This window comes from Malaclemys terrapin, chromosome 7, assembly GCF_027887155.1.
Source record: "Malaclemys terrapin pileata isolate rMalTer1 chromosome 7, rMalTer1.hap1, whole genome shotgun sequence".
Classification (NCBI taxonomy): domain Eukaryota; kingdom Metazoa; phylum Chordata; order Testudines; family Emydidae; genus Malaclemys; species Malaclemys terrapin.
In genome coordinates this window covers 112,716,848-112,788,936 of record NC_071511.1, presented here as the reverse complement: position 1 = coordinate 112,788,936, position 72,089 = coordinate 112,716,848, and the positions used below count along the sequence as shown (strand labels likewise).

The 72,089-nt window shown below is 40.2% G+C and overlaps 1 protein-coding gene across 2 annotated transcripts; it reads right to left on the bottom strand.

Annotated features, from left to right (window-relative positions):
* Positions 1-20,136: 20,136 nt before the first annotated feature.
* Positions 20,137-67,805, bottom strand: RAB11FIP2 (RAB11 family interacting protein 2). Of its 2 annotated transcripts, XM_054034626.1 has the most exons (6): positions 67,635-67,805; positions 66,466-66,819; positions 52,368-52,810; positions 50,620-51,088; positions 33,330-33,375; positions 20,137-24,865 (listed from the first exon to the last, which is right to left on the bottom strand). In XM_054034626.1, exons 2-6 carry the CDS (start codon positions 66,816-66,818, stop codon positions 24,638-24,640), a joined length of 1,539 nt encoding a protein of 512 aa, XP_053890601.1. In that variant the 5' UTR covers position 66,819; positions 67,635-67,805; the 3' UTR covers positions 20,137-24,637. The 2 variants fall into 2 exon arrangements, with proteins under 2 accessions (XP_053890601.1, XP_053890600.1); XM_054034625.1 differs by having other exon boundaries at positions 66,466-67,805.
* Between the last annotated feature and the right edge of the window lie 4,284 nt (positions 67,806-72,089).

Here is a 72,089-nt window from a genome sequence, read left to right as displayed (position 1 = left end):
CAGCTTTTCTTGAAACAGCTGTATTGATTCAATTGCATATGATAAATCCTGTAGAAAAGAATGCATGTTAAAGATCAAATGGGAATTCCCAGCCAGTTCAATTACCTTTAAAGCTACAGTAGAGTCTGTGGGTAGAACTCAAAGTGAATGTTTAAGGCATAGCTTCGGTTGCTTGTAACTTTGTTTTTGATTATCTGGCAGATCAAATTTGGTTTTCAGTTGCCAAAAATTCAGCAACATATTATTTTGATACAAGCCCCTATGATCCTGATGCCTTTCTGCAAGTATTCCTACCAAAATATCATATTTTCAGTTTCATATTTCCCCCAGAGAAAGGATTGATTTGAAAGTTCAGGGACTGAGTTGCTTACTTATGGTATTGTATCCAGATTTCTACTGAATTGTAGAATGGGACCCACATTATTTTCTGGCGCCACCAAATCATAATCTGTTCTTTACTATTTGCTAACTCTCATGGAATAACCAAGGCAAAGGTACAAATCTGTTATTGAAAAAGTTGGACAAATGAACCTACTCATTTGCTAAATATCAAAACTAATCCCAGCTCTTCTCAGCTCCCTGCACAATTTTGTTTTTCTTTTTTGTAAAGACACATTTAAAATACTATGTTTACTTTACATTTGCAGTGTTGTACCTGTGTTGGTCCCAGCATATGTGAGAGGCAATGTAGGTGACGGAATATCTTTTATTGGACCACCTGAGACAAGATTGAGCCACACAGAGCTCTTCTTCAGGTCTAGGAAAGGCAATCAGAGTATCTCTGCTGTGATCATCTAGTAAATCAAATTTGGTTTTCAGTTCCAAAAAAAATTCAGCAATATATCTTGTCTCTTTCCCAACAGAGATTGTTGCAATAAAAGTTTGCTTTATGATGTTTTTGATACCATACAGACAGGTCTATGGCATTCTGGTTTTTTTTTTTTTTAAATCTCACTAGTATTGTAATGGAAGTTTACTGAAGATGTAAGTCAGATGCAGTTGGGTTAGTCTGAATACTCTCCCACATTCTTACCGGTACTTAATTCCAATTTGTTATTGAGATGCAACTGATTCTGAGTAGAGGATTTGTTATTCTTTGCATCATCAAACAGACCTTCAATTGACAATATACCTAGATATAGCTTATCTTTTCCATAACCATCTTGAGCCGGCAAATTGACTAACACAATCCTAGGGCAAAATCATATAATATTAAAAACTTACATTTATACTTGTGACCGCCATAACAAATTTATGTTAAAAACTCTATATATTTTATCAACTTAAGAACATCTTATGAGATATATCATTTACTGTTATGATCTACAACACCTTGAATATCAAGTTTCCCTCTGAGTCCTGGAAGGTAAGTAATTCTTATGCCAGTATGGTGATAACAGATATCTTTACACATTGCCTCTCTCATATGTTTACAGCTGTTGATTTAAATCCATTATTATAAGACTATTTTTAAATAGAGAAATCCTTGTTGGCCGAAACATCGATCCAATCCTATATCCCTGATTCACAACTATAGTCCCATTAAAGTCAATGGGACTACGTACAATAATAAAGATGTCAGGATCTTACCCTGTATTTTCCCTGTATCTTAAAGAGATATCCCAGTTCCACCCTGTTAATATCTTCCTTCCATTTACAGACTTGGAAATTAGGGTTTGGATTATTCATGTTAAAAAACTATTATACTATCAAAAATTGTGTGGAAAGGGGACAGGTACAGGGATGTGCCACTTGATGGAGCTCAGTGAAAGGAACTGCCCCATCCTAATGAATCATGATATTCTTCAAATGCTATTTTATCTGGTGGTTTATTTCCCTTTTATTGTTTCTGTCTTTGGGAAACTATCCTTCTCCCCTTATGATTAGAAGTGCTAAACGTCTTATCTCCTAGATGGCTTCCTCACATAGGTTGGGTACGAAGATTGCTAAAATAAAGTATTTTAAACCCAATTATTTTGGTCTTTTTCAGACTATGCCAATCTCTCTTTCCTAGTAACAATTTTCTGTAGGTGAAATCAGGCACATTTGCAAATAAAGACTAAGTGTATGCTTACCAAAGGAACCATTACCAGTGAAAAAATCCTAAAGTGCCTCAAGGTTCTGGAAAGACTTAATCTGAAGACAATATGAATAATAGTGGGGAAAGTTACAGATAAAAAACGGTTACTCACCTTTGTAACTGTTGTTCTTTGAGATGTGTTGCTCATATCCATTCCAATTAGGTGTGTGCGCGCCGCGTGCACGATCCTCGGAGAATTTTCTACCCTAGCAACACCCGGTGGGTCGGCTGTGGAGCCCCCTGGAGTGGCACCTTCATGGCGCTGGATATATACCCCAGCCGACCCAGCACCTCCTCAGTTCCTTCTTGCCGGCTACTCCAACAGTGGGGAAGGGGGGTGGGTTTGGAATGGATATGAGCAACACATCTCGAAGAACAACAGTTACAAAGGTGAGTAACCGTTTTTTCTTCTTCGAGTGCTTGCTCATATCGATTCCAATTAGGCGACTACCAAGCCTTACCTAGGCGGTGGGGTCGGAGTGAGACATTGCTGAGTGCAGAACCGCTGATCCAAATGCAGCATTATCTCTAGACTGCTATACAAGCGCATAGTGAGCGGCAAAGGTGTGACCCGATGACCAAACTACCGCTCTACAAATGTCATGGATCGGGACGTGAGCCAGGAAGGCAGTCGAGGAGGCTTGGGCCCTCGTGGAGTGGGCACCGGCCAAGTCGTAGCAAGCACGAATACAGGATGTGATCCAAGAGGAGATACGTTGCGAGGAGACCGGTAGGCCTTTCATCCGGTCAGCCACTGCAACGAAGAGTTGAGTCGTCTTCCTAAACAGCTTTGTACGCTCGATATAGAAAGCAAGGGCCCTGCGTATGTCCAAGGAGTGCATACGCTGCTCTTGATGCGTAGTGTGCGGCTTAGGATGGAAGACCGGGAGAAATATATCCTGGTTCACATGAAAAGCTGATACCACCTTGGGAAGGAAGGCAGGGTGGGGGCGAAGCTGCACCTTGTCTTTATGGAAGACTGTATACGGAGGTTCGGACGTGAGCACTCTGATATCAGAAACACGCCTTGCTGAAGTGATGGCTAAAAGGAAGGCTGTCTTCCAAGATAGGTAAAGGATTGAGCAGGTAGCCAATGGCTCGAACGGGGGCCCTGTGAGCTTGGAGAGAACCAGGTTAAGATCCCACGCTGGAACTGGTTGACGCAGCTGTGGGTATAGGTGGTCTAAGCCCTTGAGGAATCTGACAACCATCGGGTTAGAGAAGACCGAGGAAGCATCTTCTCCTGGTTGGAACGCCAATATAGCAGCCAGGTGCACCCTAACCGAAGATATCGCCAGGCCCTGCTGTTTTAGGGATAGGAGATATTCAAGTATAAGTGGGATCGATGCCTGCAAGGGGGCGTGGCCCACTGCTCGCACCAACAGGAGAAGCGCTTCCATTTGGCCAAGTAAGTGGCCCGTGTAGGGGGTTTCCTGCTGCCCAACAGAACCTGCTGCACAGGATGTGAGCATCGTAGCTCTGCCCGAGTCAGCCATGCAGCATCCATGCTGTAAGGTGGAGCGATTGCAGGTCGGGGTGACAGTCGGCCATGGTCCTGAGAGATCAGGTCCGGGTACAATGGAAGCATGATCAGAGTCTGTACCGACAGCTCCAGGAGCGTGGTGTACCAGTGCTGTCTTGGCCAAGCTGAAGTGACTAGAATCATACGTGTCTTGTCTTTGTATAGCTTGAGCAGGACCTTGTGGACCAGCAGAAATGGAGGGAAAGTGTAGAACAACTGGTCCTTCCACGGTAGCAGGAAAGCGTCCAAAAGGGAGCCCGGAGATCGCCCCTGGAGGGAGCAGAACACTTGGCACTTCCTGTTGGCGCATGAGGCGAATAGGTCGATCTGGGGAAATCCCCACCTCTGGAAGATGGAGTGGATGTTATCTGGACGAATTGACCACTCGTGCATTTGGAAGGACCTGCTGAGACGGTCTGCTAGAGTGTTCTGGACTCCAGGGAGGAATGATGCCATGAAATGTATCGAGTGGGCAATGCAAAAGTCCCCAGGCGAATGGCCTCCTGGCATAGACGAGACGATCGGGCTCCCCCTTGCTTGCTGATGTGGAACATGGCCATGGTGTTGTCTGTGAGGACTGCCACGCAACGGCCATGTAGGAGACGGTGAAACACCTGACAGGCTAGGCACACTGCCATCAGCTCTCGAACATTGATGTGAAGAGCTAATTCGGATGCTGTCCACAGGCCCTGCGTTTGGTGCTCCCCGAGGTGAGCGCCCCAACCGAGAGATGATGCGTCCATGACTAGGTACAGGGAGGGTTGTGGGGTGTGAAATGGCACTCCTTCGCACACCGACTTGTGGTTCAGCCACCAGTTGAAGGAGATCAAGACCGAATTCGGAACCGTGACCACCATGTTCAGGCTGTCCCGACAAGGACGGTACACCGATGACACCCAGGCCTGAAGCGGGCGGAGCCGAAGTCTGGCATGCCTGGTTATGTAAGTGCAAGAAGCCATGTGTCCCAACAGGCCAAGGCACTTCCTTATCGCGGAAGTCAGGAAGCCCTGGAGGCTGCGGATGATGTTTGCGATGGTCTGAAACCGAATGTCTGGCGGAAGAGCGCGGGAGAGTCTGGAGTCCAAGACTGCCCCGATAAACTCTATTCTCTGGGTTGGCTCCAGAGTAGACTTTTCTTTTTTGAGTAAGATGTCCAACTTGTGGAATGTTTGTAGTGTGGTTTGGACGTGGGATTGAACCTGTTCCCTGGTGTGGCTGCACACCAGCCCGTCGTCTAGATACGGAAACACCTGTATCCTTTGTCGATGAAGATATGCTGCCACGACGGCCATACATTTGGTGAACACTCTCGGAGCCATGGACAAGCCGAAGGGAAGAACAGCAAATTGGTAGTGTACGTTGTTTACTACAAATCGAAGGAAGCGCCTGTGCGGAGGGTAGATTGCTATATGAAAATGTGTGTCCTTCATGTCGAGGGCGGCGTACCAGTCTCCAGGATCCAGGGAAGGGATAATGGTCCCCAACAAGACCATGCGGAACTTCAACTTTACTATGAATTTGTTGAATCCGCGTAAATCCAAAATGGGTCGAAGACCCCCCTTTGACTTGGGGATCAGGAAGTAGCGGGAGTAAAAACTCCTGCCCCTTAACTCTGATGGAACCTCCTCTATAGCCCCCATGGAAAGGAGCATAAAAACCTTACGTGTAAGGAGATGCTTGTGAGAAGGGTCCCTGAAGAGGGACGGGGAGGGTGGGGGGGGCAAAGAAAACTGAAGAGCGTATCCCCTTTCCACCGTGCAAAGAACCCAACGGTCCGAGGTTATAAGGGACCAAGCACGGTGGAAATGGGAGAGGTGATCCCGAAATAAAGGGAATGGTTCCTGGGTGGTGACTAGTACGCCGTCCTCGAGCGCACCTTCAAAAATTTTGTCTAGGCCCTGAAGATGGTCTAGGAGGGCTTTGGTTCTGACTGGGTTGGGGGCCGGTCGACCTCCTTCTACCCCCTCATCCACGCCTTCTGGGGAAGTCCTGTCTTGGACGAGGAGGAGGAGGGTAGAACCTCTGGGGCTGGGGCCTAAATGGCCTGCGCTGGGGTCCTGGGACATGCATCCCCATGGAGTGCATGATGGTTCTGGAGTCTTTTAGGCTCTGCAACCGAGAGTCCGTCTTGTCCGAGAATAGCCCCTGACCATCAAATGGCAAATCCTGTAGGGTCTGTTGCAGTTCTGGCGGCAAACCAGACACCTGGAGCCAGGAAATACGTCTCATGGCTATACCGGAAACCAGTGTTCTAGCGGCAGAGTCCGTTATGTCTAGCGAGGCCTGTAAGGAGGTAATAGCTACCTTTTTACCTTCCTCTACTAGGGCCCCAAACTCCTCTCTCGAGTCCTGGGGGACCAACTCATTAAATTTACCCATGGAGTTCCATGAGTTGTAATCGTAAAGGCTCAAGAGCGCCTGTTGGTTTGCGGCTCTGAGCTGCAGACCCCCCGCTGAGTAAATCTTACGGCTGAACAAATCGAACCGCTTGGCATCCTTCGATTTGGGCACTGCCGCCTGTGACCATGGCGCTCTCTTGCGTTCACTGAGGAGACCACTAGTGAACACGGCTGAGGGTGGGTATAAAGATACTCATGGTCTGTAGAGGGGACAAAGTATTTCCACTCTGCCCCTTTGGCAGTGGGTGGGATGGAGGCAAGAGTTTGCCATATGGTGTTGGCGTTAGCTTGGATCGTGCAGATGATGGGCAACGCCACCCGGGATGGGGCATCAGCTGAGAGGATGCTCACCACCGGGTCCTCCACTTCCACTATCTCCTCTGCCTGTAGAGGCATGTTCCGTAAAGGCAATGAGGTCTCTCGCCGTCACAAACGTCTCCGGCGTGGACGGGAGACATGGCTCAACCACGGAAAGGGGTGGGGAGCCAGTCCGCACCCGACTCAACAGCCCTGCTACCGTTGCCGGAGTCAACAGTGTCGACGACAGCGCCTGTAACCTCAGATGTTCCGATGCCGGACATGACTCCGCAGTCAGTGTGGGGGGCGCCGCTGCCTGCTGTTGCTTGGCAGTCTTCTGTGTTTTACGGGTCTCTTGTGACCCAGAGACAGGGAACAGCGCCGAGGGGCTTGAAGTGGACACGATGCTGATGGAGGACGGTGCCGTGGGGTCTTATCTGCATCTCCTTGCGGTGCAGTACCCGAGGCCGCCGCCGGGGCGCTGCGCACCGAGGCGTTCGGTGCCGGAGCTTGGCATGCCGAAGGAGCGTCTGGGCTAAGTGCCGCCTCCATAAGGAGCTGTTTAAGATGAAAGTCCCGCTCCTTTTTGGTCCTGGGCCGAAAAGCCTTGCAGATCTTGCACTTATCAGTCTGGTGAGACTCCCCTAGACACTTTAGACAAGAGTCGTGGGGGTCTCCCATTGGCATAGGCTTAGCGCAGGTCGCGCACGATTTAAAGCCAGGAGCCTTGGGCATGAGCCCAGCTGCACGCTGGGAGGAAAGGGGGAGATGAAAACCCCCTTACGCCCGCTAACTACTTATAACTACTCTGTAACTGCTATTAAACTACTAAACTAAACTATCTACAACAATAACTAACGAGGAAAGCTAGGGGGAGTGGAGGACAGCTATGCCACACTCCACAGTTCCAACGACCGACACAGGCGGTAAGAAGGAACTGAGGGGGCGCTGGGTCGGCTGGGGTATATATATCCAGTGCAATGAAAGCGCCACTCCAGGGGGCTCCCCAGCCGACCCACCAGGTGTTTCTAGGGTAGAAAATTCTCTGACGATTGTGCACGCGGTGCACGCACACCTAATTGGAATCGATATGAGCAAGCACTCGAAGAAGAAAGCAAGTTCTTGTAAGTGCTCCCTTTTTCCTTCCAGCATCACTTTGTTCTGCATGGGTTTCTTTTCAGCCAGTTGCTCCTTATCCAGAAGCTGATTTCGGCTTGATGTGATGGCGAATCTGATCCATCACCCACGGAAACCAATGGAATACTCATTGATTTTAGTGGGCATTAGCTCCAAACCTGAAAGACCTGGTAGATAGTGCTGTTGATGTCTAACATAAAGGAGCTGTATATAAAAGCTGGGGGTCATCTGCACACGGCGGCCACTTCAGGCCATATTGTCTCAACAGCTCTCCTAATGGCTTCATGTAGATATTGAATAATTGGTAGGAGAGGATCAAGCCTTGTGGATGGTGCAACTGAGGGCTCTGGAGAATAAGGAGCAGTTATCCCTAATGACCCTGTTTGGTTTGGTCTGAGAGGAAGAACTGGAGTCAGGACTCCATTCATTCTTGCAGCCTCTAGGAGGTAGAACAGGTGTATTTGGTGATCAAATGCCAGCAGGATGCCCAAGACCTATTTAGTCAGGACTAGTTAAGGGTCCAGGATTGGTTCAGGAGTGAGTAAATACTGGTTCAGGAACGGAACAGCAACATTTACAAACATACTTTAATGTATAACTTCAAGATTAACATAGCATAGTTGCCTTGACAAAAGCAACTTTTAAAAATATTCTGGTGGAATGATCTTGGAATCATTTATTTGATTTATTACAGATCTTGTGTCTTATTGTTCATGTAAGTTATTCTTATTTATTATAAATGTCATAGCAAATCCCAAAATGCACAGCTGCTTATAAAAATGGATGGAACAAGATTCCTATATCAGATGCCTGAACAGCGTCCAGTATAGTGTCATTTTTTAAAAAAACATCCTGAATAATTATTATGGATCAGTGAACCTGTCAGTTTTGAAACTCAAACAATTTCCAGGCTAAAAATGGGAGTTGCTCGAGGGAGAAAATGATTACAAACCAAGCTACTTTGTTTTGTTTTTCCCCCCTGAAGTTACAAGAATGTGTGTACAGTAACGTAATAGTTGCTAAAATGGTGAAAATCCCTTTTAATTGAATGAATTTGCAGAAAAGCTTCATAGATGTAATGGTTTTATGAGTCGTTTAGTAGAAAAGATTGAGCTCTTTAAGAGGATCCAGCTGTAACTTGCCCTGAGCATTGTATGAATTCTTCTGCAGAGCTGATGACTTTTTTTTTGTATGTGTGGTTGAAAGTGATACCCAGTAGTTTCTTGTTTATCAGTGGGAGAACTTGTTTAAACACATTCAGGACTTTGCTGCTGTTTTTTATTGAACCTAATCCATCGGTTTCCCATATTTAGAATGCTTGAAGACAAATACAATCACATTTGTGAAATTCTGCACCTAAGATGCATATTTAAATTAAGAAACAATATAACTGTAATGTGTGATGATGCTTTCCAAGCCACAAAGAATTGTTAGGTTACAGTATATCTGCACAGTATTTTTGGCAAAGAAGTAGGGTCTTTCATAAAAAAGTAAATTACTTTTTTCCTTTACCCAGAAAATTGAAGTAAAATTAGTTTTTGGCAAATTAGTCATCCAATCTTACACAAAAGTCAACCAAATAAACTGAATTTGACCTCATATTGTAGCACTGTTGGAAGCCACCATCTCACACTACTGCAGATTGTCTTACTAGTTCCATTTATCTGAAGGTATAGGAGTTAGATCTTGGAAAAATACTTGAAACAGCTGTGATCCTGTTTGTTTTAGACTCCAAGAATTGAATAAGTTAAGTCTCTTATGCTTTAGTCTCTCTCTGACTGATTATCTCTAGATCCAGAGGTGTTGCCTATAGGTTTTACCCAGGCATTCTAACAAAACACTATGTTGTGCCAAGATGCTGCAAAAGCCACCTGGTAAGTCAATTACCTTCAGAGAAATTTTGCATTTACTATATTGTTTCTTGCACAACTGAATTTTCTGTTTGACAGGATGGGCATACAAACATATTAGCATAAAACTGGTATGTGTCAGAATTACTTGTCTGAAGAAGCTGAAAAATTTTATTGTTCTGTCATTTATACCCATACAAACTCACAGAAGCTAAAGAAGCTGCATGGATGTAACTGAATACAGGATTTGGTCCACTGTCTAGGTTTCACACAAAATCTGACCTACCTTGAATTGCTATAATCAGGTGGGTTCTAACTGTGGATTCTGATGTGGTTTTGTTTTTTGAAAAGCTACTTTGCTGAGCCCTCTCCTCCATTTCACCAAACGCCTTGTACTCCTGATACCATTTTAAATGGCAGAGATACTTGTAAAAGTGCGAGAGTTAAGATGAACCTTGCACAAACAGTGGTTAACTAATACTATACGGAATTTAAGGGTGAAGTTATTAAGATACATGCTTGGGAGGGTGCAAATATATCTGGAAAATGCATTCGGTGTGCAATTAAGGAAAACAAAGTGGATGGGCAATATATTATTTTATTTAATGTATTAATATTCTTAAGCAATTTTTTCCAGCTTACCAGAACACATGTTCCACGATAATTTGAATCCCAATCTAAATTTTAGGAGCACCAAAAAGAGCATGTGAAAAATTATTTTAGTAGCTGGAAAAAAGTTACTGTTCAGAAATATCAACTAAAACTGTGCAGATCTTCTTCCAACTTCCGCATAAATGTATTTTTAGATTGAGAACAACCTGAGAAATTTCAGCCCTCATGGTCACTTTTCAGTAGGGAAGTTGTAAGATTCTACAAATAGGAAAAATATAATCAAAATCGGTATTAGTGATAAGATTAGACATATATATAGAGGATGACTAAGTAGACAAAAGTTACAATTATGCCTTTTCACCTAGGATGGAAGTCACTTTGACATGGATCCCCTGGCTCCTGTCTCTCACAGTTGTGTTCTGGATCTGTTCAATGGCACCCAAAGGGAAGCTAGCACGGCGGGCAAATAGCTTGCATCTTTTAAATAAAAATTAGGAGCAGGGTAAGCACTAGAGCAGGAGATAAGCTGATGCCACTGTCACCTTTTCAGAATCCTCGGCTACAGGCAAACATTTTAAAATTGATCCATGGGTTAATTACTGCTTTGTAGACATGTGGGGTCAGCTTCTATGTTGCCCTACACCTAGAATCATAGAATATAAAGGTTGGAAGAGACCTCAGGAGGTCATCTGGTCCAATCCCCTGCTCAAAGCAGGACCAACACCAACTAAATCATCCCAGACACGGGGATGTCAAGCCAGGCCTTAAAAACCTCTAAGGGTGGAAATTCCACCACCTCCCTAGGTAACCCATTCCAGTGCTTCACCACCGTCCTAGTGAAATAGTGTTTCCTAATATCCAACCTAGACCTTCCCCACTGCAACTTGAGACCATTGCTTCTTGTTCTGTCACCTGCCACCACTGATAACAGCCTAGCTCCAGCCTACCTCTATCCTTCAGGTAGTTGAAGGCTGCTATCAAATCCCCCCTCAATCTTCTCTTCTGCAGACTAAATAACCCCAGTTCCCTCAGCTTCTCCTCGTAAGTCATGTGCCTCAGCCCCCTAATCATTTTTGTTGCCCTCTGCTGGACTGTCTCCAATTTGTCCACATCCCTTCTGTAGTGGGGGGACCAAAACTGGACACAGTACTCCAGGTGTAGCCTCACCAGTGCCAAATAGAGGAGAATAATCACTTCCCTCGATCTGCTGGCAATGCTCCTACTAATACAGCCCAATATGCCGTTGGCCTTCTTGGCAATGAGGCCACACTGCTGACTCATATCCAGCTTCTTGTCCACTGTAATCCCCAGGACCTTTTCTGCAGACTTGCTGCTTAGCCAAGTTGCCCAGCCTGTAGCGGTGCATGGGATTCTTCCTTCCTAAGTGCAGGACTCTGCACTTATCCTTGTTGAACCTCATCAGATTTCTTTTGGCCCAATCCTCCAATTTGTCTAGGTCACTCTGGACCCTATCCCTACCCTCCAGCGTATCTTCATCTCCCCATTATCTCATTGATAAAGATGTTGAACAAAACTGGCCCCAGGACCGACCCGTGGGTATGCCACTTGATACCGGCTGCTAACTAGACATCGAGGCGTTGATCACTACCCGTGGAGCCCGACAATCTAGTCAACTTTCTATCCACCTTATAGTCCATTCATTCAATCCATAATTTTTTTAACTTGCTTGCAAGAATACTGTGGGAGACCGTATCAAAAGCTTTGCTAAAGTCAAGATATATATCACCCACCGCTTTCCCCATATCCACAAAGCCAGTTATATCATAGAAGGCAATCAGGTTCGTTAGGCATGACTTTTGCCCTCGGTGAATCCATGTTGACTGTTCCTGATCACCTTCCTCTCCTCCGCGTGCTTCAAAATGGATTCCTTGAGGACCTGCTCCATGATTTTGCCGGCAACTGAAGTAAGGCTGACCAGTCTGTAGTTCCCTTGGTTCTCCTTTTTCAAAAAATATGGGCACTATATTTGCCTTTTTCCAATCGTCTGGGACCTCCCCTGATCGCCATGAATTTTCAAAACTAATGGCTCTGCAATCACATCAGACAACACCCTACATTGTATGTAGTCATTTAAATCAGTTCTAAGTGGATATAATGATGATTATTCTGCTTCAGCATTTTACACCCACTTTGAGCTAGTATAAATCACTACACAAGTTGCAGGGACATGAAGATCTGGCCTACGTTTGAAAGATTATACTTATGGGAGATCCACAACTTTATATTTGGTGAAGGACCAATGCCAAATAAACTACAGTATGGCTTCCTGAAGTTTTAAAGGAGTCTGAGTTTGCTGCTCATGAAAAGTCATCTAAGAGCAATGGCTAGAAACATACATAATGTTGGCAGTCATTGGGCAGGTTTTCTCCAAAAGGCAGTAGACAAAACTCATGGATTATGTGTAAGCATCATCTTGAGAAATACTAAGACTAGATATGTATGCTTTATGCCTGTGAAAAGCTGGGTGTTTTGTTTTCCCAATAGTTTAATTAATTAAATATCCAAAAGTTTGAGAGACATTAGCTACTAAAAACATACCGTATTTGAATTAAGTGGAATAGAAAAGCAAGATAATTTTCAGAATGATGTGCTTTTAAGATCTGAAATCTCATAATCTGCAAGAGCTAAATAGAAAAGCTTTGTCAAATATTTTTGGAACAAGTAAACTTTGTAAGCACTAGTCCTGCGCCAGCAATCAAAAAGAGTGATGAAACTCTGGGATTCTTTCTGATAAAGTATAATCCTATTCCTTAGCATGTTTTTATTTTCCACATAAGGCTATGTCCTTTTTAAAGATTTAAGACAAAAACTGTAGTTTGATAAATGGAGTTTTGGATACTTGAACTTGGCAGTGTTAATGTATTAATGAGAGTGGCAAATATTCTGTTATGGTATTAACTAAGGGAAGGAAATTATGTCAACAATTGTTATGGTCACAAGATCATAATTTTGCGAAACAATTTCCAGCACAGAAAGGGCTCCACCATTTTAATATCTCACCTGAAGAACAGCATCATTCCTGATCTGCATTGTGTTTTTTTAATTAAATATTAGGTGCCAGCATTTGTCAGATTAAATCTCACAACTTTCTTTGTCCAGAATCAAGGAGGAAATCAACTAAGACTATGGATGTCCTAATGTAGCTTATACTGGTATGTACATGCAGTTTGTTCCCTGAAAGATCTCAGGGGCAAGTATTTCATTATTTCATCCACGTCTGTCAGTAATAAGGTCCTGGAGCTGCGCCTGCTCAGTCTCCTGACAGCCTAATGAGCACAGCTGGGCTTCATCAGCTAACCTGCCTGAAGGAAAGTCTTGCCTGATTGGGCGAAGAAGCTAACGGGCGTGCTCTTAAGCCCAGCAGCAGCAGCAATTCACTGCCTGCTCAAAGCGTTCACCCTCAGCTGTGATAGCCCCTGTACCTGCTTGTTCCCAGCTTTGCTCTTGTCCCGCTCCTGCCTTGTTCCAGCCCTACCTCTGCCTTGCCTCACTTCAGGTAGTCCCGTTCTGACCCGCAACTCCTATTCCTACCTTGTCTTCAGGTGGCCTTTGACTTCAGCTCCGACGCTCAGCTCCAATCCCTGGCTACCAAATCCTGCTTCAGCCGCTAGACATGACTCCTGCTCCAACCAATATGCATGATTGCCCATTTCTTGGTCTCCGACTAAGTCTTTCATTTTTTTGTTTTAATTCGTATTATTTCTTTTTAGGCAATTACAGATCACAGTACCTTGGGTACTCTCCAAGTAGGAAATTTACTGTACCAAGTCAGATTTGTTGTTTTAGTGACTTGTATGTCTTTTCTACAAATATAGCTGTTCCAAGCTCCAGCTCTGGAAGTATCTAATCTGTGTTTTTGGGAAACATCAAGCCACTTTTTTCCCTTTCCTATTCTATATGAAACATTTTGTCAGAACTAATTTTATACGCTGTCTAGTAGCACCCAAACAAAATTTCTTTTTGTAAAGTGACTATCCAAAATGTGTCCCTTCCCTTCCAAAATTAAAATTTTCTTCTCTCTCCTGACCCTCCAACTTCCTCCCTCTAAAGAATAATATTTCCAAGAGGGTTTTCTCCCATTTATGTACTACTTTTTGTACACCTTCAAATGTCTGACTAAAATGGTAATGACAGGGAGATACACCTTTGTGAGGGGAGCTACGGTTGGATTTTTGGGACTTTTCTGTAGAAATGGTCTCACTGTCAGGTAGATTCCAGAGCTGAGTTCAGCTCAACAGTATGCATCGTTTAAGTACTGTTTCTCTTCTTCATCTCCATAGAATACACACACACATTTCTCTCTCTCTCTCTCTCTCTACAGCAGAGCACTGCATCCTTCACTGTCAACAACAGTTACCTTTGCCCGGCTACACCATTTTTATTAGAAGTATAATAACGAGGTAACAAATAGTAGTTTAGTACTGACCAGTTACGCACAGAGAGGAAAGACGCGATCCCTACTTTTCCAAGCAAATAGAGTGAAATTAATGAATTTAAACCAGACACTACCTTAGCCTTAAGTAAGATGGAAAAAAGACTGTACATCTCTACCCCGATATAACGCTGTCCGCGGGAGCCAAAAAAATCTTACCGTGTTATAGGTGAAACTGCATTATATCGAACATGCTTTGATCTGCCGGAGTGCACAGCCCTGCCCCCGCTGCTTTACCGCGTTATAATCGAATTAATGTTATATCGGGGTAAAGGTGTATTTGGCAAAGTCTACCCTGGCATTGGCTTATTAAAAGCTAGATAGATAATTTTTTTCAGACAAACTGATGGTACACTTCATCTTATTGGAAGATGCAATAGTTTTTAAATGCCATTTAGCTAACTCACTGTCAATTAATCAGATGTAGCAAGAACACTGATCTCTTTTTAAGCTGCAAGACAAAGGAGAGCATGGTCATGTTGACTGATATGCACTCAGCAATTCACCTGTTCAATCACTTCCTTTTCCCTGCAATGTACGCTGGTGTATTATTTTAAACTTTCACGATTCAACAACTCAACTCAGCTTTTAGTTGAACTATGTTTCTCATTGGTTCTGCTGCTACTGCTGCATTTGAGTTGGCTTCTCAAATCTGACCTTCTCTATGGAAAAAATTACCTTGTTCCTGTTTCACTTCCAGTTTTACCAGTCACTGTAGTCACTTTGAGTCACACTTTAATTGTTACATCAAACTTAGGCTCCCTTCCAAAAGAGATCAGGAATCGAGAAAAGAATAGCCTTTAAAAATGGCTACAACTAAACTTTTTCCTAAGCAGGTTTAGCCCACCAATATGCATGGGAATGGTGTGTGTTGGAATCAGCTTTTAAACATTGTTCAAGAAAGAGACAGGCACTACAGAGCAACTAAAACACAATTTGCAAACACAATTCTAACATGGCTCAACTTCATCAGTGCTCTTTAACTGTTTGAAATCAATTAAACTGAAACAATGATTAAATACAATATAACTTGATTTGAAGCCCACTTTCTATGGAACCCAACAAATCTTATGCACTAGGACAGTTATGGCTCTGTGTTTCTATACTAAAGTGATTATTCTTTACAGTTAAAATGAAAATACCAGTGAAAATACTCAGCGATATTTACCAACTGAATTCCCCTTCAGATCAAACAACATCAGTTGTTTATTTTTATTAGGACTTATTTCACTTCTTCCTCACTCTTGTTGCTGGTTTCCTTCATTTGGCCTCTCAATTTAAAGTGCACATTTCAGTGGATTTTATGTTGAGTTGTGATGAGGTCACTTGAAAAGGAGTCCCAAACTGCAACTGTCATGTGATTGGTTTAGCCAATCAATCTATTCTTTAAAAAAAATAAGAGAATGTTTTAAAAGGCTTATATAAATCTAACAGAAGACAAGTAGTAATCCTACAACTAATTGTAAATGCACAATCCTGGAAATACATTAGCCCCTTTTATCCACACTCAATATGTCCTTCAAGAAACAAGAAGATTAAACCATGTCTCATAAAATGTGTCACCCACCTTTTTTCTTGATCCTTTAAAAGCAACATTTAGCACCTGTTGTAATCAGATTCTTTTTATTTCTCTATATTCAAAAAACAGGTCAGTGAATTTGAGGCAAGCCTATTTGATGAACTAGTCCTTGAGACTTTACACGGAAGTTTAGCTACATTAGTTTAACACAAAGATTAACAGAAACATATAGGAATAAGTTTATTTTTTTAAAAGATACTTTTTAATTTATACACGCAAAATAAAAGTTATACCAGAATTTGCCCAGATACCAATTTCTTCTTTCTAATGTTATTCTTTCTATATATAAAGCATATGTACATTGCTGCAAACACATATTTTAAAAAGCCCAAACAATTCTACAACAAAGCCAAACATTACAGTAATTATTAAAGTATTGTAAGTTGTGGTGTTTTGGACCATTGCTACAGAATATTGTAGTATATTTTTATAAGGGAATGTGAAAGCTATTAAAAAGATTAAATGACATTTCTAAATCTAAAATGGAATCATGTATAAAACTATTTCAGAATGATTGTGATTACTCACGGCCTATACAAATGGAGTCATTGTGTCCATAATTCAGGTTTAAAACAAATATTTAAAAAAACCCTACTTGGGCAGATAAGGTTCACGTTCATTAAAATATTTATTAAGTAAACTATGATTATAAAAAGATCAGTATATTTAAGCGATATAATTGTTCACTATTCGCAAGTTAGTTAAATGCGCAATCCTTCATAATTATAAACTTTATTATAAAGGGACAATAGAACATACTGATAACTGATCAGTCAACAGCTGTTATTAAAATAGGTTTTTATCATGTGGTTTCTGACTGTGTTCTGGAATCAGTCTATTGACATAACTGGTCCAATAAGAAGACATCTTGCTTATGCCATTATAAGAGTCCTTTACAAATGACTTAATATTCATTAATTTTAAAACTAGACACTTTGATGTAGCCTCTAAAGGTGTCCTGGGGAGTCAATTTTCAAGGAATTCTTAATGTAAGCAGCAGATATCTGAGAAGGAAGCCCTCATCACCTAAGCAGGCCCTGCATGAATCATTTACAGAAGGAGGTGACGTGACACATTTCCGCATTTTCCTTGTTAGAGAGTCATTGACACCTTGTGATAGACACCTATATAGGGCAACAATAGAGGCAATCTGGTCTACCACGTACTGAATCCAACACCAGATCTCTTGGGGCACTGTCTAACTTCCCAGAGAAACTGGTTAGTTTAATCCCTAAAGATTAAAAAAGTGTCCAAGGGACCTGGGAAATGGAGGTGACAGCTGGTTGAAGCTCTTCACTTCTGCCTGACATCTGCCTTATAGGTAACACCCTAGTAACTAATCCATCTGCTAAACTTCCCAGTGTTAGCTGCTTCTGCTGCGTTATTTCCTTTCTCCTGTTTTCAGTGAGATGCTGATCCTGCTAATCAAGGATGCCACATTCAGGTCATTTAAAGAAAGAATCTGGCACGTGTCTAGCAATTGGTTCAATGGGATATTAGTGGTATTTGGATCATACATCCCAATGTATAGCCTAAACACAATTCTTCTCCCCTCATCAATTTGCTTCGTTATATTCAATACTTCATTAGCTCAAAGATGAGATGCATGGTGAAAAGAGAAGACAATCATGGGAAACAGTTCTCTTTCCCTTAACTGGTTCCATTTTAAAATGTTCGGGATAGAAGCATGAGTGTAATCAATACCTTTTAAAAATGCTTATTTTTAAACTAAAAGCACATCAGAACATAGCCACAGATTGCGCTTCTGAGTATAAGCCAATAGTTTTATAAAAGGCACTTTGAGTAGGTCTAAATGCTGTACAAAAACACTATATAAATATTGCCAATTCCAGATGCCAACCAGCCCATGCTGAATCTGCATCCTGACCTTTATATAACTATTGCAGACACAACGTCCCGAAGCCCCACCCTTTTCAACCTGTATTGTATTTTGCATGGTAACACCGTAAGAGCCTGCCTTGGAGGAACAGCACCATTTTAAGCTGACCGCACTGTATGGGCACCAGGACTAGGCAGATTTCCTTCATAGTTATTCTTATTCTTGCCTCTCATAAAACGATGCTCATTACAGAATAAGTCCAACATTTAATGTACTAGTGCAGAGCAAATGATAGGCTTTGTTTTTTGTCATTATTTATAGTTTTACTGAAGCACCCAACGTTACAGAAAAGGGCAACGTGTCCCAAATAAGCTGCAGACCAATCTAGCAACAATACTTAAATAAAAAGAGTGTACTGTTTGGTCTGTTATTAAAATACAGAAATGAGATCTTGAGCTTTGTTCTGATGGACACCACACTCAACCAATTTTGGTTTACATAGTTGGAGAGGTACTGCCCCCTTCCTGTCCCTTGTAGATTATATCTAAGGGTTTTAGTAGCCCTCTCAATTTATGTTTTTTTAAAAAAATCTGTAATTCAACTTTCATCGAGGACTTGTGTGTGGGGGGGAGGGGGAATAAAAAGATTACAATCAAATCTAATATAGAGAATCTGAAAACTATGGAATCTATCCAGGACTATATCTAAGAATTTATATTGCCCCTATAACCACAGTTTTTGAGCACCTAACAAACACTGCTTTTATCTTCACAACAGTCCTGGGATGTGGGGAAATATCTTCATTTTACAGGTTTAGAGAAATTAAGGTCTAGAACATCCGTGGCATAGCTGGGGATTGAACACATATCTGCAGTGCAGTGCTTTAAAAGACCATTTTTATTTTCTTCAGCTGGAAAGGACAGACCTTTTAGCCCCCTATTAAGTGAGGAGAGTTGCAAAGCTTGGGAGGAGGGCAAGTAGCTAGGGCCAAGGGAAAGTTGCCAAAAAGTGTGTGGGGGAAATCTACCGTACATTGACTAAAATTTTCCCACGACCACCACTTGGCATGGATGCCTCAAAACACACAGCAGCATTTGTGAACTTCATTCTCAAGGCCATATTGAGAACTAAAAATCAGTAACTTTCTGGTGGCAAAAGCTCCAGAAGGCAACATGTAGGGACGGACCTATTCAAGGGACAGGTCCACCCAGTGCAAGAGAGTCAAAATCCAAACAGCTGTGCGTGTATAGGAATAAATTCTCCACCTTGAGGAGTGTTGCTCTCAACTCCTTCCAACATCAGGAGAAATTACTGTTGTCCTGGGTTAGACTCCACCCTCAGGTTGCCCCAAGGAAGACGAGGGGCAGAACAGGAATTAGACTGAGGTGGCTTTAGTGTGGATTCATGGGTTCAATTGCACCCCCAGAAATCAGGAAGCCCAGCCCCTGTGTCATGGTGGTTCTGCTCCCACCCACATCACTGTGAGATGTTATCAGAGTCATATGCTGCTTTGGATACCTGAAAGGTAAAAACTGCCAGAGGGAATTTGGGAAGTGGGGGTCGGGAGATGCCCCCATATGTCCAGGAAGCAGGTACACAGGGCCAGGATGCTGGGCTAAGGACAGGGCCTTTCCCCATTCCGAGCAGCTGGATCTGGATGTTGAGCAGAACTGCCTTCCGCAACACATACCGGGTGGGGTTCCTCTCACTGCCTTGTGTAACTGGGACCGGCCCTGGAGTGGCTGTGCAGAGTAAAGCAGGCCCTGTGCTGAGGCCTGGTGTACCCATTGAATCAGAAGGCTACACCTGCCACTGAATGAGGTCCTTTATATTGATAAAAACAGGTGAAAACATCATTCTTGTTGATGGGACTGTGGAAAATAGGACTTCTTTGGAGGGTCCTAGTTCTAATCTCTCTCTGGTTGGATTCTGTTTTGAAACGGTCAGCCATGGAAAGTGATGTGGATTATATATCTCCTATCATCTTTCATGGATGATTGTCAGCATGTTAAGTGCCACCCAGACATCAGTATCAAAGCCCTCATTACTATATGTGATGTTTTTGCGTGTGTAGTCAGAAGAAGGGGATGGGGTTTGGTGACTGTTGCCTCTATATTAAAGGACACTCACTCACATACACACACACACAATGGAACAAGATAGGTCTCTTTCAACAATTATGTTCTCCAGAGGGTATCTAAGAGGAAGTTTCCAAGCAGCTATGAAATACATTTCCAACTGTCCTTGAGAAAATTCACTCCTTGTAATTCTCAAAAGCATGGCCATTATGTCCTGAAATACACACTTGATTAGAACGCTGAAATCTTGCATGTTTTGAACACATATTAGACATTAAACTACACGACATTTGCTGTAGTGCACTGTGTTTTATTAGTGTTGCACATGCAATACTGAATGAAAATAAATTCAAATATTAAGATTACATATTTTAATCAACCAAAGAGAGATCAACAACTAGTGCATATAAGAAAAATGTTTCATGCAATATCATAAGTATACAATTGTCACGGGTGCATATAGTTGTGAATCTGTAACTTTAAAAATGTATACAAGCTACCATTCATTGCACGAGACAAATCAACCCTTTACTTTTAAGTAATGCTCTCATCTTTTACAGTCCTCCTATATAACTTGGATCTTCAGCATTTTATTGTACCTAACATAATACAAGCCACCTGGAAGCTTCCAAGATGAGTGAATGTATCATTTGTAATACACTTAACAGCAAATATAGTGGATTTTTCAACATACAAATTATGAAAGATAAAATAAATGCCGTCTCTGCCTCTCAACAGAAATAAGTCTCCCAACCCTTCATAAACAGATTAAAGTGCCACCTATTGCATATTAAAAACACTTCCAGTGACTGTACCTAGATTTAGAAGTTATAAAATCCCTGAAAACAGGGGTTTAGAATGGAAATGCTGACAAAGCCTTAAATCTAATATCAGGAACATAGCAGTGCTATAACCCTTCACCATTTACCTCAAAAGACAGCAAGTGAATCAAGAGGCTTTAACTGACACCTCTACCATAACCTACCATAGTTATGGAAACACAAACAGCAACAAAGCATGAGTTTAGTTTAAAAACTTCGTGTAGGACAACTTTTTTTAAAGCTATAGGTGTAAATAAAACTCCAGTGCAACAGTAAAAATATTAAGACAGCAGTTCTGTTTCATTTAAGATGCACCTAGTTAAAGAAAGCGCATCCTTACAGCAAAATAACGTAAGCTGGTTACGAATGAGCTCAGTTCTGTTTGGGTCCCCATTTGTAGAACCCTTTCAAATACAAGGCATCATTTTCATAGTTGGAAAATTACAACTAGTCTTGATTTACAGACAACAGCAATAGATGGAGTCATGTGTAATCTATGGATAATGCTACACTCATTGGTAGGTGGCAAAACCAAGCTCAACATACATACACACAGCAGCAAAAAGTAATACATCAATATTAAACAGTCTTATTGAATGGCAAGAAGTTCATTGGTTATTTACAACTCTAAAATATGGCCTTGATATTCATTCAAGAAAGTAGTTAAATACATTGCTAGTACCAGAGCTGTTTCAAAGGAATATTTCAAAGTACAGTACATATACTGATGAAGCTTCATGTTAATTTTTCAGAGAAAAGATCAATAAAAGTGTGTGGATTGCCAGTGTTTTCATCTTTAGATTTTAGAGTACTGAAAGATGGATTGTGTGCGGTAAGGTATTACAGATTCAAAAACTGTTAGAAGATGCTTTTATAGTTTTTATCCTTAAGAGTAAAATCAACAGAAATTTCCTTGTGTCTTATACATGTATGGAATATTTTGTATGAAGTGTTTTGATTTGAAAATTTTGCATGGTCCATAAAATATTTTTACGGTGAGATGTCCTTGAAAAATAACCTGTAAAAATTCCCAGAAAATGTGAATAATTTAAAAAAAAACTATTTAAAACAGAAAAGCATGTGAATTTAATCTCTTTCCAAAATTGAACCAAAAGTAACTCGTACCTTAAATTACACGAACACCGTACAAATATTTTTATAGTTGTACATGCTTCATTCTTCATATTTTAGTAACTACCTTTTTCTAAGCTAAATTTGTCTTTTTCTCCCTTTTTGTGATAAACTAGGAGAAACAAACGGCGCTTTTATTCAGTTACAGATCAGATAAAGAACTAGATAGCACATTAAAAACTTCACTGAATTTCTTCACTAATGCACTAAAATTGATCTTTTTGCTACCTTTAATCTGCTTATCATCTCTGCTACGCAAATGTCAAATGATCTACTTTTAGCCAATTATGCATTTTGATATTCCACATTAACATTCTAATAGAAGTGATTTCAAAGGTTCTAAATACAGTAATGTTTCATTTTAATAACTATAGATTGGCTTGCAGAAGTTTAAACTCATTGGGGAATATTTTCCTACTGGTTTGCTTGTGAAACTCCCATTGATATGTATAAGACAGTGATGAGAGAAGAAACCTTACAAACTTCGGATCACATAGCATCCGTGATTTTTGAAATTAATGTGGAGTTCAGCTTCAAATTCAATGGCACATTTCCCAGTATATATAAAAGTCATTAGCTTTAGCCAAACTACTCTAAAATGTTTGAGAATCTTTGTGGGAATACTGAATAATTGACATACAACCTTGTATAATTTCTAAATTAAAATCTCCTTCAAGTGCAAAAACTAACTCAGCAATAAATGAACTGTAACTTAATATGCTTTGGCACTTTGAATATATTACAATAAACTGAGTCATTTAGACTTAAGTAGACAAAAGAACATTCATATTAGTTTATGAGGTACAATACAATACCTGATGAATCCTCAGGTGGTCTTAATAGCAACTACTTAGTGAATCAGGCCTTAATCCTGAAACATGATCTGCTAACGCAGAACATTACAACCAGGAGGGTTCCCACTGTAGTCACTGTGGCTCCGCCCAAGCACAATGGTTTATGCTAATGAATCCCAACACAGGGTCAGGACTTTCATACTTAACGCTCTGGCACAATCAATAAATCAATCCTTTTCCCCATCCCAGGTCCCGCCCCATGTGATTTTGGAGAATGCAAAGTAAAACAAGAAATAAAGTCAAGAAGTGAAAAGTTATTTACACTGTACAAAGAAATAATTTTCTTCTGAGTACAATGCAATGCTGTTGTAATATAGTTACATTGTCAAGAGCTCTCTGTGATACCAATGGTTTATCTCATAGTGTCTAGAATCAGAACAATTCAAGATGGATTTATTCATTTTTGAAGTCTTAAACATGAAAAAAAAAGTCTCATTCTTCATAACAACAAAAAAAATCAGAAGTTAATTTTAGGCTTTTTTCCTCCTCAGAAAAGCCCACCATATGAGAGTGTAAGAAAACTAAGCACTTTACAAGAACAAATGGAGAAAGCAAAAAACAAAAATCCTGCCATCCTGCACACAAAATTTTCTTCCCAAACCAAGAATTTTAACTTCTTAAATCCAATGCTATTATATTCTCCTGCATAGGTTCTGATACACCTCAGAATTTCACAGTAACAGACAATCCACTTAAGACTTACAGGGCAATTAAAATAAAATAATTTAGTGGCTATTCGTAAAGATTTTTTTCTTACACCATTGTTTCCCATTAGAAGTTGATTACTGTATTTAGCTGATGTGTGAAACAGTACACACTTTTGTACACATTATACGCAAATATAAATGATTAGATGCATGCTTATTCAAATACCTCTTCCATCAGCCTTAGTAAAAGCAGACCTTTAAAATGATTGAAAAGGAATACAGACCTCCTCTTTTTAGTTTTAAGTCTTTGTGAGAAATACTCCAGGCATGCCTAAGCAATACATCCTTTTCCTAGCAGCCTTGGAAATCAAAGGAAAGATGTATCACGTGAAAAACCCAACTTGAGATTGAGTCACTTTAATTCTTCAGAATCATCTCTCTAAATCAGTCTTCCTATTCCTCCTTCTGAACTTTTTTTTTTACTGCTGTAGGATTTGAGTGAAAAAAGTATTAAACTCTTTATCCAACACTTTCTTCAGTCCTACTTCTGACTCTATTAGCATTTTGTTTACACTATTTTAATGTATAAAAAGGCATGCAATAACTTTACACCAAAAACCCTGTATCGTAATTAGCTTATAACTTACTGATTTCAAAGTTCAATGTTCATTGTACACAAAATCCAGAATTTAAGTGTGAAAATAACTGATTGAAATACATGCCATTGTTGAACTGACATGACATTTTAAAACATTCTTAACAAAGTGTACTGTACAGGATATGACATTTCCTCTGTTTCCACTGTTTCTCTCTAATAAATGCTGAGAATTAACTATATTGAAATATCACATTGCAACAATCCATATTCACATCCAGCAAAATGTACCATACAGACTTTAGCATGACACCCGTGATGGCATGCTGTAATACCAAAAAGAGTGATTTTGCATAATAGAGTATCAATAAGTAGTAAAAGTAGACATATGGTATCAAACCGCAACAGGGCTAGGAGTAAATTATCACGTAAAACAACTGAATGGACATTTTCAAAGTGTATTATTTACAGTCCTGCAAGTAAAATATAGCTAAATGTAATTTCCAAAAAGGAATGTGAGAAATTCATCTACTATATCTCCTATTTCTTTTTGCAAAGTTCTTTAATAAACATAGCAGACTATTAGTTTTGACAGTCCCTGCTAGTATTTGGAGGACAAAATCCTGAATCTCTCAGAAGGGGAAAGGAGTGGACAATAGAACAAAAGTAGGAAATCAAAATGTGTAGTTCAATGTCCTTCCATTAACACATTCAACAAAAAGAACCATGAAGTGTTATTGCCTTAGCTTTTGGAAAATTTGCCAGCTCTTCGAGAAGGTTCATATGGCACTCTGAGAATACTAGGAGTTTCCTCCATTACTCGTACAAGAAGATTGTCAATGTAGTCCTCAAGTTCACGGATATGGGTGTCTTTCTTCTTAAGTTGCTCTTTATGTTTCACCAGCTCCTGCAAGACCTCTTCATATGTAAGATTACGGTACCCTGCAGTGGCATCAAAAGGATTTCCATCCTATAAATGAAAAACATTACAACATTTTAGTAGACATATGGGAGACAATCCAATATTGTGAATTAGTTGAGAGGTTATGAAACAGAAAGTCACTTATGATACTGTTCTCAAGCAGGGTACACCTCACATACAGAAATAAGCTTCTCCCCATAGTAATATAATGCCCATAAAGTCATTGACCCACCAAGAAGGGGAAGAAGCAAGACAGCCTTGACTACTCAAACCTTACCACCACTATTTTGAGTTCTCTTTCTTTTATTGTTCATCTTTTGAGAGGACTACAGCAAAGAATGTATCTAGCTTTTTAATGACATCAGGACTCATCTGCCTCTAATGTTCCATTCTTGGCCTTCAGTGGCTCTCCAAGTCCTGGCCTCAATATCTGCTTATTGTATATTAGAACTTCTTATTTTATATTTTGGATGAAGTTAAAAAGCTGAACAAGAGGCTGTCGTAATTGCACAAGAGCACTTATATAGAAAGGAGAACTACCAGAAGTTGGAAAAAAAAACACGTGCGGCACAGAATTCTAAATTAAGTAGTAAGAGAAACAACAACTTTCAGCAATGCTTTTTTATGATTCACTATGTGTACAAGTATTAAGAGAGAGGGGTAAATTTAATTCCCATAATAAAAGCAATGTATAATCCAGGAAACTATAACCCTGAATGCCTTATTTTCTACTGGGGGGAAGAGAACATATAATTAAGAAAAGGATAATTAGCAAGAGTGGATTTATGAAAATAATAGCTCTGTTAGACGTGTATAATAATTAGTTTAATCTAGTTCAGAGACTGGGACATTTAAAGATATAAAACATTTGATTAAGTAAAATAATCTAACCTCTCAAATCCTGAACCTTTCAGTTGAATATAAGGTGAAGTAATTCTTGCTTAGGAGATAATTTTTGTTTACATTTGAATCTTCTCATTAAAAATGATAAATCGGGCACAATCAGCAAGCACACTGAGTGGTAGATATATACAGAAGTAGCCTGCTTCACTCCTTTTCATTTCAACACAGCTCAATATTTATACTTTGGCATCCATCTCATCATTAAAATATGCAGGTGGCCAAAGTTTTCAAGTAAGGCTAATTAAAAGTGATGGTGTATTGCAAATCAGTTGGAATGCTACAAGTTAACCAACCTCTCTCCATCAATTGTTTTCTGTTAGTAACTCTTGGCACTATTAAACGTTTTAGGATTTCTGACTGATTCTGTAAGATTTAATTTCAGCTAAACCTCAGTATTTAGTCACTAACAGTTAATCTGCTTTCGTCAATTTATAACACTAAAAAATCATCATAGCAGATAATTTCTTCCACTTCATAAAAATACCTAAATTGGTGAAACTTACAAATCATTTAGTACCACATTTCCAATAATATGTACAGAATAGAAAGCATTTCCAATTCTTGGTCATTCATGTATCTTGCACATTTTCTTCCACCCTGAGGAAGGCAATGTTTCTGTTTACAGTACTAATACTTCATACATATCAGAAAAAAATATTACTAAAGCTTCCATGTCTAAAAATAAAGAGTTCGCTCAATTTTATATTTGGAAAACACCTAGATCCAGTATGCATTGATGCTTTTAACTATTAAATATTGTTTCCCAGAATGTTCTGTGTAATATGTATGTTTTAAGAAGTTTTCTTGCATTCTTTTTTCACAGGAATACCAAGCAGATATACAAGAAAATTCCAGCTAAAGAAAAATAAAGATTCAACTATATATCAGTCTGTTTTTAATACTTAAGGAAAGGACAATGCCAATAGTATGGGGATCACTCACATTTTGGTTTTAATTTTTCATTTGAATATTTAAGCAACACAGCATGTTAAAGGATTAAGGAATAATCTAATTTTTACTTTTCAAAAAGATTGCTACTAAAGATTTACTATGACATAATTATCTTATAATATTTACATTTTAGCAAAATATTTAAAGAAGGGTTGTCCTGGTAACCAAATTTATTGGGGTACAAACTGACATCCACAGCAACTGAAGGAGAGTTACAGAGATAACATAAAGGCTAGGCATTCTCTGATCATCTCCCTATTGTTCTAATGAGGAATTTTGCTCTGGGAATATCATCTCAGCTGCTTTCACATCTTTTGTCCTACATGCTTCATCTCCCTTTCAGTTCTTAATTAGGCCTTAAAGAGCTCAGGCTGCCCTTTCAACTGGCTACTGCGCCTGTTTAAACACTGCTTTCAGAGACAGGTGTTGGCACCAGAGTAGAAGATATACAAACTTAATTGCTAAACACTACATCCAAGGGAAGAAAAAAATGTAACTTGGTGGAGGCCTATTATTGCAGAATCTAATATAAATTACTTCAAATATCTTAACAATTATCAGGAACATTAAAATTTTTCAAATAGTTTCATTCAAAAACTAAGGGGTGTAAAGATAGTGCCTTCTCCTTTTAATTATATCTTGCATTAAATGAACACCACCTCAGAATCCTGCAACTGACATTTAGGATATTTGGTATTCCAAAGAGACATCACAACATCAAGGATTTCTTTTATTACCTTTAAATCCTTTAAGTAAAATAATTCACATTATATTTCTTAATTCTAACGATGCTTTTACCAACAATAAATTACATGATTTGGGGTAGTACATTTACAAGCACATAGAAACTGTAATTAAGGTTACTTTACAGACAATAGCTGCTAAGTTAAATCAATTTTTTGATGTTGCTTTTTGTCAGAGATTAAGTAACTGCCTGGTAGAATTTAGTTTACTATCTGATCAAAGGCAGCCTTCATACATTCTGACATCTCCCACCAGTTTCTTACATTATGAAAACTTGGGCATTTATTATGAAACATCAAAAGTTATTGCAAGTCATTTACATACTACAGTAAAATACAAACAGTATAAAGTCCTATCTGTCTATACAACTTATTTTTTTAAGAGGGAAAACAAACCCACTTTTAAAGATCTGATCTCCTTATAAAACAAATTCTAGCAAGATTATATTTTCTTTTATACAAAGAAATTGCATAGTAAATATGTGGAATTTTTTTCTTTTTTATTTCTTAGTACACACTATATTTTTGCTGTTTCTAGGGCCAAACAACCATTCCAAAGAATAACTTCAAGTCTCTTTATTACAAGGCCTTATTGCTGCTCTTCATTTGTTATTTGTATTTCTAACCATATTTACTCATTTTCCTAAACCTGCGGATGACTTGCATTTTGATTAGCCCACTAAAAACTGTCCTTCATAAAGAATCAGAGACTTTACAGATGGGAAAGACCTGTTAGGTCATCTAGTCCCGGGGGTCTCAGACTTCATTGCATTGAGACCCACTTCTCACAACAAAAATTGCTGGGGGACTGAAGCCTGAACCCACCCAAATGGTGGCGGGGAATGGGGGGTAAGCCTAAGGGCTTCAGCCCCAGGGAGGGGGCCTGTAATCTTAGCCCCGCCATTCAGGGCTGAAGCTCTCAGGCTTCGGCTTCTGCCCTAGGCCCCAGCAAGTCTAAGCCAGGGTTGCGACCCCATTTTAATGGGGTCGCCAGCGCACTTTTGGATCCCAACTCACAGTTTGAGAACCACTAATCTAGTCAATCTAGTCCATCCCCTGGCAATGCAGGATTGTTTGCCAGGCAACACATTTTAGTGCTTTGTCCAAACTTATTTTAAAATGGCTGAAGCAAAAGGTGTCTCACTACTTCCCTTGGGAAGATCTAAAAAATTTTACTAAGATGATAAAAAAAATAGTGAACAGAGTTTGAGCATAGAAGTTTCTGGTTATCAGGGAATAACATATAGATTATCGAGGGTGCAAAGTTTGGTTTAAGATAAGGTGGCATAAGGAATACATAATCTGCAATATCCCCGATTGGGGGTAAAAGGTTGATGGGTCAAAGTATAGACATTGAGATATGAGGGTATGAAGTTCATAAAGTGGCTATGGTCGGGTGTGGATTATAATGAGTGGATATGATGAGGAGGATGGATTGACCCTCATTTGGTGAGATTTAATGTTCAGGGAGTTTATGGTTCCAGTTCATATGATCCAATGGAGGTGGTCACTTGGTCCCTTTCTCGTAGTGGGAGAACGATGTCACTCTGGCTCACGCCTCCTGGTACTGTTGGTGGCCGGTGATGTGCTCGATGTAGATGTCCCTGGACCATCGGATGGCATCTGAGATCATGAGGCGCCGCATGAGATGTGCGTAGCGTCGACCGATCCCGCAGGTCCGCAGCACACGCTTGTTGCAGGGGTCCCAGGCGCCCAGGGCTCCGACAATCAGGACGTCCATCTGCACCTCATAGCCCTTCGCTCTCAGAGTGTCAGCCAGGGAGCGTACTTTTCCAGCTTACGAGCTCGGGCTTCGCGAAATGCCGGGATCCTGTTCTCAAAGGAGACCGTGACGTCGACGAGGATGATCTTTTTCTGGGCTTCATCAGTGACGACCACGTCAGGTCGTAGCTGGCTGTCGGTACCGGCGATGATGCAGTTCACAGAGATCTCCCCCAGGCATGGCGCGATGGCTTTCACCAGGCGGTTCTGGATGGCGTTGTGGTGCAGCTGCCAGGCTCTGGAGTGGGGTTTGCAGCTGCACAGGATGTGAGGCAGGGTCTCGTTGGGGTAGCCACGCTTCCTGCAACGCTTGTCTCGGTTCCCGTGGCGGATGGTTCCGTTGAGCGGGACACAGTTGAGCCGGGCACAGTGGATGAACCGCCAGTCGGCGAAACGGGTGAAGCCGCCCCCGTCGAGGAAGTGGTTGCTGGCGTCCCACTTGTTGGTCAACTCAAAGGCTTTACCCTGGTCCGGTTTACGCTTCAGGGTTTCCACGTACAGCGAGCGGACAGCGGCCTTCAGAGTCCTCTCCAGCAAGCCCCTGGCCATCGAGGTAACGACTGTGTTGTCGTCGGACTGATCTGTGGCACCCGGATTCCCAGCTCCTGGCGCTCCTCGCACCACTCCCAGTGGCAGCCAATGCGCTTCCCCAGGCGACACGTGGCGTTGCGAGTGCGGGACCACAGTGAAGCGATGGCGCGCCCGTCCCGTCCGAATTCCCCATCCAGGGAGCCGCTCAGGAAGGTGGCGATGTCTTGGTTCGAGGGGGCTCTGCCGATCCGCTTCTCTGTCATATCACACAGGGCATTCGCCGCAATGTTCCTCACCGTGGCATCGGGACATGTCAGCAGGCGGAAGGCATGGGTGATCACCGCGATGTCGCACAGGTCACCCATGCGGGGGACGTTGGCACCGCCGTGCCTGTGGGCGATGTAGACCAGCTCGTTGCTGGCTCTCTGGGGAAGGAACAGCCACTTCTTCACCAGCTTCCGGATGATCTTGACTGCCTTGTTGAGGGGCACCTTCGCCACGGTGGATCCCCTTAGGGTGAACGAGATGCGTGGGATCAGGAAGGTGTTCAGGGCGTTTATCTTCTGCCACGGTGCCAGCAGGGAGGCATCAATCTTGGCGGCGTCCTGCAAGATCTCCTGGATGGAGTCCTCGGGTGTCTGCCGGACACGGAACCCTGTTGGCGTGCCCAGGTGCTGGTATGCCTGCCCCTCTGCCAGGGGGATGACGGGCTCACCCTGGATCTGGAACCCCGTTGTCTGCACCAAGTCCCTTTTGCTGCCATCAATGTGCAGAGTTGTGCACTTCTTCGCATTGAAGCAGAGCCCCATCCAGTCAGTAACTCGGCTGGTGGCATGTAGCATACCTTGGAGGCTTTCTGGGTCATTCGCGGTCAGGACCAGATCGTCCGTGTAGGCCAGAATGCTGAGTTTCTTGCCAGGCAGGTCGAAGCCGGTCGGGCCGCTGGAGATGGCTCGGATGAGCGGTTCCATGACCAGGTTGAAGGTGATGGGGCTAAGGGGGCATCCTTGTTTCACGTCTCGCCGTCTGTGGTGCAGATGGTGGTGGTGCAGTCCTTGTAGACGTCCCGGAGGATGTGGATGAGGGTTTCTGGCATCCCGAACTCTCCCAGGGTGGCAAAGATGTGATGGTGGGGTATGGACCCAAAGGCGTTGGTCAGGTCAAGCCATGCTACTGCGCACTGCCTCTTGGACCTCCTGGCCTCCTGGATGGCCGTCTGAAGGAGGAAGTTGTGCTCGTAGCATCCCTCGCAGGACATGAAACCCTTCTGCACTGACCTGATGGTGCCCCCGCACACTGACCAGTCTGTGATCCTTGCCGCGAGGCAGTTGGCATACAGCTTGTAGATGGTAGAGCAGAGGGAGATGGGCCTCCAGTTGCCGGGGTCATCTCATTCGCCTTTTTTGTGGATGAGCACGGTCATGGACTTTTTCCAAGAGCGGGGAACGCGATGGAACTGCTTGCATTTGTTGAAGATGGCAGCGAGCACCAAGCAGCCGGGGTCTCGCTTCTTCAGCAGGGGGTAGCGGATGCCATCTTTTCCAGGGGTGGTGTTTTTGGTCCTTGACAGCCTTGCCTGCACCTCCTGCAGGGAAAAAAATCTCGCTCCAAGTCCTCCGTGAGGTCGACCCGGGGTAGCGGGGAAAGGCACTCTGGGCGTCGCAAGTTGGTCTGGGCCTCGTGATCAAACACATCCTTGAAGTAGGAGTAGAGCCTCTCGGACTGGATGGCACAGTAGGAGGAGGTCCCATTGAGGATCTCCCTCATGGCTTTCATCCGGTTCATCCTGTGTAGTTTCTGAATACGGGATGCAGCCACCGGATCGTAGCGGTGGCCGACATCCCCTCTCCTGCCTTCTCTGGCGGTGTTGTTACGGCTCGGTGCAGGGAATCTGCGAGTGGCCCATGCGGTTTCCTGGGGTTCCCTCCTTCTGGCCGTAATTTCCGCAGACAGTTCTGCAGTCAGTCTGTCCATCAGGGTGTCGAAGTTCTCAAAGTCCTCAGCCTTTGCCAGCTCCTCCATCCAGGCGGATTGCCACGGAGTGGCGACCCTCGCTCATGGCCGTCGCTCCTCCTGCTGCGTTGTCTCTACAGGTTCAGGTGCTGCGGGGACGGTTTGCGGCCTTGTTGTCCCTCGGACTGTGGAGCGGTGTTCAGGTGGGTCTTGAGGCGGGGGTCCTGGTGTGGTGGGGAGGGCAGCTCTCGGTGTCTCCGAGGCAGCACTGGATCTTCCGGGAGGGAGTGGGGTTCTGGAAGCACCGGTACTGGGCTTTGTTGGGGCGCAGTCGTGTTTGGAAGCGCTGGGGATGGTTCTGGTTCTTCTGCGGGCGGCATCCAGCTGGTGGGTCCTCGGTGAGGCATGGGGTTTTTGGCGATCAGAGGCTCTTTGGGTAACCTTGGAGGAGGTGTTGAGTCTCCCAAGGGTGGGGTCTGGCTGTGGGATCTGGGGGCTATGGGAGGCTCCCCCCTTGGCTGGATCTCGCTGTGCAGCCTGGGGGACGATGCTAGTTGCTCCTACGGCAGGGTGGCATGAGGTTACCTGTGGGGGAGCGCTGCAGCGTCTTGTGTCCATGTTGTCCCGGATGGTTTTTATGAGGTCGCTGAGGCATCTGGTGAGGTTGTTGACCTGAGAGGTGGTGGTGGTCCCCCTCACAGCAGGGTCCAACGTGGGGATTCTGGAGACGGGACTGGTCCTTTTGGTGGCATCGTCAGTCCTCGAGGCAGGGGTTACGCTTTCCTCAGTTGGCAGTTGGTCCCCCCTTATCTGCTGTGACTCTGGGGACGCTGGCTGGGGTGCTGAAGCCAGATCATCGGTGGGGGTCAGGGTTGGAACCAGGAGGATGTCAGTGGGATTCACTTTCGCAGTCGTGGGGGGTCCCCTGCATGTGGCTTGATTAAACTTACATTTCTTTTGGGTCTCAAATGGGAGATTGCAGCGGCTACACCGGAAAGCAATCCGTTTGTTGTAGGTTTTACGAACGTGTTTGCTGAGGGCCGCAAGGGTCTGGACTCCATGGACGGGAAGACAGAAGGGGCAGAGGAGGAGACCTGTAGGGAGCGGGTACTGGAGGTAGATGCGGTCTTCTTCCCCTGCCTCACCCGCCGTGGGGTGGATCTCTGTTGTGCCTGCAGACTTGCCAGGTGATTCCTCTGGGTCTGGTAGAGAACCTTGGGGAGATGAAGTCGCTCTTGGGGAGGGCGCTGGACTCACTGGCCATGTTGTCTCTTTGCCCAGAAGGGCAGCGTGTGGCATCGAGATCTTGGGCTCTGAAGTGCATTCCCCTTCGAGCGGCCCTCCTCCGGACAGCCGGGTGGTAAGTAGTTTTGGGGTCTGGGGTTGAGGAGATGGTTCTACACTATAACTTCAGCGGTTATTCCAAATACTCTGCAAATTGGGGGTCTAAGTCTCTTTTCAGTTCCTTTGAATTAACCCAGTCTCCGACCAGGAAAGAGACTTTCATTAAGAATTACTGGATAAAACAAGCAGGAAAGTTTTTAAAATTTTCATATTAGAAGTTAATAAAAACTGTGTTTAGTTATTTAGTCCATTTCAGGCACCAAGTACATGGAGAACTGATAGTTCTCCATTACACTGTCACTCACCCTTTTTTTCCTGAGGTCTTCAATGCTTGCAGGATTCACAGTAAAACTAGGGGAATAACAAAAAACAAAATATTATAGGTATGTACTCATCAACAAAAAACACTATTTTGTACCTAATGTCAACATTACTAAAATAGCTTATATGAAATGTGGAAACATTCACATAATTTCTTGACTTCAAATATGTTTAAGAAAGACACAAAATCAAAGATAATTTTCATAAAACAATATGTAAGCAATGTTTCTATAACCTGTAAATATATTAGAGTTAAAATCATGATATTATAATTATACTGACCATTAAACACAGAAATGAAGGATTTGGGAAGATGGTTCCAAATGGTAATTCAATAATTTGCCCTGCAGTAGCATACAAAATGCATTTTTTGGAACTTTATAATTTTAGATCAAGTTAAAACTCACATTTGCATTTTTTGAAATCATGTTTTCTACTCTAAACATACATGAAATTGCTCTAATTTTTCATTGAAAAATAGAAAAAAAGCCTTTTAAAGATTGTTGTTTTATTTTGTTTTTTGGTAAGTGATTCAACTGTTCAACTGATAGCCCTGGAAATTCAGGTTCTCTATGGACACAGACCAGGTAAACTTCAAATAATGAAAGTCACAGTTTGCACGTACTACACTGTCATTATGCTTCAACTCTGACCTGAGAAAGATCATCTCTATGGGTGAGATGTTAATAAAATTTCAAATGTCCACTTGGTCATACATCTCTAGACTGAAATTGTCATTACAAAAGTACCAATTAGTGCCAGTTTCTCTGGTGTCTTTTTATTGGAGATTTGCTTTTCAGAAACTCAGTTGAAATCACTAGCTTATTTCATAGGTCGAAAAAACCATCTCACATTAACAATGCTTACTCTCTACCAGATCTAACATGGGGCAATTTTTTTTGTCCTTCCAGTTTTACGCTACTTGTCTAGCTTTTCTTCCTCTCTCAACACTAGTTGCTGCTAGTTTTATTCTGATCCAATTCTTTTAGCTCTTCACCTCTCTTGCTCAATTTTCCAAAATCCCCATTAATGAACTTCCCACAGAACTTCTTGCAGCCCATTGCTTTCATTTAGCACATGCCCCAAACTCCCCTACACCCTGCAGCAGTAATAGACAAGAAATTTTGGTGATCCAACAGTGCAGCACATTCAGAATGCTTTGGTTACAATGTATTAATCAAAATTAAGTAAGTATTTAACATCGGACAGTACATACTGCATTTATCTGTTTTTATATGGATCAAACTAAAGGACAAGGTACAAATATAAACAGCAACTTGCTTTAAAAGAAGCATAATAAGATCAATAAATAACCACTCAAACCTATTAAATTATTCACATATAAAAACACAGCTATTTAAAAATTTTCCCAAATTAACTGAGACAATAGACTGCTGATATGGATAATACTAAAGTTGCCATTGTCAAAGTGGCAGGCACGCATGTATATAATTTTCTAAATCTATTTGCATTTTCAGAACCAATGCATCTGTGTCCTTTTATACTTGTTAAAAATGATTACTGAAATAACATTTACTCTCCGGAAAACGGGTTCCGATTCTGGATTATGGTAATAAATTATGTTTATTTGACAGCATTATTTTTAGTCCCTATATTATATACATCACAAAATCTACTATTTGGTATGACTGTAAGGGTTATACACAGCCCAAGAGCACACATGTACTGAAAGTGCTGAGGCTGAAGCTTGCAGGCAGTTTTTGAAAAAGGGCCCTTCTCAATACTTGCTTACATGTAACCTGTATCAAACCATTCTGATCAATCCAAAACCTTCTTGGCTCATGAGTAATGAATTCACCTTTAATTTTTAAAAGGAATAAGAAAAAAAAAAATCTCAATAGCCTAGTACTCATGAATACATTAAACAAGCTGGTGCATGAAGAAGGAAAATTAAATTTGGTAATGAAACATTTCAATTTCAGGCTTCTGAAAGGTGATTACAAGCATCTGAAAGAACAATTTTAAAGTTATGAAAACACTGTACAGCATTTTTAGTTTTAACATAAAAAAAATTAACCTAAAATAATTAATGGCTATTTTGTTGCTCTCCATTGCTTCCTTTGCTAAACCTATAAACCTCTGATCATATATGTAGATGATATGGAAGAGTGGGAATGGGTATATTTTATATATAGGCTTGGAAGGATTAGATTTGTATTGGTAAATGTCAATTTCACTATACAGACAGTGGAAGAAGTATTTCCATCTATAACAACAGAAATTCACAGCTAGACAAAGTAAGAAAAAATGCTGCTTGAAAACTTATTAGAGTTTGATTAAGATTTACTTTGTATATTTTGACAGTTGAGGTTGACAACCTGTGTTTTAATAGTTATAAAGTTTCAACTTTTTGAATCTCAGTATCAACTGTCATTAAATAATTATTGTCTATTGCCCTCCCCTCATAATTTCCTGCAATGGTGAAAATTAAAATTGATACAAAATGAAAAAACTGTTTAAAAAGTGATACAATACATCCAAATTATATTTTAAAAAAAAAAACATTGAATTCTCTCAAGCCTATTTATGTAGCAAGTATTTTGCAATTATACAGCAATTACAGGCCAAATGAGCTCTAGGAAAGTTTGATCTTTGGTTTATACTGAAGCCCAGTGAATCAACTGCAATACTGAGACTATTACATAAAGATTGGATTACATGAACAGTCACAATTGTGAGGGAAAAGGTGTCTGAGAAATCAAGTTCTGGTTAATTTCTATTATACCTGTTTGTACAGTGATCTGAGGCATTCTGTCCTGTTCACTAGAGAACAGTTTTGAATGAGGGGCCTCTTTCATCAGGTATTGTCTACAAATCTAAAGGCAGGAACCCTCCCACAAGGTCTGCCTTTTAGTCTCACACTGATGTGTCAAACACATGATGAACTTACTCATTCATGGGTGCCTTTTGTGATCTGTTCTGAGGACAAAAAAATGAGTTAACTGAACTGGATCAAATTAGCTTGGTGAAAACCAAGAATGTCTTTATTTAACGAAGTGTGGCGTTAATTTGGGATACCTTTCTTTTGGGACTGTTTCCTCATGTCAGACAAGATACAGAATAATACAATGACTGCTCAACTGAGTTTCTGAAAGGTTAAAGAAGCAAGATCTTTTATAGCACTGAACCACTTAAACGTTCCTGTAAAACAAGTTCTGAGATACCCACTCTTCTTTCTCTGCTATTATGGAAGAGTAACAGTCACTGTACATGAAATCTGTATTTTGAAATTAGAAATGTAAACTATTGGGAGTACTGACTTTTTTAAAACTGAAAAATGTGCACACTTACTATGACACTGCGGGCATCTTAATTCCATCTACAAAATTAGCAAGTGTTATGTTTGGTATGCAGTTAGCTGCAATTGCACACAAATATGATTACAAATGAAACACACACTATTCAAGTTTTAAGACATAAGTGGGAAATATTCTCCTTCCGAATGAAGCAGGAAGAAACAGGTGCTCTGAAACCTTGTAATTTTTTTTTTTTTTTTTTTTTTAAATGAGAAGGTCTAACTAACTAACTTGGGAGCTCCATGGTCTCATTGAGCCTGGTTTCCTGCCAGCTCTTCCAACCTGAGGTGAGCCTGAGCAGTTCCAGACTCTCGCAGCTGTACTCATAACTCACGGACTGAGAACACTAGAATATCTTTAAAATTACAAATATAGGTTTTTCTGCACGTGTTGTGTATTTGAAGTTACTGGGGTCTTTGTTTCTTTTGTTTCATAATGCCACACCCTTAACTTTAATGTATTATCGTATTTGACTACAATTATGTAAAAACAAACAAAATGACATACTCCTTTACACACACTCTCTCTCTCTCTCTCTCTCTCTCTATATATATACACACACACACACACACACACACACACACACAGTATTGATCATAAGCCTTTCCATCTCTTCAGGAAAATTCTTAACTACACAAGGCCATTCGGATTTTTTAATTGCAGTCACCAATATAACCAATACAACAACATGTTTCTATATAATATGTATATCTGACTGATGAAAGAACAAAGTATATCAGTTTTCCTGTTCTTCTAATGGTAGCAGTACACAACAAAGCCAAAATAGTTAAGGTCCTATCCTTATTTTTCCCAGGGTTTGATAAATTGGCAGTGAAGTTTTTCTGTGGAAACATGACAAAAATATGTTCACAGCTTGGAAGCATTTTTTCTGTTTGTTTTTAAAGTGTGGTTCCACTGTCAAAAGTGACTGTAAAAATTAGCATTGTGGTATTTTATATTTATTGTTTCTCATTTACTTCAAAACTAAATTTACTCAGTTTACAAGTCAAAAGATGTGTCTTTTCTAATTAAACAACTCTGCCAACTCATCTTGGGAACCAAAAGTCAAATTGGTTCTTTCTGGCTCACAAGTCACCATCCTCAAAACAAAACTGTGTTATGCGTATGCACGGTTACTATTTCACAAAATGCATTTTGTACGTATTGGCTATTAGAAAGGCATTCCGCTGCTCACATGCAAAGTAAAAATCAATTTTAATACGATTTTGCAGCTCCACAAACAACCATTCCAGAAGGCAGGGTACTATTGCTCAGTCACCGCATGCTTGATCCGAATATAAATTATCTATTAAGTTTAGTAGGAATAGTATGTAAAGTGTAATGTAAAATTGCCATTATAATCCAAAATGACTAAAATATTAAAATAAGCTTCATTAAGATGACATTGGGCCCAAAGACACCTAAGAATAAAAGAGATAATTGGTAGATCAACTGACTTCTGCTGCTACTAAACAGTGCTTATTTATTCCTCTGTTGTTTTTTGGCACCTTGATCCATGTAGCTGCTTTAACTCCCATCCTGTGTGGTAAAATAACCTCCACCTCTTCTTTCAAATCCCTCTTGTGTAATACACTACTCCTATGAAGTGTTTTCAATGATAATCCACCCAACAATCTGCCACAAACATGGTACCTCCACGTTAAGACCTAATCTACACTTAAGTTTTTCTGGTAGAACTATGTTAGTAAGGGATGATTTTTTTTAAATTAGCTTAGTTATGCCAGTAAAAGCTCTAGTGTAGACACAGTTATATTAGAATAAGGTGCTTTACACCAGTAATGCTTATTGTGCTTCATTAACCAGAATAAAATATACCAGCATAAATATTTTTATACTGGTATAATGGCATCTTCACTAGGATTTTGTTGGTTTTTTTTTGCCACTTTAAGTATGTCAGCATAGTTACAGTGGAAAAGCTTTTAACTGTAGACAAGGCTTTAGTATGTGTGTGTCAGAATGGTGTTATTCCAATTAATTTTTTATGGGATTATTTATGAGAGTAAAGTTAGGCTATGTCTACACTGCACTTTTGTTGGTAAAACTTTTGGTTGGGGTGTGGAAAAAAACAAAAACAAAAAAACCCCACACCCCAACCATCAAAAGTTTTACTGATGAAAAGCGCTGGTGAGGACAGCGCTTTGTTGGCAAGAGACGCTCTCCCGCCGACAAAGCTACCGCCCCTTGTTGGGGGTGGTTTTATTTTGTTGGCAGGAGAGCTCTCTCATAGATTCATAGATTCTAGGACTGGAAGGGACCTCGAGAGGTCATCGAGTCCAGTCCCCTGCCCGCATGGCAGGACCAAATACTGCCTAGACCATCCCTAGTAGACATTTATCTAACCTACCCTTAAATATCTCCAGAGACGGAGATTCCACAACCTCCCTAGGCAATTTGTTCCAGTGTTTAACCACCCTGACAGTTAGGAACTTTTTCCTAATGTCCAATCTAGACCTCCCTTGCTGCAGTTTAAACCCATTGTTTCTGGTTCTATCCTTAGAGGCTAAGGTGAACAAGTTCTCTCCCTCCTCCTTATGACACCCTTTTATATACCTGAAAACTGCTATCATGTCCCCTCTCAGTCTTCTCTTTTCCAAACTAAACAAACCCAAAACCGACAAAGAGCGGCTATACCGCGTACCTTACAGCAGCACGGCTGTAGTGGCACAGCTGTGCCACTGTAATGTGCGCAGTGTAGATATAACCTTAGACATATACGTAAGTGTTTGCAGGATTAGTATCTTAGAACGCAAGAACTTTGAGGCAGGGGCCACATTTTTCTCTATGAATGTATAATGCAAAGCATTCTGAGGACACTCAAATGAGAAAAAATGATGAAGTGTTTTTTCCTAGGGGTGAGAGATCACAATTAATAAAAGGGGAAAAGTACAAAAGATTGTTAAAACACAATAAGGGCTTTGCTTTCATCATCAAAGCAACAAAATATTGTGATGTTTGAAATGGTTGTCACTGCCCTGAGCTGTGCAAACTTCTGATGTAGAAGGAGTTTCAGACGAGTCCTACATGCTACATGTACAGTATTTAAGCACAATGGTGACAAACAGACACTTAATCCACAGAACATTAAGGAAGCTCTTGTTCCTATTTTGTCCATTACCCTAAAGGAATCAAGGCATTTCACACCCCTTCCATGACTCCAGATTGCCAGAACCATGTCCAACAACTGCACACACTGCCTACAGCATGCTCTCGTCCCAATTTTCCACTGCTAGCCATATTGTCAGACTCTACACCCAGGTCCCATGCTGGCTTCCTTGAATGTTCCATGCCTGGTCTCTCAATGCAAACACCCCTTTATCAGTTCTACTCTCCAGAAGAGAGGTCATGACTTAGCACAAGGGAAGTAAATCATGTCAGCAGAACAGGCCACTGAGGAGAGCAAAATCAGCTGCCATGAAATGGTGCAGGAAGAGACATATTCCAATCAAAAGACCTGTCCAACATCCAAATGCCAGAAACCCAAGCTCCCTCCTGAGCACAGAAAATTCTACCTAGCATAGTAATTAGCCAATTCCCCCACGTCACTCACCTGGGAATCAGCTAGCTTCCTAAGGGTTAGATTATTTATATCTGTTATTTTTATCGGGTTAATTCAGAACCTTTATTTTACTGCAACTATTTTTTTAGAATCTAAATTTTATTAAATAGTAAAACCTGTTTGAATTTCCTGGCTTTTATTACTTTGACTTCAACTTTAACTTATTTGAAGTCACAGTTGAAACTCCCCTTAACTCCTGTCACAATGAAAAAAGTGACTAGAAAAAAAAAAGATATAAGTTAAGACAGACTTACCATAGTTATGATTTTATTGGTTGTCTTGGTTTGCATCACGACCATAAAAATATATTATTTTATACTTAATTTATCATGTGTGTATGATTTTTCCACCAGTTAAATACATTTATTTAATCACATAAAATATCTAATTTTCCTTCCAATACAGCCACCTGGAAAGAGTTAGTAAGTTTGGTGGTTGTACATTACTTGAATAGTCCTTTCTAAGTTGCTCTGATCAGTTTTATGAGACTTATGTTCTTGAAGATTTATGATGGTAAACAAATAAAACATTAGATGTATTGGCTGTTTAAATACTTGGTTTCTAAATATCTAGAGATTAAAGCAATGTTTTTAAAAAACTGCTATACAACTAATTTCAAAATATTACAGCTGGAGCAGTTTACTTTAGCACTGTAATGAGTATGCGGCAAACACTTCTAACATACTGTATGTAAATCATATTTCCCCTAAGGAGCAAGAGCTTTTTAGATACTCATCTTTCACTATTCAGATTAATTATACAATCACTACTGTGTGTAACTTTTCAGTATAAAAGTATGTATTTACATTAGTCTACTATTCAAAGTATTAAAATCTTCTTGGTTAATGTAATATCAACACAGCTCAGTGAGTGCTTTCATTGTATGTTATACAATGCCCATTTTACAGGTAATTTGCAAGTTACACCAATTCATTTTTTTATTTTACTTAACATGGGCATTTTTAAGTTAAAGTAGATCACTCTTATCCAGTATCAGAGGGGTAGCCGTGTTAGTCTGAATCTGTAAAAAGCAACAGAGGGTCCTGTGGCACCTTTAAGACTAACAGAAGTATTGGGAGCATAAGCTTTCGTGGGTAAGAACCTCACTTCTTCAGATGCATCTGAAGAAGTGAGGTTCTTACCCACGAAAGCTTATGCTCCCAATACTTCTGTTAGTCTTAAAGGTGCCACAGGACCCTCTGTCACTCTTATCCAAAATCTTTGGACTGTGGAATGTTTTTTTACTCAGAAGCGACACACCTTTCAGATTTCTTTCTTTTCTCTTTTTTTAAAATAAGTTTCATGAACTTGAAATTAACTGTAAATTTATTTTCATGAAAATATACATGAATATAATCCTACTACCAACATACGATAGGGGAAAAAAAAGGAATAGATGCAGATGATATAGTTAATGACACTAACTTTCCTTCAAATATTACCAGCCATAGCAGGCTAGTAATGCAGACATCACTTCTTAGGGAGAATTACAGTGCAATATGGCACCTATGGAAGGATGAATTGGGCACATTATTGCGGTCTACTTCCCAATGAGTTTCTGGTGAACCATGTTTTGGGATTGACTGCTATATAAATTGTCCTGCCACAAAGCAATCATCCAGGGCCTTCTGGAGTTTGTGCAAAAATAATACCAGGAATTTTTATGGTTGCCATCCTTCTGTTTTGTTAATATTTCTATGAATTTGCATGCTAAGGAGTTAAGAAAATAGTTAATAACATATCTTGGATGGAAGACACTTTTTGTTGCATCTCATCCTCCATCTATATGTTTTTTCTATGGCCCCTGATTTTACAATAAGCTACGCATGAGCAGACTCTTGCATTCTTATGGAACTCCATTAAAGTCAGTGTGAGGCTCCCTGAGGATTCAAGGAGTCTTGTACACAGAGCTCATTGCAGAATTGGGGCCTTAGACTGTAAACCCTTCAAGGCAGGAACCTTTTCCTCATATTTGAAGAGCACTTACTATACAACTGATTTAGGGTATATCTACACAGGCAATGTTAAGTGCTGCAGCAGCAGCGCTTTAACATGGCTGTGTAGTCACGGCTCCAGCGCTGGGAGAGCTCTGGAGCTCTCTCCCAGCACGCTGTAATAAGAGGAGGAAGATTCCACGAGAGGAATAGCTACCAGTGCTGGAGCCAAGACTGTCTACACTGCCACTTTGCAGTGCTGAAACTTGCATCGCTCAGGAGTGTGTTTTTCACACCCCTGAGTGAAGAAAGTTTCAGCGCTTTAAGTAGCAGTGTAGTCAAGGCTTAAGTGCTATTCCAATCATGTTAATAATAAAACTTTATATTTACCTAGAAATTTTCATGCAGAGAACCCAAAGAACTTTGCAAAACTTAGACCACACATCACCCTCTCAATGAGGGGTTAGACTAATTTTAAAGATTGGTGAACTGTGGAAAAGTGGTTGTGACTTGTCCTGAGTCACATAATAAATATTCTCCACAGATTGGATAACGGAACCTAGACTCTTTGGTGTTCTAACCAATAAACCACAAATGTTCTCAGATATTGGACTTAATCTGATCCATTGTACTAAACAACTGTCAGCTGTTAAATTGAGTTTCTATCACAACTAACAGCCTGCCTATTCATGTATAAAAGAAAAAAGAGTGGCTGCTGAATAGAGGCAGAGAGAAAAACAGACTGAAGTGGAAGTGAAATATAGGCCAAGAATTTTTCTTAGTAACTTAGAAAACTCCAAGTAAATACTTTTTAGGGATTAATATTAATGCAAACTGCAATAATACTTCTTTTAAAAGAAGTACAATTTATGTGATTTGAAATTACATTTTTTCTTTTGAAAAAGTGCAACCATGAAATACAATTATTTTTACCACCTTACTGGAGGTGGCTTTGTTATATTTATAAACAAAAGGTAAAGGACATAATTCTCCACATGTGTGCAAAGAAAATAAAAAGTAGGTGTAAAATGCCAATTGAGAATGGTAGCTTTACTCCTACTTTGCACATATGTAAATTGCCGCAGAAGTTACATGGCAGTGAAGAATCAGTTCTACAGTGGGTTGAAGGCAGATCCGAGATGCATAATGGGGCTTTCTGACAGTGCTGAAAGCAGAACAAGTGTGGTATGCCATGCACAGGGGCCCCTGCTGGGATGATGGCTTAAACTCTCTCAGGCCTGGTCTACACTGAAAAGTTAGGTCAAGCCAGCTATGTCACACCTCTGAGCAATGTAGTTAAGTCAACCTAACCTTTGGGGTATACAATGCTAGTTTAAAGGAAAAATTCTTCTGCTGGCCTAGTTATCACCTCTTGGGAAGGTGGATTACCTATACCAATGGGAGAACCTTTGGCATAGGTAGTTTCTATACCAGGGGTCTCAAACTCAAATGACCGCTCCAGGGTGGCAGCATCTCACTGAAGAGAGAGGCTCAGGACTAGGGCAGAAGGGCAGGGGAAGGGCAGCCTACCCTGGCCCTAGTGAAGAGGGACACTAGGACCTGCCGGAAGCCGGCAGCCTGCAGAGCGGAGCCGATTCAAGGTGTGCTGCAGGCTCCAGGGCAGTGAGGAGGCAGCAAGTGGGTGCCGGGATACACTCTGGGGGGGGTGGGGGGAGGGCGCGTGGGGGTGGCAGGTGCCCCAAACATTGGGGACCAGCGCACGGGGAGCTTAATGGGCGCAGAAAATAACTCGGGGGGTGGGGGTGAGGGGAGTTTGGCGGCGACAGGAAGTAACGGGGGGGGGGCGTGGGGGGTTCCACGGGCTACAGGGAAGAGCTCTGTGGGCCGCGCGTTTGAGACCCCTGGTCTATCCTGAAGCACTGCAGTGGTGCAGCTGCACTGCTGTACTTTTTAAGGGTAGACAAGCCCTTAGAGGCAGTTTCAAATATAAGTACCTTGAAATAAGTTAACTTGCACTTTGAATACAACCACTAGATGTAAGCACCACTATCTCCAGATTACTACAGTATTAATCATGCAAGTGCAATCATTGAATAATTGCACAGGGATTAAAAAACTATTTGAACCTCAAATATAAAGCTGCAGTGATTCTGTACTATATGCCAGACTGACTTATTACAGTTTCTATAAGCAAAATTGGCTAATGACAATAACCTTACATAAAAAAAGGAATATTTCTATGCATTTAAATATTTTTCTTTTTATTAGGCATTTTTATACCAAGCGAAGACATCAAGTTTTGAACAGATGGTGCTCTAGCTAAATGATTAATGATGTTTCATCCTCAAGCGATGTACTATGGAGCATTCAGGTCACTCTAGTTTAGGTTGTGTAAGCACTTAAATTATAAGGCACAAATTCAGGGATCTACAACTCAGCTGGAAAAACTCACTCCAGATTGAAATTAGGTATTTAAAGTCTCAAGTTCAAGAACTATTTCTGAGGACTTAAGAACCAGCTCTATTATTAATTTATTTTTACATCAGTGAGAAAAAAAAAGAGAAGTTTATCAGTTTTAGATTCTTTGTGCATTGGTTTAAATTAAAAAAACAACTTCACTTGAATAAATGAAATTTGAGAAAATAATCTAAAGCAATTACAATTTTTTAAAGACTTGACTAGCCAATGCATTCTGCTTTGAGTGGAGCCTACTATATATGCACAGGAACTGAATTTCAAAGGATTTTATATGCCTTAATATGCATTTACAAGACTGTAAAAGCTTGTAAAAATCTTGTAATTATTTAGTAGCATGAACTTTAAGCACCATCAGTATTTATAAAATAGGTATTCTAATCAGAGATATCGGATTCGTTTACTCAAGTCAAGACCAAATCACTGTTCCAATCCAGCATATATAGTGACCCAATCATTGAAGAGTTGCTTTGTGATGGCCTGGGGGTTGGTGGTTTCAGCCCTGTTCAGAGTTCATTCATGTTCACATCACAAAACCTCAAATCACAGCTGGTAGGTTTAGCTCAAATGTCAAGACAGAGACATGATGGAGATGTAACTACTTTCTCACCACAAGGGATGATCCTATGATTAAGCACATTGGCAGGGTGGGAATCCTGTACTGCTCCTGCAAGGACTGTACTTGTTCAGTGCTTCAGAAAAAGGTAAGACTGGTGCCTTACATACTGAATTCACAGTTCATATTAAAATTCTATAATATAATACACTGACTCATTCTATCATTTTCATAATATTCTCAATAGGTTAGGAGATCAAACTGGTAATCTCATTTAACTAGAAATATGGCAATTTAGCTATAATCTCATGAATACCAGCAGAGGAAAGTGAAGAAAATAAATAAAAAGTCATCCAAGTTAAAGTTAATACAGTAACAATGTATGCAGCTGCTAACAGAGAAGAAATTTTAAGAATTCAGGAAAAAGAAATAAAACTTCAGAACAGTGTAGCCTACACACCTATGCTTTGTGAATGATTGACAAAAGACAAATACGTTAAGCGAGACTTCATTACTGCAGCAGGCACAATAATGGGTTTTCTGGAAGCAGGAGCTCCTAAACAAAGTGCAGAAAGGAAAGCAGCTAAGAAGGGAGATGCATTGTAACCTTTAAAAGGAATAAGCAACATTGCACTCCTTTGCACCTTTCCTGTAATGGGCTCTGTGTGCAAGAGCAGGCGTCCACGCACATGGAGCTTATTGCAGAAAGAGAGCCCTAGTGCATCATGCTTAAAGGCGAAATTGAGAAGTAACAGTGACACATACTAAACTTTAATGAAATTTTAAAGCCTGAAAATATACTATGTGCTGCTCTTTGTCCTCAGTTCAGTATGTTCTGGTCCCTTTGATGCTCTCAAAATTCCTGTAATTTTTGTGCCATCTGATTCTCAAATGTTACGTTCTGTGAAATAGCATCTGAAAATGAAGAGATGGCAAGAGCTGTTTGGTGAGAATACAGTGATGAGAGCTCAGGAAGACAGGAGCAATGCAAAAATCTATGTTATTTCAGACTTTCACAATTAATTGAAGTATTTCTAAAGAGAAAGTAATCATCATCATCATTACTAACAGCAGACACCCAGCAACAGCCAGGGCTGACTGTTAAGCATAATGAGCATGCACAACCATTGAGATTCACTGAAGGGACAAACACTGTCAAATCTGGGAATGGTTCTCAAAACAAGAAAGATAAACAAAACAGATGGAGATTATTAAATACAAACCTTTTTTTTTTTAAATGCACCTTTTAGGTGTGTTTGAAGTAGCAAAAGAATACTTAAAAACACAATAAATTGTCACTATAGATGACAGGATAGAAGGAACGCAGGTTTTATTTGTATTTGTTATTATGATATATATTCAAATAGATTTCAATTTCTATAAGAATTTTGTAAGTATTTCTTTGAATGCAATTAATGTAAAGATGTTAATATTACAGTATTAATGTAATACACAAAAGAGGTGACAAAGTTAGTATGGGAATAACACCTATATTTTAAGCACCATACATTTTCTTTTGGAATCAACACAAATAGTCCGTAAATTTCCACCCCTCCATATGCTATTGTGACCTTTCCACATCAACAGTCTTTGACCAAATTGATAGTATTTTTCTTCCAAAACTGTGTGGATGGCCAACAGATTGGTATATCTAAATGCATGTACAAAGAATCCTATTGAGATCTGAATACTCCCTCCTTCTCAACTTCTATATTTCCCTTCCTCTTTCCTTGAAATACACTATAGAAGAATTTTATAAGAAACCAGAAATCAAGAAAGTAACCAAATTTTCTCTTATTTTTTCTGAGTGGTTTGATCAGAACTCATATGTGAGTAGAGAAAGCTCTTCTTATTTTACTATATATGTATTTAACTCAATCTAAGTCTGCTCAGCTTCTGGAACATCTAGTTCACAGAAGGTTTATTTAGTTGTTCAGCTGACTTTTCTCTAAAATAGACAATGATTATAGATACATGCCACTTAGTAATAATTCCTCTCATGCCTCCTTAGAATGTTTCCTTTTGGGGTGCTACATCCATTTGATAGTCTGTAAAGAAATTTCAATCTCAACTAGCTCCTGAACTGTTTAAGTGTAGAATTACCATTATAAGACTACTGTGTCATGGAAATATAACCTAAAGAGTTATTTTTAAATGATTCTTAGAAAGCTCACAGACATCTATCAATTCACTTTCCTAAATCTGCCATTTGATCATACTAGTAACAACCTGTCAGCTTTAACTATTGGACTATTTGTTACCCTGTGTCCAGTACCCAGAAGCTCATTAATTACCTAAACTCTTTCTGTAGGTCTTGTTAATTACCCGTCTCCTGTCTCAGAGGACCTTGTTAATAACTTGTACAATCTCTCTAAAGAGGTCCTAACAACACATTAGAATTAAAGATGCTTTTCTTTTAGCACCTGTCAAGTGGTGTAAATTGAGAAATTTTCACATCAGTTTATTAGCCCACTGTAGTATATTTTTTTTTAAACAAACAATTTTAGAGAAATGATGCACAAAGGTTTGGTCATTTTATGAAGGATTTTTATTTTTAAAAACAATTATCTATTTATTTAGGTGTGTTTAGTATAAAGACAACATGGCTGGTGTCCACAGATTATCCTCCTGAGAGCTCTATCAATTAATGGGAGCAATTACAATAATGAATGCAATATAATATATAGGGCAAAAGTTTCAAAGCAGTGGATTAGGAGTTATGAAGACAAATCCCATTACTGCTAAAGGGTGACAAAGAATACTAGCATATATTGTAGGCTTAGTGACTTTTCATTGGCTGCATGGTCTAAATGCCTTGGAACTAATGGATTTATAAACATTTACAAAAGGTGCGTTTTCTTTTACTGTACGGCCATAACAGATTTCAAACATCAAGAAGTTAGCACAAAAGTCTCTAATGCACATTTACATCAGACAATAAAAAAGAAAATAACCCTTACCATTTACATAATTCTTTACATCTTCAAAGCCCTTAATCAATTCTAATATCATCCTCACAAAATTTTTAAGGGGTACAGAAGCATCATCCCTATTTTACAAATAAGGAAACTGAAGCAGAAAGATTAAATGACTTGCTCAAGGGTACAGAAGGAGCTCTTGCCTGAGCTGAGATTATCAGAAATTATGAGTTCCTATATCTCCATATTTCCAACATCTCTTACTCTTGCTGATTTTATTGTAATTCTCTAACAGAAGGTTAACCCTCATTAAGCTTACCAGAACAATGAAAATGAAATCCTGCTTTCCCAAGGGCTACTGCATCCATTTAACTGTTGGGTACAAATAGGTGCTGTAAGCAAACTACTAACATCTCTCCCCACTTCTGAAGTAGCAAACACAATTACTTTTTATTTTTATAATGTATTGTGTTATAATAGCAAGGATGATCAATAAGGTGGGCAATTAATGGATTGGCTAGGTGATGAACAAAAGCCTCCTTCCAGGAACTCATCTAGCCAACAATTAACTATACTACCAGGAAATGCCATTCCTCAAATTATTATTGTTTAATCAAAAAATGCCAAACTAAATTAATTAGGATTAACTTGGGGTCTGATATAAAGCTCACTGAAGTCAATAGAAAGACTCACATTAACTTCAAGAAACATGGTAGGCTCACCAAGAGTTCATATATGTGTGTGTGGAAGTTAGCCACCTAATTACCTTTGAGTATGTATGCTCCAGGTATCTTTGATAATAAATCAGACAAAAAATTTTAAAAAATTGCCAGTCTTTTTCAGATTCACTTGATCCAGACAAAAAACCCGTATCATCCCAATCTCCAGTCAGCTATGATCAATATCAAAACCAAAGCCACCACCTCAAACCTTAAGTCCCAGATTCAAAAAGCGATACACTTCCTTCAACATTAAAAGCTTAATGATCAGCCAGCCTGATGCCTGATAAATAGACCTTGTCCTACATACATTCACAATAGTTTTACATTCTTCATATGGTCTCCATTTAGACTCTATAAATGACAAAGAATTTACATTTCAGCCTTGAGGTTCTATCAGATAATCTTCAGATACATGCTGCATGAGGCCAGGTATATGGTTTCTTTGTAATTTAAGCAAGACAAGTGCTTTTGTCTATCATTTACATTACCTTGCCTTTTAAACCTTTAGTTGGGAAATGTACCCAGAGATTTCTGAGTGTACTAAGATGGGGAGAACTGGAGGAAGACTTCAGACTATAAACTGTTATTATGTAGTACCAAAATATGCTAGGTACTTTTCTGAGGAGTAAGGAAACAAGGTCCCTTCCATAAAGAGGTTAAAATATGGAGAATGAGGAAAATAGAAATTAAGCAAAAAGCAGCTGAAAAATCTAAATTCTCAGTATGTACATTTTATCCGAATATTGAACATGCATATATAAAAGCTCACTTTTTCAGTCTAATTTATGCTGTATCCATAAATGTATACATTTAGACATTTCCTGCCATATCACTAACACCACATGTACACTAAACATTCTATTTTACTTACCTTCCAGTTAAAATTTGTAAAAGTAAAGTTAAATTGTGAAGTTATTACATATATAAGTTCCATAAGTAAAAGTTTCTAATTCAAAGGAAAATACTATTTGCACAAAATATATGTCAACACAGGAAGAACACACAAAGATTTTGATATGACTATAATATTGGAATGTGTAAAAAGTAAAATTTTTCATTTAAATCTATTGCATGATGGATATTTTCTTATAATATTTATCATACAGTAAAGATGACTAACTTTTATATTTTTGGCTTTGTGGAAATAATGGAATGAAATTTGTATTATAAATGCAGAAACCCAAGAGGCTTTGCAGTGTCTTACTAAAAGTTTATGTACATATACAATCAAGACTATTTTTCTCAAAATGACTCCAATTTTAAAAAGATGCAGAATGAGTGGCTAAGAATCCCTATTAAATGGGCACTGTGATGTGTAATGTGACCATAAAATAGGGGAAGCAGGAGTTATTCTAGATGCAGGTTGCAATTGCCATTACAAGATTAACATTTATCAATACTTGCACTCTGTATCTGAAATATTACAATACTTATACAGAGGTGTTGTAATAATTAGCGACTTCTAAAATGTGATCACTATTTAGATCTAGTAGTAAACAAGCTCCATCTAAAGCCAAGACTTTAAAGACAAACCCATGCTGAAGCATGAATAATGTCTTCAGAAACTCAAAACCAAACAGCACTCACAGCTCATGTTAGCAATATACAATGTAACTTCAAAAAGATCCTTAGAAGTATACCACTGGAAAGGAAATGATCAAACTATATAAGAAATTCATCCTTTTTACTTACAAATGGATGAGCAGTGGTATAAACGTATATAATAAAAGCATAAAGATTATATACTTGAACACAACACATTTTCATTTATAGAACATGCTCAAGATATCAGGTCCAAATAAAGTAAAACCTACCTAGATGTCGGCAACATGCTTGTGGGCTTGAAGTTTGTTGTAAACGGATTACGTGAATCATAAGGAGAGTTTTGATTATGACTTTCACCAAATGCACTAGGTGATTTCAAGTCAGTGGAACTGTCAGATCCTCCATTGCTAAGTTTATCCAACTTCTTATTATCTTTTTTTCCAGTCACTCTTTCAAAAAGGCTAACTTTCTCCTTTTTCTCTTTTTTAATTTCTTTTTTTATTTCAACAGGCTTGGAAAACAGACTTATGTTTTGGTCCCATGATGCAGGACTTTCTTCAAATGGATTTTTCTGTCTTGGCAGCGTTGCAAACTTTTGGGGCAATGAAGCACTCACATTTGTAAAGGGGTCATTTTGTGCTTCAGATGCTGATTCACTTTCATCAGCTGTGTTGTCAAGCTGGTTCATTTTAGAAGTATCAGCACTTAATGTCCTCCTATGTGGTGATTTTAGACTTCCTGCAAACAATTTTGTTGTTAGTATATAAGCAGTGAGACATTACCTCACACTTTATGACCAGAGGGAGAGCTCATGTTATTAAATTCAGGTTTAGAAGTTTTGCAATTGGTTCTAATTTCAAGAGAATTTTTTTTTTTTTTTTTTTTTTAAAGCAAAGCGGTTATGGTCCCCAGTATGTGATCAAGGAATTTTTAAGGAATCCATATGCTCTTCAATAAGCACTTTTCTATCTCGGTGGTTTTCATGCTGCAGTCCGCGAGGGTACTCCAGGGGGGTCCACGAATCATGTCTGAGGCCACTGGCCCCACTGATCAGCAGCATGCAAGAGGCACTGGGAGGGAGGAGGAATGGGGACAGGGGGTGCTCGAGGGAGGGAAGAGGAGGGGCAAAGGCAGGGAAGAGGTGGGGCAAGGTCTGGGGCTGAGCAGGGGTTGAGCACCCTCGAGGAAAATTAGAAGCCGGCTTGGGGGTCTGTGAAAATTTTTAAATCAAAATGGGGATCCTCGGGTTGCTAAAGTTTGAGAACCGCTGATATGAAAATTGTACACACAAGGTGGTTGTGACTAGTTTGAAGTTGTAGAACAATACATTTTTGTCATTTTCTAAAAGAAATTTTGCACAACTAAAAGCATTTTTAATTCTTCATCTACATTAGAGTTACTTTGGTGCAGGGCCGGTTCCAGCATTTCTGCCGCCCCAAGCGCAAAAAAAAAAAAAAAAGCCGCGATCGGCGGCGGCAGTTCAGCAGCAGGTCCTTCGCTCCTAGAGGGAGTGAGGGACCTGCCGCCCCCGAATTGCCGCAGGTGCCGCCCCTCTCCCTTGGCCACCCCAAGCACCTGCTTGTTAAGCTGGTGCCTGGAGCTGGCCCTGCTTTGGTGACAGTTTCTGGACACTAAAAAACATGATCAGATTTATTTTTTTCTTAAACATTTCTGACCAGTTAGACCCTTTTTTGTATTGGATTGCTACATAAAATGTAATGTTATTGCTGTATGCTTTAAACTTAGGAAAAAATGGGCAATGAAACAGTCACAGAAGCTGGTTATTCCCTGTTTCTTGGCAACAACATTTAAACAGGAAATAGGCATCACCTACTGATCTAAACAAAAAGGCAAGACTTCTATGAATTAAGCTACTATACAGAGAAAAAATTCTAAACTTCTTTGTCTGGAATTTACAGCATGCACTAAACGCACCAGATTCTTAAATATTTTCACACTGATAGCAATGAGACTACAATCACAATGGCTAAGATGAAGAAAAACATGTTTTACTTACCACTTTCATCAACAGAAGTAAAAGATTCTAACTGACTTCTGAAAAGGTGTGTATGGCCAATTGTGCTGGATTTAATTTTTTCTGAAGACACATGTGATCCAGTTAAATCAGACATTGAATGAGCTGAAGATAATCGCTGAGGTCCCAAAAGGAAAGGTTTTTTTGGTTTTGATTTTATTTGTATTTCATTACTGGACATGTCCATGTTCGCATCAGGTATGTGAGTACTCAGAATGATTGCAGAGGATGTATCCGAAAGCGTCCCATCATTCTTTCGACCCTTCATTTTGTCTTTCAGTTTAGCAAAGGGGGATTTTGTTTTGTCCTTCATTGACAAATCAAACATGCTTGCTGTCATATTATTCCTCATAAACTGAATATTGACCTTTATTTCTCCTCTGTCTTTCGTTCTTTTCCCTTGTTTGGACTCTAGGCTAAACCATCTTAAAAGAGAAAGGAAGAGAGAGAGAGAGAGAAAAAACAAGTTGAGATATGTTTCATTATGAAGACTAGTCATAAAGCTGGATGCTATTTACAAGTTAAAATAATCTTGATATTGTAAACTGAACACCAGTGCTATGAAGATTTTTATTCAGGGAATTCTTGCTTAAGATTTTCTGTGCAATAAATTGATCAAATTTATATTTTTCCAATATAATTTTCTGAAAAGGAAGCTCTAAAAAAAATTACTTTGGTACTTGGAATGTGAGACTAGTGAAAAGTCAGGCTTGGGGCAAGTGTACTAAACCCCACTGAAGTCATCTGCTTAACAAGGCTGAATATGGCATCTAGCAATTAAACAGCCAAATATTTTTTATTTTGCCATTTAAAAGGACATTGTCAACTTTTCAAAAATAGCCTTTATTTGTAAACAACATACTACATAAATGTGTATTGTTTGCCAAGTGTTTCACCCAAAATTCATTTTGGTTTTGCTTAAGTTTATATGCCAGTAAATATTTTTTTCCTCCCCTGCTGAGGTTTACATGAGTGGCACTAGCAGAGAAGCGCTCACAGACTGCTTTTGGGACCTTTGGGTAATTCAGGGCCAAACATCCCATCAGTTATGCAAGCTCATCTCTAAATGCCTTTAACAGTAGTTGCAAGAGCACAAATAGAGTAATCAGGCCCCACTTAGGTATGCCCCCACAATGAAGGGCTTGCTCCTCCTCTTTGCTGGTCACTGTAGCACTAACATCAGCATACTCTACCCCTTCCTGTTTGGTTTTGGAACCATATTGACTCCCTACTCCTATATGGAGGAGCAGAGGAGTGAGATCCCCATCATTTCCCCTTTCCCCTAAAACCAGCCCAGTGATGCTCCCTGGTCAAAGGGATTAAGGGCCCACCTGACCCCAAGCATGCTCTATTCCTACTCCGTTTTGCTCCCTAATCCCAAGGAGGCATCTGTGGAGCGAAGACTCCCTCTACTTCCTCTACCTACTCCACCTGTACACAGGACTCAGTGAGGGTCATTATCTCCTCCCACATTTCCTCCACCATTACTTCCCATGTTCTGAGCAGGATTTTGGGGGGCCTCTGAGACACACACAGAGTCCCCAATCCTGAAAGAGCGGGGATAGGCACAGGCTGAAAACATTGCTACATCTCTTCTTCCATTTCTCCTTGCCCTAAGAGGATTTGAGGTTTCCTCCAGCTCCTGCTGCTCGTACAGCCATGTGAAAGGAATCAAGGGAGCGTGGGAAATTTTCATTCTCTAGCACCAGAGAAGAGAGTGAGGATTGAATGAGGGAAATAGGCTGTCTCCATAGCTCACTGAAAGGGTCCAAGGAAGCGGACACCCAGACACCCACTCAGCTGCTCATTTACTTGGCGCTGGTAGGTGATGTTACACCTTGGTTCCTGCAAGACCAATACAATTTATATATATAAATAAATATATAGACACATTAAAAAAAAAAAAAAAAAGAGGGCTTGTCTACACTTGCAATGTTCAAGCACTGCCACGACACCACTTTAACGTGGCTTGTGTAGTGGCGGCACAGCACTGGAAGAAAGCTCTCCCAGCATTCTAAAAACCCACCTCCACGAGGGGCATGGCTCCCAGCACTGGTGCACTGTCTATACTGGCACGTTACAGCGCTGAAACTTGTAGCGCTCAGGGGTGTGTTTTTTGCACACCGCTGAGTGAGAAAGTTGCAGCGCTGTAAAGCGCCAGTGTAGACAAGCCCTGAGTTAGTCAGCAGCAACATCCCGCTAAACAGTGACATGTCAGCAGCTCCACAGCTCGTGAACTATCTAGAAAAAACACATGCATACGTATTCCCACAGCAGTAGATTAGCATGATGTAACGAAGTTAAAACAGGAGGGTAGGAAGTGACACTATCAACACAGATAAGAAACTGATTATGCACATAGTACTATCAAATACTCTAAGTAAATAGACTGAAAAGGAAGAGAAAAATAGTTCAATCCCCTTTCAGGTTTTTTGTTTGTTTTCTTTAAACAAGTGATGGCTTAAGTAAATAAAAAGGTTTCAGATCCAGAAATATGAATTTTGAGTTGAGAATGTCCTTCAAAAGGTGACCTGCCAAGGAAAAAATGAAAGGGAGAAGAAGGGACTTTTTTTTTTTTTTTGCTTCTTCATGATGTATAAAGGTCCAAAAGTTTTATACCTTACTAATATCAAGTCGTCTTCCCTATTTTTACTAAGTATACATTTAAAGGCCCAGATAAGAGGATTGAGAATTTTTTCATCCCTTCAATAAAGGGGTAGGGGAATTACATCTCTAATAAAGATACTCTTCCTTACTCTTCCTTTTAATTGTTAGGCATTTAATTTGCATATATGTTAAACAAAAAGCAAACAAGTGTTAACAGTGAAGAAAAATATTTCTCTTTTCAGTTAACCCGACTTCACCCTCTTTAGTATCAGTAATGCCACAAACCTAACTAGTTCATCCGACACTTTACTGGAAAAAGAAGGTAGACAAAACCTAAATTCTAATGTAAACAACAGAAAATACATACACACACATATATCTGTCCTTTGTACATGATAAAGTAGCAAAAGAAGTGAAAAAAACAACAACTCCCCGATGCCCTTTGAAAGGTCACCTTCAAAAGAAAGCTTGCTCAGACTCCGTATGTTCTACTGTAATAATAACAACAATTATTATTATTAATGGAAATATCCCATCTCCTAGAACTGGAAAGGACCTTGAAAGGTCATCGAGTCCAGCCCCCTGCCTTCACTAGCAGGACCAAGTACTGATTTTGCCCCAGATCCCCAAGTGGCCCCCTCAAGGATTGAACTCACAACCCTGGGTTTAGCAGGCCAATGCTCAAACCACTGAGCTATCCCTCCCCCCCATCTGTATTTAAACACAAAAACGAAAAAAATCCATACACATACACAACCCTTATGTTCTATCACTGGACTTAAATTGTACATTATTAATAAAAGCAGATCCAGTTTCTCAGACAAGCAAAAGCGGAAGCAGTGAAAGCTCCCCCTTCTACACCATTTACTGGACAGGCCAAAATTTCATGTGGGATTGTGGGTCTGGTTGTTGTCGGAGCACTCTTAAAGGGGAGAAGTAAATTCTGGCAACAAAGACCAGGAAACAAAAAATAATACAAACTTTAAGTCAGTTTTTCCAATTTTAAGAAGGCCAATCTCAGCAGTGATTAAGCATTTATCCCCCCAATAAATCTCAGACAGGAATATTGTATCTTTGACAGTATTCTTGCAAGGATATTCCTGAATTTGCATATGTTTTCATTTAGGGATCAGAACATTACTATAATTTTAAACTGACATCTGATGTTTATTAACTTGTTTTGTAACAATGTCAAAACACACATTTAAGGTTTAAAAACAGAAATGTTAGTGTATCTGTGTATGGATAGTCTTTTACTGTTTAATGTAAACCAACTACTGAAATCATTATCACAAGTTAACTAATGTGTGTCACAATCGGTATCACCTGTTATTGGCACACATACAGCAAACTATTTTGACATTCATAAAAGCCTGAAGGAGTTTCATTACAAAACGTTTACAACTTGTATGTTGCCTTCGGAGCATACACAACTTGCATTCAAAGACTTTAAAGAACGTCACACCAAAAAAATAGTTCAGTTGCAAAAATGAAAAAACAAACAAACAAAAAAGTCCCTTGGAAAAGAACAAAAGGACATGTAGTGCTTAATCCTGCACTCACTGAAGTCAACAGCAAGGTTCCCATTGATTCACTGGTGCAGGACTAGGCCAATGGAGCCTGATCCTGAACTATTTACTCATGCCAAGTTCTCAGTGACTTCAGTGGAGTTTTGCTAGCATGATAACTATAGGATCAGACCTTTCTTGATCTTGGTAAAAAAACACACATTTGATTTTTATGGCGAAAATACAAGGTTATTTTGGTAACTTTGGAGACTGTATCTGACATTTTAGTTATAATGAAATTTCCATATGCTTCAGCTCATATGAGATTGAGAGAAAGAGACTCAATTTCTGATTTTTTATTCAGAGTCAAATATAATTTTTTCTAATACTGATAAGAATAAAACAATAATAAATCTTGTGAACAGTTCATCTTGAACAATCAGTTCTGAAACAGTGAATATTTCTTATTAGAATCTGTTTTTAAAATACAAGGTTGTGTGCAGCAAATAGAGAAACAATGTACATAATAGGAAAAGGATTTGGAAAATAAAGTTGTGTTTTCAGATAGCAGCATATTGGGCCTGAATTATTAAATTCCATTATACTATTGCCAATTTTTATATTGCAGTGTATTATAAAAGGTTATAAAACTTGCTATTTTGGTTTTGCTTACAGTACTTTTAACCACAATAAATGTTGCAGTTGACAGGATGCCATGAGCTTTTTCCTTAGAAAGTCTGCATACACTAGGAAAATAGCCAGTAACATGCATGAACAGGGACTTTTATTTAATAACCAAGTATTGCATCTATTCTTATTTAAACAAACCTCATACCAAGGCTCAACTTCAAGGGAAGTCCTATTGCCTTCTGCTTCAGATTCAAACTTCTTGCCCTCACCTTCAAAGGTTCTGAAGATGATGCCTATGCTTATATCCTCTTATTTTATTTCCTTACTCTTCTTCCCTTTCCAACTCTGCCTCCCATGTTTCCTTTTCTCATATATTTCTGAGAATCCTGATCATGAACTTTCGCTCCTCCCCCACAAGTTTTTGGTTATCTTGATTTTGTAGGTGGTTTTTATTATTTGTATTGCTCTTCTACACCACATCAGTCTTCTCAAAACAAAGACTAGGAGACAGAAAGGTTCAAGACAAACTAGGAAAAATCTTATTACCTAGCAGCCCAAGATAACCAACAATCCAGTCTGAACAAGCATGGTTATTTACTAACCACTAAAGAAATTACTTAAAAATCCTGTAATTAATAAGGAACCAACGTCCACTATTCTGGCAATCTTCTTAATGACCCTCTTCATGCTACATAAATAAACACCACAATACCAGGAGCACAGACTCCTTTACCTGGGCAGTAGTAGACTGGAAAGGTGAGGAGGAAAATACACTCTGTTTCTATTATAGTGTATATACTAGTACATAATAATTAAGGCCAAATTTTCACATATACAAAAAGTCAAGTGAGACAGCAATTCAAAACGTTCACTCAATGTAGCAAGAGCTACAAGCCCAGTTCTGTTTTCCTGGATTTCTCAAGCTGTTTTTTCTCTCTCCTCATTTTCTTCTGATTCTGTTGGTTTCTCCAACTTACTGCTCACCTCACACGCTGTACACCCTGCTTCCAGTAAATCTTTTGTGACCAATACTTAGTCTCTCTTCCAGTCATGGCAGTAGGCCGTTTTACTGTCACTGATTCCTCTGTCCTCTCTCTCTCTCTCTTCCACCAACTGTTAAAGGAGAATTGCTTAAAACATTCTGCTCATTATCCAAATAATAATATGAGTGGGGGCAAAAATCTATGTATATTCTGTTACAAACCATAAAGTCTGTTACTCATATATAGTCTCATACAACTCCCTGTGAAGACAATGGGAGAGTTTCTATTCATTTCAGTGGGAGATGGATTGGGCCATAGAAACATAGGCTACATCTACACTACGGGGGGGGGTCGATTTAAGATACGCAAATTCAGCTACGTGAATAGCGTAGCTGAATTCGACGTATCGCAGCCGACTTACCCCGCTGTGAGGACGGCGGCAAAATCGACCTCTGCGGCTTCCCGTCGACGGCGCTTACTCCCACCTCCGCTGGTGGAGTAAGAGCGTCGATTCGGGGATTGATTGTCGCGTCCCAAAGGGACGCGATAAATCGATCCCCGAGAGGTCGATTTCTACCCGCCGATTCAGGCGGGTAGTGTAGACCCAGCCATAGAAGATTAGGGTTGGAAGAGACCTTAGGAGGTCATCTAGCCCAACCCCCTCCTCAAAGCAGGGCTAACACCAACTAAATCATCCCAGCAAGGGTTTTGTCAAGCCTGACCTTAAAAACATCTAAGAATGGAGATTCCACCACCTAGGTAACCCATTCCAGTGCTTCACCACCCTCCTAGTGAAATAGTGTTTCCTAATATCCAACCTAGACCTCCCCCACTGCAATTTGAGACCCTGCTGACGAGCATATTCAACTTGTGGCTCAGAATGAAAGCTGGCCTCCACCTCTGTTTCTTGCCACTGCCAAATGTGAGAAGCAATGGAATGATTTCCCCACTGAGTCCACAACTTTCCAAAGGTTTCAGAGTAGCAGCCGTGTTAGTCTGTATCCGCAAAAAGAACAGGAGTACTTGTGGCACCCAGGTTCTCTGTATGTGTATATATCTCCTTGCTATATGTTCCATTTTATGCAGCCGATGAAGTGGGCTGTAGCCCACGAAAGCTTATGCTCAAATAAATTTGTTAGTCTCTAGTGTGCCACAAGTACTTCAACTTTCCAAAGTTCTTCCTCTTTTCCCTCTCTGCCAATGAAGTATCAACTGTTTTCAGTTAATTTAAAATTTAGGCAAAGATTTTAAAAATAGGAATATGAAGTCAGTTACCTAAATCAGGATTTAGATTTAGAAATTAGTTGGTTGATTTTCAAAAATACCGAGCACCCCGAGACTGTTCCCACTATTCCCATGGTTCCAGTGCTTTGATTCCACACACAGTGGCCTAGTGATTAAAAAGAAGAAAAAGAAAAAAGGGCTCAGCTAGACCACTTACCAAAGAGGAAAAAGGAAAGTGCCCTGCACCAGTAGTTGCCTCTAAAATTACTTATAAATACCATCAAAATCCAGAGCACATGAATGTTTAACAAATCTTTTAACCACTAGGCCACCTGCCTTTCAAGATAAATTGCTCCTGGTGGTAATCCTCACTGTCTTGTAATACTGGAGAGGTAAAAAGTGGGTTTTCTTCAGTGAACACAATTAAAGCAAACCCATGCATACACACATACACACCCGTCCCAGAGCAAAACCCATTTTTGGACTTAATGTAGATACAAGTGACTAGCCCAAGTGTTTCCAGTCCATCAGTCCCTTGCTTACAAATCACAGTGTTTCCAAATCTTGTGCATGAGGATAAAGCTACACAGGCATTATCCATCAGGTATTAGCATTTTTGCTTATATCTGAAATAAATGTTTACTGTCTCAATTCTAACTTCATCTTAGACAGGTGCTAGAAGGAACATTTTAATTTATATTAAAGTGAAGGCGAAATAAAACATAACACCCAATGAGTCAGACATGCTAAAATCAAGGGAGTAAAAATAACACTCCCTATGATAATACTCCAAGAGAGAACAAGCAGAATAGAAACAATGTCTTAGATAATTACAGCTGCAACAGTATTTCATTTTAATTTACTTGAGAGAACGAGACCATAGCCTGAAAATTGGGATAACCACATTTCCTTGCAAGAAAACCAAATTTGAAATCTTCAGTGCTCATGGGGAAAATGATCATCAAGGATTTAAAGTATTCCAAGGACTGAATCAGCATTGGGAATAACTAATTTTTCCATTTAGATTAGTCCCTTCAAGATTAGGGTTTAGGTACACTGAACGTTTCTTCACACAACCTGACTAGTGTGATAATCCAGAACTATCTGATCTGTGGGTAGAAAGAGGACTTCAGTGTTCACAGGTGTAAATTCAACATTTTTCACTAGCACTAAATTTAACGAGAAAAAATGTATAAGGCTGTTTTCCTGGTAAGATGATCAGACACTGTATCAACAATATACATTGCATCAAATCAAAAGTTGATAAATGGTAAAATTAAGGAAGGAAACAGGAGTATAGATTGTACTGGATAGGAAGGGAAATGATGGGGGGAATTGATTCATTATTTATTAAAATAAGATCTAAGATATCATTGAGAAAGATATAAACCAGGACTGGAAAGCAAGCATTATTTTCTGGAAACTAATTTAAGATGTGATACAGAGTTTAAAAAAAAAAAAAGTATACAACAGCAATATCATGTCATCACAAAATGAATGGAAGTAGGTGTACGAGGATATCTTACTATGGGCTTGTCTATACACCAACTGGAATTGAAATAACTAAATTGGCTTTAACTCACACCATTACTTATTTCAGCGAAGACTATGCACAGACACTCTTATTCTGGAACCAAAGTAACTAAAGGTATGAATTTAAATAAAGTTAGTTATTTCAGATTCAATTTGTGTGTAGACAAACTTCTAATGTGTTACTGAAATTGAAGCCTGAATGAAGTTCAATCCAGATGAGTGTGTGACAAGTGATGAATCAAAGGTTAGACAACCTATAGATATGGCCGGAATTACATCTGCTTCCCTCATTCAGAGTGCATGCTCCCATTTGTTATTGAAGTTTTCATTCAGGGGGTATTATTGTGAAATGATCACACAGCAATCTGGGAAAGCAGCTTTTCATCTTTATCTGACCAGAATATTATGACTATTTCTTTCAGAGGCGGACCTTGCTACCACCAACTATGCTTTGTAACCTAAATATTGATAAACTACGTGTTACAACTAAAATCAACTTGAACCACCGAGGCTAGCACAGAATCCTTGACTTACTACTTGTCATTGAGTCATTTTATAAAAATATAGAAAAAGCACCAATCCACAAAAAGCTCTGGGTTCCTTGCTATCATAGTATATTAAGCTGGTGACACCAGTGCACTGTGATCTGCACTGGTAGTCCGTTTCTGGATGGAATGTAAGATGTTGTTTTGAAAGATACCTAATTCAAGAGATTCTTCCCTCCCATGGCATACTTCCACAGCTACAGTCAGAGGTGCTCAAGGTGCAGCCCCCTCAGTGAAAAAGAAAGGACAATGTCAGCAAGACAGTAACCACAACTAGCCATATCTTTTGGAGAATCATTGGTTTAAAATAGCCTGAATCTGTCAATAAGACATTCAGGGCATGCAGCAAAATCTTTTAAACAGGCTTTTGAGGATACACCAGCACATGGGCACAATAAAGGACATGTGTTTGTGATGAGGGGATGTATTGATTGGATTGATTTAAGCTTTGGTATTTTCGGGGGGGAAAGGAGGTTGGGATGAGCAGAACATGCTGGTGACTATCTTACATTACTATTTTAATTGATGGCAAAGGTCTCTGGAGCCTAGGATACGGTCCTTTTAGTGTATTAAATAAATAGCCAAGAGAAAAACCACATATTTTTCACTTTTGTCAACATTACCTACAAAGAATTTTTCGAGGTTAGGTCACAAAATGGAGATAAAAAAATCCTCTGCAACAAATTTCAACATGTAAGAAAAAGCGTAACGAAGAAAAGCTCAAGTTGAAACACTTCAGACGAGTGTTGCAGCTCAAAGCATAGCCGGATGTGTAATAGATCACTTCACTAGGAAAAGTAATAAAGTAAATGATAATAAATGGTTAGAAGACAACAAGAATGAAGAGGATGCAAATGAGATGAGTAACACCAGAAGTAAAAGTTAATGGAAAACCATTCTTGTATAGCACTATGAATTTACAGCACATGACAATAAGAGTTAAACACAGAAATTTAAACAACTACTATAAAAATGTTGTAGCAAATTATCTAAAAGAGTCAGTTATTGGAGATTATTGTTTTCATGCTGGTTCAGGAATTTATATTGTCTTTTATTTTATCATGTTATGCTTGTCAGGAGGCCAGAAGCCTCTGGGCAGACATGACCAATAGATAAGTAGATGTATGTACAAATATGTACACATGCTTTAACACACACACACAGAGATATTTAATACAGACTGCAGTGGCAACAGGGATGCATTTACTTTGCAGTAACAGACAAAAAAGCTGCAATTAAAAACTTGGTTTATATAATGGAAATATAGGCATAATTAGAGCCCTGCACAGATACAAAAATGTGGATCCGCATCTGCCAGGATCAACCCGTGATCTGACCCGTGATCCACTAGCCATCTTTTACCTGTATCTGCACCCGCATCCGTAAGCTGTCTCAAGGGCTAGCAACAAGGGGTGGGGGAAAGGGAGTGGGGGGGAGGGGTCTTGCAGGCAAGAGGCAGCACGAGGGTGGGGACTGGGGGTAAAGGGTAGCGTGGGGAGGGTTCTTGAGGATAAGGGGCAGTGTGGGGTGGGGGCTGGGAGGAAGGGGCATCACAGCATGTGCTGCTCCCAGGGGCTTGTGAGCGACGGCACACGGCAGCAGCAAAGCGTGTTGCATTCCAGTGGGGCGCCGGGTCCCGGCCGCTCCAATCCCCATGGTCGGGGGCAGGTCCTTCTGCCCAGGAGAAGGCAGGCCAGGCCCAGGAGCCTGGCCAGTGCTGCTGGGCCGGACCATAGTGGGGACACTGGTGCTCCCAAGAGACCTGAGCTGCTAGACAGGAAGCGGCGTGGAAATTGGGTGCTGGACAGCCCCAGTTCCAACCTGCTACCCAGCCCCAGCTACTTGAAAACTTTATTGCTCAGAATATTTTTTAAAATCACATTTTTTCTAAGGTATAAGTAGCAAAGAAAAAATCTAAATGAAAGAGACTATTTTTTCCTGTCATGGGTTCTTGAAGCTGCAATGAACTTGTAAATATACTTACAAACAAAACTGTATGTCATACACCCTGCAGTAGTCCTATGAATTCAAAAATCAGCTGGTTGCCTTCACTTCTCATACCTATTTCTATAAAGCACTGGGGAATTGCTGACAAGGTTCAGCATTGTGCAGAATATTAAATATCTTTTTTGTAATACTCTAGTGACTCTTGAGTCTGTCTCTTACAACGCCATATGCACAGCTGCGTTGGAAAGAGGAAGCTATTAAATATATTAAAAAGGTAGAAATATTACCAGTGAAGACACAATCAAATAACTGGATCTCATTTATCCCCAAACAAAGCAAGAAATGTTAACACTACATCAACATAAAAAAATCACTCTCGATGTAATAATGCCACAAGCCTCTTCAATATACCTGAAAGCATAATCAGAGTTTAATAAACTCAATTAGTGCTTTTGAAACAATCAAAATAGCATTGAGGCATCAGAATTCTTTGCGGTCAAGAACAACAGGCCTGACCCTGAGATGCATTAAGCATCCTCAACTTTCACTGGCTCAACCAGTTAATGCTCATACCTGAGAACACTATTTATTCTAACTGCCAATTTGAGGTTAATAGAATGTTATACCCCCAAAAAAGTCTTTATTAATAATAATAAAAAAGCCAGAATTAAAAAGAATGCTCAAGATTATTTCACTTTGTTAGAGAGCCTGCATTGGTGTACATATACCTGAAGGTTAGTTCTCCTCTCAACACACATTCCTAGATCTCCAGTTAACAGTAATAGGAAATAATGCTGACATGTATGCATGCAGATACTTATGTAGACACAGTAAAATTTGCAAAACCACCTGAGTGCATTAGGATCCTAACTCCAATTTTCAAAAGTCTTAGGGTCAGATGGTTCAAGGTATGCAGGCACCTAAAAATGAAGAAACGTGCCTAGTAGGCACTTTTGACCGTCTCAGCAGGTGTAAGTCTGCATCTTTAGCCATGTAAATATCTTTAAAAATCTGACCCTAAGTCACTTTTGAAAATAGTTTATAGTTGCTTTTGAAAATTTACCCTTAGGCCCCAATCCTGAAAAGTGTAGTTTGCAGGGCACAGCTTCAGTTTTGTGGAGCCCCACTGGCTTCAAAAGGGCTCTGCAACAGTGCACCATTCTCTCACATGTTACATTATGCAGGATATGGGCTTCTTCTCACACTTGAAAATAAGAGCTACAAAGATACAGAACATATGTAAACTTGTGTTACCCATAAATACACACACACAAAAAGTATTTCGAATGTTCATTCAGTTATCACAAGGATCTTATTACTTCAGTGCATACAATCCCGGAAATCAAGTCGATTGCATTTTCCGGGAATAATTTTGCAATACTATAGTTCAACCATTACTTTCAGTTAGATTATAAAAAAGAGATGTGAAAGTGCTGTAATTCTATTCTGCAAAAAAACTGCATTGCCCTAAATGGAAGGAGTGATTTTTCACAATAATTCCTGATTTCTTTATATGCATCTCATTTTACCTTTTCCACTTTATGAACATGTATATCCACTTTGATTTACTTAATTCAAGTTTTTGTATTTACCGTTGTCTTGTTTTACTTTGTCTTTCATTTAATCTTTTTGTTTTCAATGGGACTAATCACATCCTTAAAGGTACGCATGTGACTAACTGTTTGCAGCACAGGGTTTAATCATCACTTCCAATTATAGAACATTTAACAACACTTAAGAACTAATTTTGAAGAAACAGTGAAACATGTTTGAATCAAATTGAAATAGAAATTAGCACACCATTAAGGTTATAAGAGTTAGCACCTATTGCAGTGGAACAGTTGCAATTCTTTTGGCCTGCCTTTAAAAAGACAATACGTTTAAAATCTAACCTATGCCATGATCCTGCAACGGACAGTCTGGGCAGGTATCTACACACATGCAGAGTTAATTACATAACTGGGGCTTTAGATGGTTAAGGCAGAAATAGCAAGTGCAATTTTACACACCTAACTTATGGCTTGTCCACACAGTTTTTGTACTGGTACAGTTAAAATTATATGACCTCTAGCGTGGATATAGTCATACCAGTACAAAGGTACTTACATCACTACAACTTATTCCCATATATTCAGAAAAATAAGCCACACTGTACCAATATAATTGGGTCCACACTAGGGGTTGTACCAATTTAGTACTTCAGTTAAAAACACACAAACAAAAACCCACCTAACACCCTAATCAAAAAAGTTAGATTGGTACAAAAATGGGAGTATTTACCAGGCCTTAGAATACTCAGTCTTTAAACATATAGTATATTTGCTGTCCAAAATATTTATAAACCTAACTTTTACATTATTTCCTTTGAGTTCTAGTTGCAGAATGTGTTGGTTAATTACAATTTTATTTGCGTGCTGCTGAAGGCTACTGCAATAAAAGAAACTTCTAGGAACTGGACTAACATGAATAGAACAACTCCAGCTTGTTGCCAAGGCCCGAACCCTACCCTACAAGCTTCTCTGCATGGGCCTGCAGTGCAGAACAGTTTGCAGGATCAATGCCTAAAACACTAATCAGAATCAGAAACAGAAAAGTACAGTACAGCAGGGTAAACCTTAATTTAGTCAAAGTTCATTCAACACTAGATAATAAATGTGGAAAATTTAGAGTCACTTAGTTTTGCAGAATATGAAGACTGAACACTACATTAGACAGGTTGATGCTAGACATATGCTTGAGGTTAAGGACTTCCTCAGTCAGAAATATAGTCCAAACTGTGTGCCACAAGTTGAAATAATGGTTGTGCAACTGAGTAGTATGAACAAAAAATAAAAACAGAATGTAAGAAGATGTTAAATATTAATAGATAATAAAATTGTCTACAATTTTTAAATATATGGTCCCACTCTGTCCAGGTGGGCGGGCCCATGTGGTCACTTCAATGAGGATACACCAATGAACAGCTCATTGTAGGACAGAGGCTTATGATACATCAGGGAACAAAATATAATCTACCTATTAATTTTACTTTAGCTATAAGGCTTCTGATCAGGAAGCACATACATCAAAGAACCCAATAACTATTAAACAAAACATGACTTACTCTGTTTTTCTTCGTTGCTTGTCCTCAAATATATCATTTAGATTTATTGCCACCTGTCCCAAAAACTTATCCAGCCCCACCAGCGACCTGTGCATGACAATCAGGTAGAGGATGTATTTCTCTGGATTCCCCTGCATCAATAATCCAGGGAGCTCAAATGAGGCCTCTTCTTTCCAGATTGGCTCCAGGGTCTTCTCAGCTACCGAGGTGGAGTATTTTTCCTTGCCCAGTTGTATAATAGTGTAGGTATCGTTGGTGCCATTTTTACCTTTTGGCTTCAGATCTTTGGCTTGAAGAACTGTAACCTGCACGTGGGTTGGGAACCACTTCTGGGCTTGCTCTGCCAACATCATCCTTGAAGGGTTCAGTAGTAGTAGTAACAAAATTAAGTCTGTGAATCTTCTAGTTACTGTATAAGTGCACTTAAAATAGGAATATCTGTGAAAGTCTCAGTGTTTTTTCTCTGAATACTTTGTTTGTTTTGTTTTTGGGAGGTTTTTTTTTTTTTTTGAAGGAGAGAGAAACACACACACTAACCATTGCTTAGATTTTCCCTCCAGAGAAGTAACATCTTTAGCTCTATAACTAATTTTTAAAACAAAATTCTCTATTGTGATGTTTTTCTTCCACAGCAATTAACCAACTTTTCTTTACTCAGTTTCTCCCCTCACACCATTAAAAAAAAAACACCCAATAACAAAACAAACTCCCAGAGCCTTTCAGGATAATCCTGAACTTTTAACAAAATTCCCCATTCCCTGCAAGGCAGTCTACTGTGGCATGGCAGGTCCCTCCTTTGCAAAGGGAAGGGGGCAGAGGGTGAGATGGGGTTTCCAGGTCTGGAACCAACTCTAGCCTGCAGCTCTTCTCACCCACAAACTCCCCCTAGTGCTAAAGACACCCTGGTCCCCCCTTAAACCATATCCTCGCAGGAGCCCCAACGTACCCTCCCTTAGAGATCATCCCTGCGTGAGGAGTGCGGGGTCCCCTTCAGCAGCGCTCCACCACCATGCCCCACTTGGTACTGGGGGGGTCACACACTCAGTCCCCCTCCCCTCGGATGTGGGAAGCCCTGGGGCCCTCCCCGGCTCTGGGGAGCCCTGGGCTCCGCTCACTCCGCCCCTCCCGCCCCCGCTCTCGCTCTCGCCGGCCTCCCCCTGGCCCCTTACAGCCTCGGCGCCTCAGTCCCCAGCGCTGCAGCGGCGGAGGGGGCGGGGGCAGCTCCTGGAGCGCGGCGGTGCCAGGCTGGGCTCCCCGGCGGCTGACGAGCGAGCCCGGCGACTCGCGGCGCACTCGCGCCCCGCACTGACGCTGCCCGCCCTCCGCCCGCACAGTCTGCGGCGCGCTCGGCCTGCTGCCGCTTCCGCCTTTCCGCTGCGGCGGCTGCCTGCTCGGCGGTCAGAGGGCAGGGGGCAGGGTTCAGTCCCCTCCCTGCCGGCCCCCGGGCCCTGGCAGGCCTCTGGCAACCCCACCCTGCCTCGGGAGCCTACTGGGCTGCTGGCTTGAGGGAGCCGGTCCCACTCACGCACTGCAGTGGGGAAAGAGGGGACCCCCCTAATCCTGGGGGACTCCTGGACAGTAGTAGAGAGGCTGATCCCTTATTTATGGGCAGGGGGATTCACCCTAGGGTGACCAGATGTCCCAATTTTATAGGGACAGTCCCGATTTGGGGGTCTTTTTCTTATATGGGCTCCTATTACCCCCCCCCCCCCCACACACACACACACACACACCCCGTCCCGATTTTTCACACTTGCTGTCTGGTCACCCTAATTCACCCTAACAGCGGGGGAGAGGGAGAATAGAGGGGACCCTCTACTGGGGGAGGGGGGAACCTTTGCAACATTAGGAGGAGAGAAGACAGCCCCCTAATATTGGGGTAGGGGAAGGAAGAGGGGACCTAATATTTTTAAAGGCAGAAGGGGCCATGGCTGGGTTCGGGAAAGGAAGAGGGGACCTCTAGCATCTAGATAGGACAGAGGGAGGCCTTGAATTCCTCCTTTTTTAAAGCAGGGCAGGAAGAGATCTCTGCTAATATCTTTGGGTGGAGGTGCGAATGTACAGTTTTTGTGGAGGAGACACACCCACCCACACACTGTGATTAATTTTAAAGCAGTGTTTGAGAAAAGAAAATGGGGGACCTGATAAAAGTCTTCTGATATATGAAGGGCTTTTATTGAAGAGGACAATGATCAATTGTTCTCCAGGCCTGCTGAAACCAGGACAAGAAGTAATGGGTTTCATCTGCAACTAGGGAAATTTAGGTTAGATACCAGGAAAAAAAACTTTCTGGCCAATAGTGTAGTTAAGCTCTGGAAGAGGCTTCCAACAGAGGTTGTAGAATTCTCATCATTGGAGGTTTTTAAGAACAGATTGGACAAACACCTTTCAGGGATGGTGTAGGTTTAGTTGGGCCTGTCTTGGTGCAGGGAGCTAGACTTGATGGCTTCTCAAGGTCCCTTCTAGTCCTACCTGTCCTTTCTAGGATCCTATGAAAAAACTCTTGCAACTGAAAGGAGATATTGCTGCACATTTAAATAAGACATTTAAAATATCACTTTCTTGACATATAGATCATTCAGATTGTTGCAACTTTTTGAAACTACCAAATATTTCACCACTTCTGCATTAAAGATTAGTGTCCACACTTAGGGAACAAATCTAGATGTACAACTAGTCCAACCCTGTCACCCATATCTGCTATTTTAAAGGAAGTTTTCAAAATTCCCAGTCTTGAGATTCAAGATTTTGCAAAGTCTGTTTCAAGAAACTCTGAAATCTCTTTTTTTTTCAAGTCACCCCACTTTGACCACACTGTTTAGTTTAAATTAAAGAGCAAAATTGTAAAGTGTTTGGGGATACAGTAGAACCTAAGAGTTACGAACACCAGAGTTACGAACTGACCAGTCAACCACACATCTCATTTGGAACCAGAAGTACACAATCAGGCAGCAGCAGAAACAGAAAAAAGAAATAAATACAGTACAGTACTGGGCTAAATGTAATCTAAAAAATAAAGGGAATGTTTGTAAAAATAAAGATTTGACAAGGTCAGGAAACTGTTTCTGTGCTTGTTTTGTTCAAATTAAGATGGTTAAAAACATTTTTCTTCTGCATAGTAAAGTTTCAAAGCTGTATTAAGTCAATGTTCAATTATAAACTTTTGACAGAACAACCATAACGTTTTGTTCAGAGTTACAAACATTTCAGAGTTATGAACAACCTCCATTCCTGAGGTGTTCTTAACTCCAAAGTTCTACTGTATATAGTTTGAATGGTGTTGCCCCCTAGAAGACTTTTATGTGTGTGTGTGTGTGTGTGTGTACCTGTGCGTAGTCATAGCTACAGATATTAGCTATATTTCTACATACACACTTTATGGTTGCTAGACTATATATCCCACCAACACAAACCATAAAAAGTAAAGAAATAAACAATTATGTCATTCAACACCTCATGTACACTAGTCATCAGTTCCCCTTCTCAACCACATCTGCTTCTGGTACACCACCCACAGCCCACATGTCTCCATACTCATACTGTACAACTACTGGTACTCTTGAACTCTGATGTGGACTGGCTATTTGTTAGTGTATGTGTATTGATGATTAAATAGGGTTGGTGTGTCCTTCATAAATTGCCGTGTACGTAGTTTTCTTTTGGTGTAAGACTGCGAGATAATTTTTTTTGTAATGGTGAGAAAAAGGTAAATGGATAATCCATGTTAATGTGATTTGGTATTAATTTTTGTGTGGGAATTACAAATATTAAATCTGCATATCTATTTGCTAAAGTGTATTATATCTGTGGTCAGAATTAAGGCTGCACATTGGCTGTTCAAGATGAACATCTCTTCCACACACGCTCCTTCTTTTGTCTCTCTTATATCCCCTTCAGTATCCCCAATGACCATCCTTTAGATATATCAAACACTGGAAGGGGGGTGGGAGGCTATCAGGAACATGAAGGGATGAATGGTCAAGGGGAGTCAGCAAGGATGTTGATGATGGTAGGTAATGTGTAGGGGAGATGATAGGTTAAGGTGGGAGGACTATGGCAATGTTGTTTTGCAGTAAGTTGGCTGATTGGGGGGGGGAGAAGAGAGATTCTTTGGGATCTTGTTGAACACCTTGATTATATCTTCCACAAGTATTCACAACGGAAACAGAATTTGCAATTTGAGTATTTGCAGTAGATAGTAAGAGAGCTGGTCATCCAACCAGGAACAAAATTATACCATTTGACCTATGTGTCCCCTCAGAACTAACCAGGACCACCCAATTATCCAAAGTTTAAAACAAATAGGTACCAGTGATCTGCTGAGCAAAAATTAACAAATTTATTAGAGCATAAGCTTTCGTGGACTACAGCCCACTTCTTCGGATGCATATAGAATGGAACATATAATGAGGAGATATATATACACACATACAGAGAGCATAAACAGGTGGGAGTTGTCTTACCAACTCTGAGAGGCCAATTAATTAAGAGAAAAAAAAACTTTTGAAGTGATAATCAAGCCAGCCCAGTACAGACAGTGTGATAAGAAGTGTGAGATTACTTACAAGGGAAGATAGAGTCAACGTTTGTAATGGCTCAGCCATTCCCAGTCCTTATTCAAACCGGAGTTGATTGTGTCTAGTTTGCATATCAATTCTAGCTCTGCAGTCTCTCTTTGGAGTCTGTTTTTGAAGTTTTTCTGTTGTAAACAGGTCTGCGGGTGGCTATATTACAACAGAAAAACTTCAAAAACAGACTCCAAAGAGAGACTGCAGAGCTAGAATTGATATGCAAACTAGACACAATCAACTCCGGTTTGAATAAGGACTGGGAATGGCTGAGCCATTACAAACGTTGACTCTATCTCCCCTTGTAAGTACTCTCACACTTCTTATCACACTGTCTGTACTCGGCTAGCTTGATTATCACTTCAAAAGTTTTTTTTCTCTTAATTAATTGGCCTCTCAGAGTTGGTAAGACAACTCCCACCTGTTTATGCTCTCTGTATGTGTGTGTATATATATCTCCTCATTATATGTTCCATTCTATATGCATCCGAAGAAGTGGGCTGTAGTCCACGAAAGCTTATGCTCTAATAAATTTGTTAGTCTCTAAGGTGCCACAAGTACTCCTGTTCTTCTTTTTGTGGATACAGACTAACACGGCTGTTACTCTGAAACTTGAGCAAAAATTATTCACCAAAATTATCTAGCAAATAATTCCAAATAATGCAAAAATAGCAAACTATTTTCAATTTGCAAACAGAAAGCATAGAGAAATTCATTCATCAAATAAATTATTTGCTGCAATTTATTTGTTTACCTCTGCAAGTACAGACAAATGTGTTGATCCTCTTTGGTAAGTATTGTTCTGTATTAGTATGCAATCGGAAATGAAACAGAAGAGTGGAATGGTCTCAAAGCAGCCAAGTGTAAAAGGAGAGTGTTTTCTTTTACAGGGGCAGCCAAAGTGTCAACTCTGATGTGGAATTAAATGTACTGTTGGCTCACTGGGTGAGAGCAGAGAGGGTATTTAAAATGTCTGAAAATGACAGAATTCTGCCACAACTCTTGGAATTCCACAGGTTTATTTAAATACTGATCTCTTGGGCCAAGCACATGTAG

Excerpts from the sequence above, each read along its gene's own strand:
- RAB11FIP2 (XM_054034625.1), bottom strand. The coding sequence starts at position 66,818 with ATGATGTTGGCAGAGCAAGCCCAGAAGTGGTTCCCAACCCACGTGCAG. Across the intron at positions 52,811-66,465 it reads AAGCAACGAAGAAAAACAGA|ATGGTTTAGCCTAGAGTCCA; the intron begins GTAAGTCATGTT and ends TTCTCTTTTAAG. Across the intron at positions 24,866-33,329 it reads AAGACCTCAGGAAAAAAAGG|GATGGAAATCCTTTTGATGC; the intron begins GTGAGTGACAGT and ends TTTCATTTATAG.